Source organism: Carassius auratus, chromosome 14 (assembly GCF_003368295.1).
Source record: "Carassius auratus strain Wakin chromosome 14, ASM336829v1, whole genome shotgun sequence".
NCBI classification, from domain to species: Eukaryota; Metazoa; Chordata; class Actinopteri; order Cypriniformes; family Cyprinidae; genus Carassius; species Carassius auratus.
Window position 1 is genome coordinate 29,588,489 of NC_039256.1, and position 72,089 is coordinate 29,660,577.

The following is a 72,089-nucleotide window of genomic DNA, read 5'->3' on the forward strand; positions in this document are numbered from 1 at the left end:
ATATGTGTTACAACTATGACTTTGACATGGACTATAGCTTCCTGCATGTTATATTTATATCATACTGACTTAGACTTGGCAGACCATTTTTTTTATCATATATTATTGGTCATAAAAAAAATTTATATTGTGAAGAATTTCACCACACATTTTTGTCATTACAGCAACCCCAGTCATTTGTATTCCCCACAAAAGTATAAAAAATCATATTCAGAAGCTGAAGGAAATATTCTTCATAGAAGAGGTGTATTTTATGTCATTGGTATGGAATGCTTTTCTTGCAATAAATGAAATTCAACAAACACACACACACACACACACACACACGTCATTTACCCACAGGTCATGGTGATTCACACAGACATCACAGTTCTCACAAACCCTTCAGATGTTTTAGTTCAGAAAAACTTTAATAGTAGAATTAGATTTAGCATTATGACATATTTCAATAAATATTGTGTTATATACATATATAGCAGATATGGTACATTCCTTTTTTCTTCAAATTGCCCACATTTCTGTACAAGCCAAAAAATATCTGCCATTTAATTCTATTCATGCAAAATTCCACGTTTTAGTATTGGAACATAAAAATAAGAATTTGCTGTTCTTTTCACTGCTTGGAAGTGCATTGGGATTATGACGAAAAGCGAATGAAGAGATGCACTTTGTGCCAATACACAATAGAAGCAAAAACCCCCAAAATTAAGGCCATACCAACTTGTGCAAAAATAAAAATGTACCCACAGTTCTGCATTCAGGTTACATATGATCGCCATATCAACGTTCAACGAGATCAACGTTTCCTGGGCATTTGCTCTTAAATCATTAATCAAAATAACCAAAGAACAAGTGAATTAAAACCATCAGGACATTAAATTGATATTTTCATGATTATTAAACCAAAGAAGAAATCGTATTTTCATAATGCATGTATTTCACATCACACTGTTCTTGTGTTCCCGAGCCAGTTTTATTATTTGTTATAAGTTGTCTTGTATATTGCATGTAGCATGTGGTGTGAGTAAAGACCCGGGGCATCACTGCTGTCATTTACACACGGGACAGTCCCGTGACGTCATGAGTAGCCTTAAGCAGGGTTCATTGATAAAGAAATCAGTCATTAACAGCAACATATTTCTACACATGGGTTTTTGACTACATATTTGAGTCGAGAATGAGCACATCAAGTGTATAAAGTAACTTTATCACTTTCCACACTGTACACTGTGATGTATATTATACATCGTGTGCCTCTATCAGTCTCACAGATGAAGTGTAACCCGCTGGAAGAAGGACTCGTTTGAAATAACAATGATTAATATTGTTTGCAATGTTACAGATCCGCTCGTGAATACTCCTTCAGCACAATTCATCATGTGTGAACATTCAAATGATGTGTGAAATGCTACATTGTGCGGCCCGTGGAGGTAAGCGTGTGGAGAGCGATTCACATTACAACGATCTTCCTCCTTGAACTTCTGGGGAGCAACTGGAGCAGAATTCAGTTTCTGCTTAATGCAACATACAGCGAGCGAACATATGTCGTGGAAAAACCAGGGTCTTCATCGGTGAGGTGTAAACCAGTTTTCAGAGCACTGCATCACAAGCCAATTCATTTAAGGGAGAAGATTTGACATTAATAATCAAAATTAGCCCTTTAAATATATCATGGTGCCTGGTCATTTCAATTATTAAATAGAAAAATTAATAAAAAAATAAATAAAAATATAACAAATAATTATTAAATACATAAAATGTGCCATTAATCAACAATTAATTCCAAGCTTCATTCTTAACTCAAATTTTACACATACATCAAAACATTATGATACCATTTTTTAGACCAAAATGCAAGTTTATATTTCTTGGTAATATTTTGCCGTCACAAAATCTATCTAGTTGGGTTTTCTTGAATACGTGTGAAAAACAGAATAAATTACAAATGTTACAGGCCTTACAAAATTGGTCAGTGTCTCCTCAAACAGGATGAAATGAAGACAATATATGAAATATGAAAACCTGAAAGGCAATGACAACAGAGTAACAAAACTGCTCTTTGGTTTTAAACAAACAAAGTTACACACACACACACACAAAGAATGTAACGCATGGCAAAATCTTGCACAGAGCATCTATCACAGAGCCTGACACATGCTCACTTTATATAACACTGTTTCTCTTCAGTTCGGCAGTCAAACAAAACACTACAAAAGTGAAAAATGACATCTATATCATCTGCGCCACAGAAAAACCCCTAGCCATGCATCGACAGCAAATGAGCATGACTGGAAGAGAAAATTGTACATGTATGAAATAGCATTTTTTTGGGGGGCCTTCAGAATAAAATGGCCTATTCGACATGATGAACACTGGAAATAATTGCATATCCGATTATTGCATAGAGAAGCCAGATGAAGATGCATCCTAAATATCGTAAACTAAACCTTTGTGCATTGTTTATTCTGTTGCACAATGCAGTGTTTACACATATAGACTGAAAAATCACTGTAATATACATTTGGTTGGAAATATAGATCTGTTATCATGGCACTGGCTGTACAGCTAAACCACGTTTAGAAAAATAACACTGTATGAAATATGAGTTATGAAAGATCCCTTAGCTTTTCCTTCTGCACGTTTCGGACATATTCTGAAATGGTGAAAATGCCAAAACCAAGGAATGGCGAGAGTTAAAAGTATGTTTTATTTTACATATACTAATATTTAATTTGTTTATTCAGCTTACATATCCAAAAGGTGTAAACATGAATGATTAAATGGAGTAATTTTTTTGGTCAACCTAAAGGATGATGTTGGCACATGAGCAGAACATAATCTGACGTTTCAAACAAAACCAAACTGAAAAAATGAGCACAGATAGAGGAACACATTTATCGTAACTTGAATAAATATATATTTTTCACTGGCAATCATCAAGACCCATTAATAATCGATATCAGAATGAAACATCGTCAGACCCCAGGACAACATTTTCACTGTGTATTCATGGAAGCCCCAAACTGCCTCGAGAAGACCAAAAATGGTTCCTTTTCAGTGACTGAAGTATTATCATTTAAATATACGATATATTACAGCAGTAATGTTTTTCAGTATTCTCCCAATACAGTACGTCTTCAAGTTGCAAAAAAAAGTTTTACAAGTTTTCCTCTTGGATTGCCAGTCATCCGTTCAGAAGTTCTTAAGTTGAATATTTACCTTTAGTCATTTTCATTTTTTTTAGTAAATATATTGCCACATTCATTTATCATGCATTTTACTGCATTGCTATTGCACAGGTCCGGATTATTCAGGAGGACAGGAGAGAAAGAGACGAAAAAAGGAATAAATACCTCTGCTGGGGACTCGAGTGAGAGCGCTGCAGTGAGAGGAAGGCGGGCACGGTGGGACGCGGAGGCGGATGGGTTCGCATCTCTTTACTGCTTGTGAACATCCTCGCTGCGTATGATCTTGTAAATGATCCAGTAGAAAATGTTAAAAATGAGGAAGACCAGTGGAAAGGCCACACGCGACACCGTGTCGATCCGTTTGGCGCGGCTGATGAAGAGCTTACGCATCTCCTCCACGGTCTTCTCAGGGGGGTTGGTGGAGGTGGGCGCATTGTTGTTGTTGCCCTTGATGGCCATGCCGTCTTTGGCCTGGAGGCACGCCGGACCCATGCCGTAGCCGGCGAAGCTGAACCGGCCGTCTCCCGCCTCGTCCTCCTGTCAATCGGTCAGGAAACACAATAGTCAAACACTAACCCTACTAACTAATATATTGTAATCCAGTGTCTTCATTGGTGAGGAGTAGACCAGTTTACTGAGCAATGAATTTGATATCAGTAATAATTTACCATATGATGCATGGTCATTGAAACAAAACAAAGTTGGAAAAATACACAAAACTACAAACAGTGGCTTTAAAAACATTTATTCACCCTCATGTCATCCCAGATGCATGTGGTGTTCTTTGCTCAGATAAACACACTCAGATTTTTAGAAAAACAAGTGGATGAAACCCTCAATTTTGAGGACTCAAATCCACCCCCCAGATGTAATGTGTGTGTGCCGTTTGCTGTATTTAAAATGAAACTTGTTTTGCACTTGCTGCTCTTATCTCACTCTCTTTCCATTTTTGTTTCCTTACATATATTTGTTTATTGACTGTTGCATGTAATCCATAAATCCAGCATTTGTTGTGAGCAACTGATTTGGGTTTTTCTGTTGGGTTCGGGCTCTAAACTGAACAGTACCACTCAGGTTAAAGCCCCATTCACAGCAAGAATTATAACTTTAAAGAAAACGATATTAGCATCCATACCAGCGAACTGTATAGTCTGTTTATTCTAAGCTCACATCTGCCACTTTAAATTCTAGAGCTAGTTATAGTAGGATGGATTCTGATTTGCTGTCAGTTTTTTTATCATTAATCGGCGGGAAAAAAATAATTCTGAAAATGAGTCCGATGATATGGTTTCTCTTTGCCTGTATCGTTATAGTTGTATTGTGGACTCCTATTCTTTAATATTGAGAACAATTTTAAGAACTATAACTTTATTATTTTCTGTCATACATTGGTTCATTAGTTTAAACTCACCAAAACATCAGCACTGTGAAACATGGCATAAGCATATTGTTTATAGCTAAAGAAGTTTAAAATACTATGATTTTCCTCACACAAATATCACTTCTTTCATATGGATTACTATCATGTTCATTTTGTGTGGTCTTTGAGGCATCAACTCTTGGGTTACCGGCGTCCATGAAAAAAATAAAGAATAATAAATTAGTGTCCATCTGAAGAAAGAAATTCATATTCATCTGGGAAGGCCTGAGGGTGAGAGAATTCCTTATCCCTTTAAATCCTCCAGTCCTCTTGGGTGGATTACATATATTTATGAGTATTAACTATATACATATGTCAGCTAGAGGACACAAGGTGTATTCAGAGGTCACAATCTCTCAGAAAAGTGAATGGACTGACCTTGCCCTGCTCCACACGCTCTTATTAGAGATTCAGCAGATGGACTCGATCGTAACGTTAATGAAAACAGAACCAAAATAACCACCCGCTTAATTACATTTCAGTGCACGCATAGATATTTCACCGTGATTGCCTGTTTAAACACGAAGCGTGGATGCGAAATAGGATCATTATGTTCGTAATGCATGTTTTTAATTTGCAGGTGCAAACATCTAGCGCTGGGAACTCTCCCGCTTGCTTTTACTGAAAGACCAGCCATTTTCTAGGCAGGACTCCATTTTTAGACACTTTGTCCTCCTTCCGTCCTTGTCTTTCAGCCATCCCATTTATAACTGTTAATGTGTGCCGGGGTAAATGGAAGATCACACTGATGTCATTCCACTGCCCCTTTGTTTTTGTATACGACGCTGTCTTTGATGCCGGGGTGCTACAACCTTTCCTTGTCCTTCAGTTGCACTGGCTCACCATTTGTAAGTATTACGGATGCTCGGCTTTATTTCTGCTGCCATGTGATTAATGTGGTGGCTCCGAGACGTGACGTGGAGCTGTAAAGAGAAGCCAGGCTGCAGCACCGCTGTGTCCTGCGTCACTTTCCCTCCCGGCCCGGCCCCTGCCAGATTCATTACCCTCCCTTCCTAATTAAAACTCAGCCATTACTGCATTAGGCGTGCGGGCCGCCTTCCCAGTCCGACTGTTAGAGGGGAGGGAAAAACACAATAAGCAGAAGGCTCACCCGCATCCTCGAGCTTTACAGCGGCGTGTGATATTACAGCCGCACGTCAGAATGCAGCTCACGCTAGCGTTTGCAAATCAGGGGTGTGGCCTCTCGGCTCCTTCATCAATCAAAGCCCGGGGATCTGACAGGTGTTTTGATGTCTTTCATTGGGATGTTGTGATAAACCACAGAAACCGAAATAGCTGTATGGTCCCAGCCTTGTGCCTTTATCATATATAAATATATATATATATTCAAAATATTTAGCATCAGATGTCCTGGACAGGGATGATTTCATATAAAGCATATATTAAAGTGAAAGTCAGCTCTATCGTATATGTTGAGAGCGGGATGATTTACTGCATTTATCCGTGTAGGACATTACATTGCACTGCATTTACATATGTCTGTTGTTTTATCACCTATGGGTGAGCTGGAATGAATATTTTACGAGCTGCGTGCGAAACAGATTCAGACATTATGCTGATGTGCCCAGTGGTTATGAGTCTTGAATGAATATATGTTTACAAAAATGAGATTTTTCTCCAATAAACATCTGTGCCCTCATAGATGTTGGGAATTTAAATGAGAAGCCGACGAATAGCATTCGCTCTGTGTATATCATGCAAGCATATTATGCCTTTCAGGTTTCTTTAATGGCCAGAATCATTTTCAAGCCTGTTTCCAAACAGTCACTGACATCAGCTGTATCGGTCCAACCGTATCTGAAAATCTCCATTCCTAATATAGTATAATGAGAACTGCTGGCTTTCAGGCCAAGCACTGATTCTGAATATGCTTATTAAATTAACACTTTCCTTTTGCTTTAATAGAGCTATGCATTTATCCTTGTGCATTTCCTTAAAACATAGCAAAAAAGAAAAAAAAAATTCAGATGCTTGCCCAGTCAAAAGTTACTACCCCATCAGAGGCTGGTACAGGAATGAGCTCTAAAATCCAAAATGAATGCATCTTATTAAATGGGTTTATGGTTAAATGTCTGAAATAAGAGGTTAGCACAAGCTCAAGATATTTTCATGTTTTATTCTACCACATAAAATATATCAATAATATCATTCCCCTTTTTTTTTACGTACGTTTTTACGTGTCTTGAATAAGGTGGTTGTCAGCAGTTGTCTAAATGGGACTCCCGAGGTTGTCGGAGACTTTAAATCTTATTTTTAGGCTCTTTTGAGTCAAAAGATATCACCCGAAACTGCTATTTTTGTCTCTATAAATGATTCAGGTTCTCTCCTTCAATGTAACTATGGGATTTTTTTCCAACCCATTTTAGAAAAGTAATCCTCTCCTGAACAGCCCACATGATACGAGACATCACTCATGTCCGCAACACAAGCAGTGTGCACTATAATAAACATGAAATATGGATATTTAGCTACTGTTTTTAGCAAACACTGTTGGATAGTAACTGATTACATGTATTCTAGTATTCTATGTAATCAGATTCCAGAAATGTAGCACTTGTTATTAGATTGTTACATTTTAGAGGCTCCTATTCAGATGACTTTTTTATGGATTACACCATTAATGGCAGTAAATTATTAATAATTAAGCTTCCCAATTCCCTTTCCCCCCCTTTTATATTTTAGTTTCTAAAAACTTCTACTTTGTGTCATATTTAGCTTTGAATATTCACAATAAAGAAATGCCATGCAACTTTAATTATAACTTAATTTGCGATCTATGCTCCTGAATTTGGGAACGAAAGCACCTCTCACTCAGTTCTACCATGTATGAGACAAATAATTGAGACAAACACTACCAAACTCAGATTTAGTCTGGTTAATGGTAATACAATATTTTTATAATTGTGATTAATTAATAACCGCCACATAAAACCCCTACAGTTCCAGCATTAACAGTTTGGGAAACCCTGGAGTAACGCAAAGTAAAAAAAGTAATCTAAAAGTTATCCAAAAGTAGTCCGAGTGCATTACCTAGAATTAGTAATCTAGATTATATCACGAACCACAACCCTCATCATGTAACTTGCAATCAGTAACTGGCTACAATTTGGTTATCAAATAAATTAAATAAATGTATGCATTTATCAGACGCTTTTATCCAACGCAACTTACAGTGCATTCAGGCAATCAATTTTTACCTATCATGTGTTCCAGAGGAATAGAACCCCCAACCTTGCGCTTCATAATTACCCAAAGTACAATCAGTTATACAAAGTTGACCTGGTGAACAAACATTATTCAAAAAAGCCTGACTTCAGAATAATCTGACTGACCAATAGGAATCAAGTATTCCAAAGAGTGGCGTTATAAGCAACAACAGAAGACTGCAGTACTTTGCAGCACACTTCAGTCCAGTGCCAAGTCCACTCGTCACCTCTGGCTCTATTAAACACTCCAGCACACTGAGCTGCACTAGAATTCAGGCTGCACCAAACCAAATAACACAAGACAAATCAGCCTCACTCTGCACCTTTAACATCCCAGCCAGATGAGTGACAGTGGTTTACTTATCTGCTCGTGCTTATTTGCCTTATTTGCATAGACAATCTGCCCTGGTATGAACAGCAGCTGCAGCGTTCAGAGTTCCCCGAGTGCTCCACCCTGCATCACAATCAGCCCTAACGAGGTGATTACTCTCCATCAATAGGCTGCTCACTAATACGCTCCTGTCATTGTTAGGCAAAGCAAAGACATCTGCAGTCCAGAGGTCGCATTGCTTCACACAGTTATTAACACAGCTCTGCCAGGACACGCAGTCTGGTACAGTCCCACGCGCTGAAGCAGTAAACTGGACAGGTTCCAGCAAATAATCTAATATAAGTCAAACAGCATAAACTTTATGCTATTTTATTAAAGAACGAGAGCTAAATTACAGTCTGTTTATGCAAATGAACTTGTTCCTGAGTAATACATTTTTAAGATTAAACACTGGGAAGTGAGCTTGCTTTTTCATTTGAACCCTAAAGGTTCTGCATGCAAGAATAATAATTATATTTGCATTTTTAATTCAGTTTTGGCTTTGTTCACTGACTGATGCATTTTGCACATAAAACTGAAGCATTGGTTAAATCTGTAGAAGCACACGACTCTTATTTCTGTCATTTCTTTATGTGCTACTATGCAGTTATTTTGAATTATTTATTCTTGTTCTAGCATAATTAGTTCTGATTGGCTGAAGTCATTTTTAGGTAAAACCTGATTAGCTGACTTCTGGGAGTTAAGAGTACCCAGGGTTTATTTTCCAGTCACACTAAGGCACCATACAAATATATACATACTTTACTTCTATATAGTAAGTTAAAATGAATAGGTAAAAAAAGTAATAATTTTGGATACACATAAAACAGAAGAATAAACTACTCCAATGACCTTCTGCTCCCAGAAAGACACTGAAGTGCACATCCAATAAAGTGTAACAGTTTCCATACAATTTTTCAGTGGCTTTGGTTTCTGGATTCTCTATTATATCCATTTTTAATTTTTTAATAAAAATAGAGTTATTAGCCATAAATCAGCAAACTAGCTACAAAGAGAAACACTTGATTTGAAGTAAAACTGCATTTGAAAATCAGACAAAAAGACAACGAGGGAAAGAACTACAATCTCATGAATCACCCTGAACAATTGAGTTAAAAACAATGGATCAATATAGATTGATTTTTAAAAATTTTAAGATTTTGGTTATGTATTTATGCATGTAAAATATGCATGTACACAAATATTTAAGCATTTCAAGTTTACCAACTTACGATAGAGTTGGATTTTTTACATGATTTGCTTGTTTTGCTATTCTCTGTTTGGTGAAATTATCACAAATAATTTAATATAATTTATGTATATATATATATATATATATATATATATTTTTTTTTTTTTTTTACCAGAAATTCCATGGTCGAACATTATTTAAAAAGAAAAAACCTTGTTGAAATAATGAAATAATGCAGGCTGATGGCTTCAACAGAAGCATTTACCATTGATTAACAACCTCGCCGCTCACAGTAGGTCTATCTACGATGGTTTACAAGTTATGGTTAAAATCAATTCCCCTTGAGAAAATTAATGGGATTTTTTACACCCGGAACCCAACTATTGCACTCTGCGGACACTTTACTATCCCATGGGGGCCACAGAAGAGGATTTGTGAAGGGCAGTGAATGTGGTACATCCGGATACACACATTTTTTTAATGTCTGCAAAGTATTACTTAGGCTGCATTTACACTGCAGGTCTTGATGTCCAAATCTGATTTTCTAACTACATCTGATTTTTTTTATGACCCGCTCACATCATCTTTAAAAGTGTCCTGTATCCAATTTTTGCATTTACACTATACACTGCTGAAACTACCAAACGTATACACTCTGACCCGAAAAAGGAAGTAAAACAGCACGAAATACATGGATGCAGATGCAAATACAATTATACAGAGTTTTGCTTTCCACAATATTTTGTAAAGTTAACAAAAAAATCAGCAAAACATTCTCGTACGGGGGAAAAAAAAGGAGACCTTGTTGCAGCCTGGGTGAATTTAGCGCCTATAAGTCATCATGTGATCTCAGTGGGTGGTGTCCATCTGAGTTGATGTCACTTTTTTAATGACATACGACTCGCATTTACTGGGGAATATCTGATTTGTCTGCTTACATGGCACACGCAAATGCAAGTATTCATATTCATATCTGATTTATTACCACATATGAATGAGGCCTGAATCCGATCTGAGAACATCGGAATCCATGCGTTTTTTTCCTGCTTACACGTTCACCGGTCATATTCGATCTGTGCCACATGAGAGGAAAAAATCGGATTTGAGTCACTTGAACCACGCAGTGTAAATCACTACAGCGATTTTGGAAGGAGTCTTAGAGTTTAGGGCACTCAGTAGTAAGCTAGCTAATGCCAGCTAAGCAAGACTAGGATGAGAGTAACACAGGCTAGAGTAAGGCTGCCCAATGTGCACTACCTTCCAGGACCCTATACTTCATTTTTATTTCAGCTTCAACAATTATATATATAAAACACAAGCTTCCTCTAGGGCCAGTCCCTTCACTGAAGAGCACACATCTCTGTGCTGTCTGGCAGGGGGACGCCAGCTGCCACATGCAGGAGGAGGAGGAGGAGGAGGTGGATAAGCTCCTGTGGTAATGCCGGGGAGTTGTTTTATTGTGTAGTGCAGGGAGGTGACAGCTCCGGGCTGCAGTGCAGAGAGCAGACACTGACTGATAGCCCCAGTGAGGCAGAATGAAGGGCTGAACCCCAGCCGTGGATCACTGTGGCCGGGGAGTTTCATTAACCAGGCGGTGATCATGATAATGCAGCAAACCTACTGCTGTGCTGCGCCTGCTCAAATGAAAACACGGCATATACACACTAATATTTAAGCATGCAGTCATGGTCATGTGAGCATTCCCTTTAGCGTCTATCCAAAGCCATGATGTCCAACACAAAATGGAGAAATAGTCTGTCATTATTTTTGTTCTCAAAAGCTTGAAATGGAGAACAAATATATGATAATGAAATAGTTGCGATATATACTGCCATTCAATTGCAGTTTCACCATTTGCCCTTGTCATGTGAAGGACTGCTGTCAGCGAGGGCTGTGTAGACCGTCTCTGTGGATTTACCTGTGTGGGGCTAATCTCACTGTACCTATTACCAGCAGCCCAGAGGCAAAGTGAGGATTACAACGGTGGGATTCAGGATTTATTCTGAGCTTTCTCAGCTACTTGAAAGATCTCACCATGCCAACTCACTTTACTCTATGAATGGAAGGAGCACTGATGTTTCAACTTCATCTCTCATTACTGGTTTCAGTCTTAGCATGCCAAAGTCAGGAGAGAAGATCAAACCAGAAACTCCAAATATGATGACACTCTTATGGAAGAGCGCTTTATTAAAACATAATGGCATACTACCATTCAAAAGTTTGTGGTCAGCAAGAATTCATTTTAAATAAATGAAAACAAGGACGCATAAACTGATCAAAAGTGATAGTAAATGCATTTGTAATGTTACAGAAAATCCTGTTAATTTCTATTTAGCAAGTTTTCAGCATTAATAATAAGAAGAAATGTTTCTTGAGCAGCAAATCAGAATGATTTCTGAAGGAACATGTGACACTGAAGACTGGAGGAATGATGCTGAAAACACAGCTTTGCATCAAAGGAATAAATTACATTTTACAATATATTCAAAAAGAAAACATTTATTTAAACAGTAATAAATATTTCACAATATTACTGTATTTTTCTTACTCAAAACTTATAAGCGGTAAGAAATATTATGTGTATGTATATATGTGTATATATATATATATATATATATATATATACACACACCATTTTTTTTTCGGACTATATGTCGCACCTAAGTATAAGTTGCATCATTCCAAAAATACATCATGATGAGGAAAAAACATACATAAGTCGCACTGGACTATAAGCATTTATTTAGAACTAAGAACCAAGAGAAAACATTACCGTCTACAGCCACGAGAGGGCAATACAGTATATATTCATTAAATGTGTTAAACATATTTAATAAATAGATTAGTAATAATATTTGTTATTTTTTTTTTCTCTATACTTTTCTGCAGACCCCTAAACATCCCTCTTAAGGACACTAGTTTGACTATTACACTAGTAAATCCAGGTTGTGATTTTTATTTTCATCCGCAGTAATGCACTGTTGAAGGTTTTGAAAGCCCTGAATGTGGCATCATGCTATTGTTTTTGTCAGACTCTGCTCTTCAAAGACCTGATGAAATATTTACTGTATTCTGTACCTCCGAATGTAACCAGGAATCCCTCACAGTGGGTCAGTGCTTATAGATGAAGTGTGTTTGGACTGTAGGGCTCACCTTAAGATGCCTTCTCCTCCTATGGAAGCGCAGCAGCTCCTTGTGTTGGCGTGCAATGAAGTTGACGGCCGCATACTCCAGCAGTGCAGAGAAGACAAAGAGAAGGCACACTGCCATCCAAATGTCAATGGCTTTCACATACGAGACCTGCAGCGAGACGAAACCAACAGGATTGGCGACGAGCAAAGAAGAACAACTCTGAATCACTGCCTGGCTGAAAGTTCACTCACTTAGCTCAGGTGCTCAAAATTTTCAAGTTGAGAAAGTCATAAAATACGCCCATTATAAGGAAGAATACCTTTCATCTGGAATCCAGAGAGCTAAAAGGACTATTCTACCTAGTCTGAGATAGGGGATCAAAGTGTTAATGAATAAACTATGTCAATTTTCAGAACTTTGGCTCAGCAGCTGAGTCTTTATGCAGGTTTTTTCAGAGTGTGATCGGCCTGATTGAAGTGTGCGCTGAGAGCTGCTGCTTTGGCCTGGAAAAGAGTTCGGCTGCCGGCCCGACCGCTTGGCTGAGACTCGCTTTATTTGACAAGCCAGTGACCAAAGTGGTTGTGGAGTTCAGGTGGCATTACAGAGCGCACGGTTCACAAAGCATTGTTGGGGGCGCGCTGGGCTGATGAAATACTCCCCTCTGATCTTCACCGCTAATCTCAGATGCTCTTACTGAAACGCTTCTCCTGCCTTAATTGAAACCTTTGGAATTATTTCCACCAATAACACCTACCATTAAAACCTAACAGTCTTTTGAGTCTTAGCCAAAGACAAAGCTGTGTAGATAAATGTAGCTGGATATAGGGGAGGTACAGAAAAACATGCATAATCATTACTCTAGCATAGCGGTAGGTGATCTGCCCCAAAATATCATATCACAATCTTATAACACACAAAAAAAAGATCTGAATCGCGATCTTCCCAATTTTGAGATCTATTGGGAATATCCAGATGGGATATGCATGTATCTGTTTGAAAAATGTGCATGCATTAAACAAAAAGTTGTCAGAATTGTAATTAAAACCGGAGTTAAACTTTAAATCCAGAATGCAAAATATTTCAAAATCCCTGGTAGTGCTTCTGACAGGCACTCTTCAGATTGGGAAAATAGTTCCTGTGGCTCAGTGGTAGAGCACTGCATTAGCAGCACAAAAGGTTGTGGGTTTGATTCCCAGGAAACACATATCCTGGTAAAAAAAAAATGCATATCCTGAATGCACTGTAAGTCGTTTTGGATAAAAGTGTCTGCTAAATGCATCAATGTAAATGTTTGTCAAAATCAAAGCAAACTAAATACTGCTAGCTCATGCTGAATTAGTTTTTCAAATGCATCAGCATACATAAAATACACATGGCAGAAGATGCATGATTTAATTTGGCCAGTCACAATAATTTTTATAGGCAATCATTTCAGTATTTTTTTTTACATTATTACAGGATATAAAAGATCACAGTCTGTACAAGTTGCTTGAAAAGTACATCATGGACATCTTAAAGATCGATCACAATATCCCCACCCCTATTGCAACAACAAGCATGTCTGACTCAAAAACCACCTGCCGAATATCAGAACTGGGAATAATATGTCAGGACATACTTATACAATCCTCTTTAATTTTATAAATCCATGCTGGAAGATTTTATGTAAGGCATGACAACCTATCTGAACCTGAACAGTGTGTGTGCCAAATCATGATGCTTGTAAATGATGAAGAACATGTCAAACTACAGCACTATCCTGTCTCATCATAACGCAGCATGAAAGATCTGAAACCCCTGTGTGCAATGTACTACAGCAGGATGAAGAAGTGCATTCAAGGTCACAAAGAGAGATTTGGAAATGATGGACACAATTTCTATTTTGTTAGAAAGTAATTAATTCTCAACAGCCACGCCACTCACAGAACCCTTTCAGAATTACATTATGAAGTAATTAAATGGCCAATAATAGCACGTCATTGAATAATCATCAACACAAACAGCTATCAGTGCAAAGCATTAATGAATAAACAATCAGCTGTACAGCCACATGCTGGCCATCCCAGCGCCGCAGGATAAATAGGTACTTGATTATTGGATTTGATATTTTTCAGAGGCATGTCTCTAACAAAATGCCCTTTGGTACTGCATCTTGTACGAAACATTATTTACAACAAATTTAATCCTAGAGTGGAAAGTTTGCAGTAGCCTTATAAAAAAAAATAACAAAATATGTTTATAAATTATAAAATATACGGCTGTCTCTCGAAACCAAGTTCACTTTGACATCATATTTTGGCATCAAGGTCATGACATTTCCCCTGATCGATTTAAAATGTCTGTATTTTTGTTTTTAAATCTAGATTTTCTGTGCTTGTTTGTACACTGCACAAACTGTAATTTATCTGTTGCACCAAAGCAAAAAGAACAAACGATATTAACATTAAAATGATTAACGTGCAAGCTGAGCACAGTTTCTATTTATAACACGTTTAAAGTGTTGCCCAATGTAGCCAATCACAGGCATAACGGTTGATTTCTGGAACGCAATGACCAATCAGAGGTGATTAAGATAGAATTCACTCACCGCAGTTCTGAAATTTGCATGGTCATGAATCCTCTCATTTTAACACATAAAGTGTAAACATTGTGACAGATTCATTATGCATATGTTCGTCGGTTATAACAGCTTTATAAGCCCATGCTTGCTTTTCAGTTAAAAATACCAGTGGTTTGTTACAGCCTAAATAACAAATATTTTATCGGGAGCGTTTATGTTGAGCTGTTGTGGAGCTTAGGAGATGTTACAGAACCATTTCATGTACATTTCTTCGATGTACTGAAAAAAAATCTGTATAGATTACGTCTATGCAGGCTTTTGTGGGCGGGAGCGGGACAAGATAACATATTTTGGGACAGAATCTTGCGGGAGCAGGACTGAAAAATCTTTCCAGCACAGGTCTCTAGATTAGTGCTTCTTATCACAAGTGAAGACGGTTGGCACATGTTGCAAATGCACGTTAAAATGACCCGAACTCAGAGCAGATGCAGAGATGGAGTTTGTGTGGAGCAGCATTTACTAAAAAAACAGATTCTGCATTGCATATATTTATTTAACTAGCCTTCGTGATTGGATAATTGCACTAAGCCATGTTCAGTTTTATTTCAATTAATAGTGCACCCCTACTTATCTAGATCAGTGTGGACAGAAACAAAGATGCTAGCACATGTGTGACCGTTGACAACGCTGCTGCAAATGAAGTCTTAAAACTCTCTGAGGTTCCAGCGTGGTCAGGATGATGTTCATGTTGACTGTGACTGAGTCTAGTACAGCCCATAACACACTGCAGTGATACAATCAATAATATGCTTCTAAAAAGGGTGAACGCTACATTATCAGGGATTTTTACTGTTGGGATGAGCATGACGACTGACCTTGGGAAGAGAAGCTCTAGATCCTGAACTCTGGGTGGTCATGGTCAGCACAGTAGTGATGCCCAAGCCAACACGGGCAGGAGCAGCGTCCATGTTGATCCAGAAGGAAACCCAAGACAAAATGACGATCAGAAGACTGGGAATGTACATCTGGATCAGATAATAGCCCATCTGTCTCTCCAGGTGGAAACGAGCCTCTATGCAGGTGAACTTCCCTGGAACACAAAAAGCATGCAGATTTTATTGTCAACTCATGTTTCATTTGATCCTCTAGAGTTTTGTCATTGCATGTTTGAAACAGGCTTTATATAGGGCTGGGAAGCGAGAAGTGGTTCTTTTTCAGAAATGATTCCCAAATATCAGAATCAAATGAGTTTCCCAAACTAAAACACAGATACTGAATCTATAAAGCAAATTAGAGAGCAAGACTAGTAAAGTCCAAATACAGAACAAATGATTTCGGTTCTTTTTAGAGAATTGAGTGCATACTTGGCAACTAGTGCAGTCTGAATCCTAAACAAATGACTCTTGTGAATCGATTATTTTGTGAATCAAATATATACAGCTTACAGACTTGGCCCTGTTTAGACTTTTTCTCCCACATGACAGCAAGTAGTTAAATATATATGTTATGTGCTTGTCAATAGTACTCTGTAAAAATAAATGAATTAAATGTTTAGAATAAGTATAGCTTGTAAAGCATTTATGCCACAACAATCAATCAATCAATTAATAAAAGGTCATTTAAAATCATCAAAGTCATTAAAAGTCTATGCAAACTCATTTTGGAAGAATTGTTTAGAATATTTTTTTACTAAAATTATCTAATTACTTGGCTATAGAATTGTATTTCTTACTTTAAAATTCAAGAAAATTAACTATTAAGGATCATGAACAGCTAAACAGGAATTGGAGACATATAAATAAATTAAATATGACATTTTGGTCAGCTTAGTATTGCTTTAGTTATATGCCACCTCAAAAATGAACCAATAAATAATCAAACCTGATTAAATCAGTAAAAAGTCTATGCAAACCAATTTTAGAAGAACTGTTAAAAATGCATTTATCTAATCATGCAAGAATAGAACTGAAATGTACAAATGCAAAATATGATAACAATTGCAATGCAATTCCAATTTACAAAAAAAACTAAGAACCATTTAGGATCTGCTAACCAAGAATCAGAAATGGAACCAGAGTTGTCAAAGACCCCAAAAATTGGTCCATTAAGGATCCAGAACTGCTATAAGGATCAGAAACTGTAACCAGAATTGTCAAATCCCTTTCTTAGTTTCGAAGGGCCATGATGCTTCCATGTTCCCACACTATAACTAGACAGCTGAGCTGAAAATGTCAAGGCCAAGGTTCATTTAACTTCCAGCATTTCCTCAGCTGAACTGGGATTGTCGAGCTTTTGCAGTTGTTGTTGAGCTGATGCAGCATAAACCTCTAGATTATTCCCTGACCCTTGGGAATATTATGTATTGACTACACTGCTGCATTTATGAATATAAATAAAGACAAAGACAAATGCTAGTATAAAAAGCAAACTGAGGTATTGACTCAAACAGAATCTCAAACACAGAGAGCAAACACTATATTTGCACTGCGATCTTTGTTGTTCGTAAACAGCCGAGTGAGGAACAGGAGAGATGCAACTGACCAGCGCTAAAATTAAAAGCACATCAGAATCTATTTCTCCCAAGGGACCTGGAAGATGCAATCGAACGAGGAAGACAAACTGAGAGGAGGCTGGACTGCAGAGCTTACTAGGCCTGCAAAATAGATTGCCATTAATAAATCTAAGAAAAACGTCATTTTCATTTCCAGTTAATGCTTGACTGGGGAGCAGCAGAGCACATGTACAACTGTCCAGAGCCACGACTATGCAGAGAGAGAGAGAGAGAGAGAGAGAGAGACGATCGGGGCATCTTCAGGGTCTTCCATGGACTTTGATGAGCACAAACACCTGATAGGTGAAGTGCAAAGCAAGCAAACCAAAAAAATATGACCTGTTTCTGCGTGAGATGCAGCTCAGACAGGAGTGAGAGAAAGAGAGAGAAAGAGAGAAAATTGTGCGAATATTAAGGTTTATTAAAGTATTGAAGTCTGACTGCTATTAGTTTGTTCTGGATTACCTATACCTGGTCACATATACAAATACATACAAGAGGAAAGGGATATGTAGCAGAATAATACTTGATACAAAATAAAAACGATGGGTCTGTATGAGAATACATTTGTGTAAACATTTTAAAGTTACATTTTTTAACTTTATTGTTTATTAGCAAGAACCACAAATGATTTGAAATCATTTACTTTTTGTAAATACATTTTTTTTTACATTTAATTTTTAAACTTTCAATTTATGTACAGGTTTACAATAAGGTCCTATTAATTAACACTAGTAAATGCATTAACTAACATTAGCAAACAATAAGAAATACATTTGTTACCATATTTATGAATCTTTGATAATGTTAGGAATAAAATTACAACTGTTCATTATTTGTTCATTTCAGCACAGGTCTATTAAATAATATTAATAGATACAATGCTTGATTTTAATAATGTATTAGTAATGATAAAATTAACAGCTAAGATTAATAAATGTGTAAGAAGTAGTTTGCATTGATAGTTGATAACTAATAAAGTTAACTATTATAAACAAATTAATTTCAAATAATTTATATTTTGTAAGCAAATTTCATTTAAAATTTGAATCAGAAAGATTAATTTTAATAGTTTCATTAGTAAGTGTCTATTCAAATTCAAGTTTTTCCATACATACATTTAAAGAAACAAAAACAAAAATGATGAAAAATAAACAAAACATACATACTCAAAAATAGGGAGAACATATATTTTCCTCCATTATGAAATATCTTTCATGATTTATTTAATATCTCAGGTTGTCTGTAATTGCTTGCTATAAACAGCGTAAATTATGTCATTGTTTTGTTCTTGAGTAAATTCAATTTAAAGAGGTCATTTATATTAAAATATTTAAATTTCATTCTGCTTGTGTTTTATGATTGAGCAACAATGCTATAAACATTTGGGATAGTAAAATGTTTTTATTTAATTTAATTGTTTTATACACAGTCAATAGGAATCGTAAAATTCTAAAAATCTACAACAATCTAATAATTCTTCATGTAATTGTAACATAATACAGTAACCTTTTAACCCTTAAGCTTCATGATTTCAGATAAATTTGATCTACTTAAAAAAATTGCCTAATGTTAAATCAAAATTAAAGAAAGTATATTCAATGAAACTTTATCGAACAAAACAAAACCCACAAAATCTCATTATCCCGATGATGATAATTCAAGAAAAAAAGACAATCTGCTCTGACTGTCCCTGCTGTTTTGGCTTGCTACTATTTTCGATCTGAACTAGTCTGGCCTTTAGCAATTTTCCAGTTTATCTGGAGTGTAACAAATCCTGACAGTCAACACCGGCTGAACAGATGGTATTTAACCCAATCGAAAGTTCACCAAGAAGATTCGAAGCAGAGTTGAGGTCTACAACCTTTGACTGAACCCCCTTGGGTACCAAGAGCTTCGTAACAATAGATCCAACAACAGTGATTAGCATTTGTGTCTGGACGTTTAACTGAACAAAGACCACAGCTTCACAGCAGATGAACCACACTCACCTGTGTTATAGTGTTTGGTGCAATAGCGCAGATCCTTCTCTTCCTTCAATATAAACTGAGGTAAAGTCAGTCCGTCTGCTACCTGCACGGCTCCCTTCTCGTCCCACTCGAATATAAGATCGTTCATCGTGTAGCCAACTAGTGGAGGAACAATGAAACAATGGATAAGTAAAACAAGAGCTTTTATTTGTGCAGCATCTATTTTAGTGGATCTCCAAACATTGGGAGAAATGATCTTAACACACACACACAGATGAGTAGATTACTTACAAACGGTAGTTCGTTACTGATTACAGATCGCATGATGGCTTGGTAACACAGTCTGGGGTTACCCATTTTAGACAATGTGTTCGGACTACTTTTTAGATGATTTCTCTAATTTATTATAAATGCCCCACTAAACCTACCATATTGATTAAAAAACAACAAAAACAAAAAGTGAAAGACAATTTATCAAATTTTCTGGTTGATAGTGAGTTGATAAAAAGCTAATAATAATAATAATAATAAAAATCATACAAGTGTACAATATAAAATCATTTAAACATTTGAACTCTAAAAATATTAATATTGTATTTGTTTACCTGCATGTCAATGTGACCATTAACCAACATCAGAGAACTGTAAACATGCAAATAATGTGTTGTTAAATTACTGTAATATTAACTTCTTCAGGGACATTTCAAGTAAATATTTTGTCGGTAAAACATTTGGGAATCCCTGCATTATCCCAAACATTAATTTAATACACATGAAAAAAATTACATGCCCAAAGTCTTCAAGTTCTATGCACAGATCAGATAATCAGTGTTTGGTAACTTGCATAATTATTTGTTTCATACATGGACTAATCACTTAATAGGTGCCCCCCACCTCCACCCCCCACTAATTCAGAAGCATGGTTTGCAAAAGTATTTATAGTACATAACAGTAGGTGTACATGTACATAACAGTACATAATAGTAGATTTAGTAGTACATAAGAGTACATAAGAGTAGTATAGTAGATAAAAAAATTTGAAAGAGAAAAAAACATGAATTAGGTAAAATCTATAAATTAGGAATAATTTATGACCATTGTGTGAATATGTGAGCATGTAATCCATAAAATGGTAACTGTAATTTGATTATGAGCATTTTAAAATGCAATATACTCTAATTACAAGTTTCATTAATTTTTGGAATTTGATTTCCTAATCCAGATTTCTACCCAGCAATGATGAATTATCAACATTTAACAGCAAAATGTGAAAAATAAATTGCACAGACCACAATCAAAGCTAGTGCATTTGCCAGCTTGACATGTAGAAATCAGATTTTAATGGGAGAAATTTCTTCAAATATTACATAGCCCCCTGTCACCCATTCCAAAATTCCCCCAAAAAACCTGCCACATCTGTCATGTGACTCCTGGTAATCATCATTTTCACAAAGCTTCAATCAATCAAAGTTTCCCCAACAGAAGCATGCTATAATTTGGCAAATTTGAGAATCAATAGTAAATAACAGAGAACTGTAAATGCAGGAAGGGCCGGTGCTCGAAGCATCTCTCTGCTGACTGCTGAATCTACTTGAAGGCGGCTTTAAATCACTACGCTCTTCATCTGCTGGTGCAAGCCTGTACAACATCCATCACTGCACCGCTGAATAAATCCTCTCCATCTGGCTGAAAGGATCAGGGCATACTTACAGCTCTCCAGCTGCATTATACAGGTCTGCACATCCATAGGGAAATTCTTCAGGTCCATGGGGCAGGCCAGAATCAGTGTTATTCTGAGAAACACAACAGAACCGCCGTCAGCAACAAACTCCACCACAGATCAAATTAGACAGCTCTTACTTTCCTCCTTTTCCACTGGTCAAACCGTACAAACTTCAAAGAAAACCTTCACCCAATCAGTATTTTATTTTTAGTATTATTATATAACATTATGGTATCTAACAAGCTTTATTTTTTTTAGTTTTCATTAAAACTTTAGTAATTGCATTTATAATTTGTATTAATATTACGAATAATTAGTGACTTTAATACTTAACTCTTTCCTCACCAGTGTTTTTTTTTTTTTTTAAGTTGCCAGCCACCAACAGCATTATCTTCACAAATTGAGAATGGCCTGCTTTTAAATCAACAAACGAACCTGTTTTATTCATGCATTCATTTTGTAATCAACACTTGAATGTGGGGGAGTTTTGTACAAGAAAAAGAAAAAAAAAAGAACAATTTTGTTAATAAAGAACACCAAAGAGAACCACACTTTTGTTCTGGACCAGATTCAGAACGATGATCAAAACACAGAGTACATTGCTTTCATCAACACCTCTAAAGCTTCACAGCTTCACCTCAACCACTTCCTGATAAAGTTTGGCAGTTTTCATTTATATGCCGTTTAAGGCTTGATCATATTATTTAACATATGCATCTGAGTTCACAGTTTTAATGTTTATGTTTCCTTTCATTTATTGTCAAGATCTGAGTTAAAGTATCCATTGTTGCTTGCAGTTTGCCTATAAAAGTCACACAAACTAACATTTGACCATTTTAACATTAAATAAGCACATAATCAAAACCTGAGATTATTAACCTTTTAACTGTCACCCCCATTTTTGAACATGGACGTGAAAGTACACTATTCACACTTAAATTGTTATTATTCATAAACGCTTTTGAATACAGACCAAAGGTTGGTCTCTTTTTAAAGAAGACAATCTGCAGATTATTGCAGAAGTGAAATCATTTACAAAAATGAAAGCATAAAAAAGTTATAGAAGTTTACATTTACTGTAAATACATTTATTATTTTATTTTTATTATATTTTATATAAAGTAAATATTTTATAAAATATGTTTTAATCCAAAATTGCTATAAAATTAATGCCATATGTCTAAATAAGTTGTGTTCCAAATTTGAAGTTGATATAAAAAAAAATGTAGGTTCATATGCAATTTTGTTAAGGCGTTATACCACATAAAGCCACCGGGGGCCATTGAAACTCCATAGAATTTTTTGGATGCATTTTTCTGTCACAAATGTATCAATTTCTCTCTCAATATTATGTCTGTGACAAAATAACCACCAAATATGGAATCTTGAGACTCAGACCTTTCCAACGATATGTATTTTGTCAAGATTATGAAAAGTTTTGATTCTAAAAGATCGTAATATATTTGGAATATGACCCCTCCCACTAAGGGGGAGGAGCACGCTAAAAGATTTTAAAGTATGATTTCCATGGTAACGCAGTGTCCGATTTCAAAATGGTTTTCATAAGATGAATTTGGATATACAATTTATGATGATTACTAAAACATGTGATAGGGAAAAAGGAAGCGGAGTAGATTTTTTGTGACAAAGGTCAGAACTCCTGTTATGATGTATATGTTTTGAGGTGCACTCTTTTTATAAATTAATCTTTTACTGTTCCTTCATCATTTTTAACAACAAAACGTGGTCAAATATCTATTTAGGAGTCTTAGACCTTTCCAACGATATATAGTTTGTCATGATTAGATTATTATATAATTGTAATATATTGAAGTAAATTTAGGCGTCCCGTATACGGGACGGTGACATTTAACATTTAAATTTTGTGTGTTGTTGTTCCTGCCGTGATGTAACAGAAATAGAAATCGTTTTTGAAATAGAATCAGATCACATTTTTCTGTTGCGGTTAGTTAGGACAAAAACTCTGATTAACAAAGAAAAGAATACCTTTTATCTGGTTAGGATGCAGTGTAATATTATTTTTATTTGATTAGAATTAAACTTTTCTTCAAATAATGCCAACACTGTTTTTGGTTTTAGGTTTGATTAACAATATCAGCACTGCAACTATAATTACAATTCAGTTGTTTTTCACTCATAATTTTTCTCATAATCCACTTCCGCTGCAGCTCTCGAATCAAATATGGTGCAAGCCGTTTTGGTTTTATGAGACACCTGGTTATGAGACACTGGAGAACCAATAATGTTTGATGTTATTGATGTCCAGACTGGAACATAGATGCCAGATTTGATTTGAGAGCTGCAGAGGAGTGTAGGATTATTAGTGGATAGCTTAAACATCATTCTGTTCTTCACTTCAGATGGCTAAAAATATAGTGCTGAAGTTGTACAGACCATTTCTGTGGTGCCTTTTATCAGCTTGTAGTCACAAATAACAGCATATGAGACTGGACCAACAAGAAGAAATGCAAATAATGAGAGATTTTTCATATTTAGGTGGCTTTACCTTTAAGAAATGCATCCAAACTGTATGAAATCTATGTTTATTAACTGTCTCATATGAATCGAACACTAGATAAAGAAACAGCCCAGCGCCGAGCTCTGATTTAAAACTCACTCAAGGCTGTAATCACGTCACTATCACAGGACAGTGCTTATTTACCTGCAATGTTCAATTTAACTGTGTGATGTGGCTGCTGCTGCAATTTAGAGGAAATTCACAGCTAAGACCAAACTGATCTAAAATGGTTCATTTGATAGTGTCAAGTTAAGAGATGAGGCTATTCACGACATCCCCAGTCCTCTTTAATGATACAACAAGAAGACATTGGAAACATGCTTAGAAGGATACTCATATCTTTTAGGCTTTAAGCCATTACATTTTTTTTATATAATGCTATCATTTTAAAATCTGCTGCACAATTAAGCAAAAAATTTGTGCATTTTAAACATTTCAGCAATATTCAGAACCATTCCAAAGTTTGGGATTAGCAAGAACTCTCTTATGCTCACCAAGAATGCATTCATTTGATCAATAATACAGTAAAAATAGTAAAATTGTGAAATATTATTACTATTTCAAATACCAGTTTTTTTCTTTGAATACATTGTAAAATGTTATTTATTTTTGTGGTGCAAAGCTGAATTTTCATAATCTTTATTTGTGATCTTAAATGATCAGAAATCATTTTAATGCTCAAGAAGCATTTCTGATTATGTAACTTGTGGATTAATTAATTTAATGCATGATTGCTGAATATATGTAACAATTTAAAACCAATTAAAATATTAATGTAATATACTAACATTGTTTTACATGAAAGAGACATTATTATTGTATTAATTAGTATTAACTAAAATATTTGAATGTTACCTTTTACATTTTTGCTGATTAATAATGATTTTATTTATTTATTTATTTGTTGAAAAGTCTATAATATGTGTTTAATGGCAGGCTCCACTGCGACAGCTTACACCATTTAGTGTGACAACATGACCCTCTACTAAGCCAAGTTATCCAAAAGGTCAACGTGTGTTTAATGAACTGTATGTCATTTTCTCAAAGGGCACACCGAAATAAACCCACCCTGAGAAATACAGACAGCAGACAACATGCCCCACTCTCTCTAACAAGTGTGCGAACACACCGTATTTAGATTATATATTGTCTGAATTCGATTATATATTATCCTCTAACCTTATACTGTACAAAACATTCCCGTTTTTGGAGATCCTCAGAAGCTTGTTGTCAGTAGTAACCTCGTGAAAATTGGCTCCCTTTTCATTGGCAAAGAACAGATCGGGTTTCCAAATGGAGTCCAACATGGAGGGATCAAGGTCAAGGGAGTCATCGGGATACTCGCTGTAGGCCAGCCGAGGGTCGTTCCACTGCTGTCTCAGGAAAATGTTCACTCTGTAATCCTGTTGGGCGCACAAAGACAGCCATGTCAACAGAACAGAGGTGAAAAGGCCAGACCAGCACATTTCATCACCCTCTTTTTTATTAGGATGTCTAATCTTGGACCAGGTAAATTTGGTGTGGTCTCAGTATATATTTTGCCTGAGATAATTGTTAGCCGTGAGATGGCCAGTGCATAAAAGCAGACACTGTAAAGCAGTGGGATTTGGCCCCAACACACTGCCGTAATTGTCCATTCTTCTCCAAAAACAGGCATCCAGTTACATCATTTCAGGAAGACCATTAAACTGTCTGGGCACTAATGTACCTTGGGATGATCGGCACGGCACTGAATATAGTGGATGACCTTTGCAATGGCAATCAGCTTCAACATGCAAGGACATTTCAGGGCAATTATCCTAATGTAAGGTGACCGGTTCATCCCAAGAATAGCGAAATATTTTGATGGAGGAGAACCATCTGTCTCAGGTTATTAGATTTGCCTTTCGGAGAGCGCAGCCACCGTAGCACTGGAAAAAAAACAAGTCCCATCGATTTTACTTTGTCAATATTTGTCCTTTATGATAAACAGCCCACGGACGTAAAATGAACCCTGCAAAAACAACAAAGCGATACTTCATTACCGGTAGCATTATCTCAGGTGTTCTCTGTTCTCCTCAGCAAACGCATGCCATTAATATATGTATATAACAAAATTAGTAAAACCTTTAGCTGTTGTCTACTGCGATTATCCGACATCCGTTACTAAAACCGAACAGGACGCCCGCAGTCAAACTTACAGCTAGTTTCAGACAGAATGATTTTGCATACAAGCCAGGAGTGGGCGCACATTCATCAGCTTTTTTTCTGATTTGATTTCTCTAGGCTGAGGAGAGTGATTTATGGCAACAACCCACTCATAATGCGATTCAAGCCCAAGGCCAGATCCTATCCTGACGGTGACATATTAGAAAAAGTTTGCACGACTCTCGCGCGCCCAACTATGCTAACAAATGACGGACGTTGAAATTTACACGTTCGTGCTTCCTCGAGAAAATGAAAGAGCCGGCGAGCTAATTAAATAGCCACTCGCCTCTCCCATGGGCCACTTGCCTTACAAAAAGGGTAAACAATTAGGACAGTGAAAGGCCGGGGGGAACGGCGGTCTCAGTAGTGGCTGGAGTCGCTCTGATCATTACTGGATGAAACATTGTTCTCGGCTGCCCTATAAGCACTAAAGATTTATCGATACGGCTGGTGTTACCTGCTCCTGCCCCGCCACCTCGCAGTGTGAACATGAGCAACTCGGATCAATTCCGCTGGTTATGGAGAAAAAGTAAAAAGTAGAAAGCACTGCATTTGTTCTGCTTGAGGGACTTCTGCAAGCGGCTGAAGTTTTGGAGCTGCTCTGCTGGTGCCAAACAGGAAATCTTTGCATTACTTATATTTGTGCTCATAAAGGCTTCAGAAGAAGTATGACCTTCACCAGATCAGTTTTTCTAGAAATGCATGGACATTGAAAGCACTTTAAAAATAACATGCCCCAAGACTTACTTATGGGTATGTAATCAATACATAATCATTGTTAACATTTTCAATTCACAATTTTTCCCCAAGAATGATCATTTTATTGGCCTCCACACCATCAGAGGATAATGGTCTGTCTATTATAAGCTTATGCTACAGTTCTGTCATCTGCTGCTTTAAAGGATTGAACTCATTCAATCAATCAAACAAACATTTAATCAATCAATCGATCAATCAATCAAACAATCAATCAAAATGGTTCTTCAGTAAAAAAAAATAGTGAAAGTGATTTCAACAATATCGTTCCTATGCGTCATTATCATTTCAGTTACCCTACAAAAAACAAAAACCAAGAAAAAACTTTTTCCACCATTTATTTAAAATACATTTAATCCATGTTAAGCATAGTTCAAATACATTAACATATCATATCACTGACACATCACTTAAGACTTTCTGATATACAATTATAATGACATTTTATTTGGAGTGTTGTTTTATTGCACAATGCACATTTCTTAATATTATGCCTAAAATGTGTGCTATTGATGAGGATTGTATGATCTTTGAATAATATAATTTTGAATAAACTTTAAATGCAAGATATTTAAAATTATACCTGAAGTATACTTGCAATAGTTTGACTTTAGCACAATCAAATATACATATGTATGCCTTTAGTTGGACCTCAGCACTACTATTGCACAAGTTCATTAAGCAGGATTTTTTATTAAGCACATAAATATGTAAATGTATTTGTAGTATGCTTAGCATGAAATGTATTTTAGTATTTTGTATGTAAGATTTTTAGTAGAATTTCTAGAGAAGTTATGGGAAGATACTGGCAACTCAATTAAAATCTGGATACAAATATTAAAAACTTTAAAACATTAAAATATTAAAAACTTTTTTTATGAAAATGTATGTAATTTTAATAGTTCAACTTCTCAATCACATAAACTTATTCATTTGTACTGACAAAATGAAAAATGCTCAATAGAAGAATATTTCTCATAATTTGAAGCCAGTGATAGGGTTACATATCATGTGCATCACTTTAATTCATTTACTCACCATTGTTGTTTCAGCAATGGATCCAAAACTGTTAATAAAAATGTTGCATGTTACGTTCACAGGTGGACCTGTGGAAAAAGAAAAACAACAAAAAAACAACAACAAATAAGTACACGGCTACTGAATTAATCAAGTTATCCTTTAAATTTTAAACTTACCAAAACATATTCTTTATTAAGAAGCAACTCTACCAATTCTAACCAAAACTTACCTGCTTACTGCTAAATATGCACATTGTCATTGCCAAAGTGTGTAAATCAGATTTCTCACAAAACAACGATATTGTTAAAATATGGAGTAAAATGATTAATACAGGATGTTGAGGTGAGTCTTCTGTAAAGACAAGGACCAGCAGTTTTAGTATCAGGACAGAAAAAACCCTCAAAGGCAAGCCATTGCTCCTCCCATTTCTGTTTTAGAAATATTATATGTAAATCTCTTATGCTGGTGCACAAATTAAAACCTGCTGAACAGAAACCATACTTCTGCAGTTCCTTCACATATGGCTCTGTAAACACAGAAGGAGGGATATTATGAGTGACCTTGTAAAGACCCTGTCAGGCTTCTCCAGACTTCTGATTTAGTCTGAACCCCATTTCTCTGCCTGCTGACGAGCCACACGCAGCATCCTAAGGTGCTGAATGAGTAGATTACTGCAAAGAAACATATTGCAATCTGCAAAGTCTGGCAAAATCTATTAGTCATTCTATAAAGGCTGCAATTTCTTCCTGAAGTGTAATCCACAAGAAAACTATTACCTGGAAATAAATCCACGTCACATATGTGATTTGACAACGTTTTACAGTGTATAGCATTGTGCCATAAGAAATGTTTTAATTGAGGAATGTGCTTAGTCAGGGTAGTGGCGTATTTACTTTTTGACAAGAATGAAAATGAGGCTGTGAGGGGTAGAAGTACAGTGCGATCAGTGGATTGTATGGTTCGTTACAGATTGTGGTTGAAGAAACAAACAAACAAAAAAAAAAACTTTATAAAACATTTTTGAAAATTGTGCGTGGTGAAACAATGATCTAAGAAAGTGCGTGAAATTGACTGTAATCCAACCTTTCATAGCATAATTTTCATCCGAGTTAAATCAAATATGGCGCATATCCTGACTAAGAGTTATATCTCCCTTATGAAAATTTGCCATGATTTTATTATAGTTAAAAGTGTAGAAAAAGTTTTTTTGCCATCGAGTACAATTTGTATGGCCACAGTTTTACTACAGATGACATGTTTAATTTGTGGTTACTAGTTTAATTACAATAACCATGCTTTTTGGATTTATCTGTAGTAAATACTTGGTTAATTTTCATAAGGGCTTAATGTTTAAAACAGCTTTGTTTCAAAACCTAGCTTCATTGCCTACTACCTACAAACAAAGGCAGCTACCTTCCAAGGGAGCATCCAATACATAATCAAACCAATTTTGTACCAATCCAGATACCACGTGATTAGCTTTCTTCATGAAGACTAGACTCGCAATTGATTTTGTTAAGCTAACAAACCCAATTTTCTAACAAACAAGTAGTTCAGTAGAATTAAAGGTTTTATGCAATGCAATACGCCAGTTTATTCATTTTTTTAAGACTGAACTAAATATAGTAATATTGATAAATAAACATTGCTTTGTCAGCCATCTTGGATTTACTTTTTCACTCACTGTAGTGCATTAGTGCGTTGAAGGTCACATGTGATTCTAAGGGTGCAGTAGGTTGGGTAGGCAGTTTTGGAGACCATAAGATCCCACCCTTCCTGCAAATCACTCTCCAAAGCCACGCCTCCGAAACACATGACTGCACACAGGCAACAGCGTGAGGAGAGACGGCGTTGGTGGAGGATTGAATGCAACAACACCAGATTACCTCATGTCTCATTCACCGGTGAGAAAACATTACAGTACAAATAACATAATATTACAATAATAACACTTCCATTCTCGCCTCTCAGAAATGTACAACAATGATAGTTGTAAAACAGTCCATGTGACATCAGCCACAAAAAGTATTCTCGCAGCTTGGAAAATTAGGGTTGAACCCCTGATGTCACAGGGACGATTCAACCAATGTCCTGGACCTGGGAACACTGCAGTTGTGTTGCTGTCTACGGAGGGTCAGAGAGGATTAAATCAGAATATCTTAATTTGTGTTTTAAAGATGAAGAAAGGTCTTACAGGTTTAGAACGACATGAGAGTAAGTAATTAATGACAGAATTTGTATTTTTGGGTCAACTTACCTAAAAAAAAAATATATATATATATTTTAAATCAAGTGTTTTTAAGAAGAACACTTTTGGTTTTTCCCAAAGAACGTTTCAGTAACCAGTTCTTAAAAGAGCCTTTTTCTACTATAAAGATCCTGGAATGGGTCTATGGATGTTAAAGGTTCTTCACGGAACCATAGATTCCAAAAAGAACCTTTATTTTAAAGATAGCGCCAACTGAACCAGCCTTTGCAGGCAACTAACTAGGTTTGGAACTGGCTCAAATTGTAGCACATTATCAGGAAGTTCCTGTTTGAGCCTCTATACAGTGTCAGGCCCATAGTTTCTTGCTCTTGGCTTATTTCTTCCACTGGGTATTACACCGGCTGTTATCATTTGTCTGTTCGTGGCTTTCCTTGCCGTGTGTGACGCAGCGCAGAGGAAATCTAATGTCCTCACCCCCACTGCAGTTCATTTGTGAGCCCAGCCTCCAATAAGGAGAGAAGAGAGAGAAAGACCGAGCTCGTTAACTGTCAGGAAAGCGTGAGTCATTGCCAAGAATGATTTGCTTTGCCATGTTTTTGCTCTCCTAAGAGCCGCTCACTGCAGAGTGAAGCAACCGCCAGTGAAGGGACGTTCAGGTTATTTATACATTTTTTACTCCGCTGTCTTTCCCAGCGAATCAGACCTTAATTTCTGAGCCGTGCCTCCACCCTCATCTCATAGAGGTGACGGCAGTTTAAAAGCCTCACACGTTTCACTGCGCTCCCCTTTATTACACAGACACAAATAGGACACGCAAGTCGCAAAGATCACCCTCGTCTTTCCCAGAGAGAAAGTGAGGGACGAGTGTTTTTCGGTATTGACGTTAAACAATTAAGTATTTACGAAGAAAAGAGAGACAATCAGAGAGTCATTACTGTGATGAAATTTTGTGCATAAACAGAACAATCATCAATCAAAAGTCCCTTGGGTAAGTATAACCTCTTTAGAACACCCATAAATTACACCAACACAAAAAAACATTGAGCCGAGAGACCAATTACTTCTTCATAAACCAACAACAACAACAACAACAACAACACATTTTTACAGTTACAAGTTTATAGTCATTCATTAACAAGCTCCACGTCTGAACTGATCAATAGCAGATTCCTTCTCTTTCCCTAGCAGAGACTGGAGAACGATAAAGCCATTAGTCTATTTTACGCCGGTCAGCTGGTGGGAAAATGGCGTACGAGATGTTGTACCCGGAGGACACTCTCAATACAGGAGCAAAACAGATTTATTACAAACAACGGGCACTTAAGATGCCTCCCGGGTAAGTGGACCACCACAAATGAAAGTGTCTGATATAAATAAAGAAAGCTTAATGATATGGCTCATGGTAAAAATCGAGCTGCTCTCAGCAGAAATACAATGGCACTGAGGCATTAAATATTTATATGGCTTCGGCAGTACCTACAAGGTCTTGGCAAAGCAGCTTGCGATCGGAGTGAGATCTACTGGTAACAAAGGGACAGCAAAGTGCCCTACCAGCTTTTCCATGTTTTTATCACAGCTCATTGAATCAACGCTGGGGCAAATGTCAAGGGCTTCCTTCTTACCCCTCATACGCTGACATCCGGGCCGATGAGGAGTAAATCTATTAGCACGGGGCAATTTTCAATTTGCACTGCTCTAGTTACACTGACATGGTAAAAAAATAGGTGTTAAGCTTCAGTGAAAAAGCTGAGCTTCTTTAGAAAGAGTGAAACGAGGAAAAACAAATAGATCATGTAGCCACATAATCCAAAATCCATTTCTGTTGAGATTTTGTTGTTTGACGTGATGATGGCTTCAGCGGTTTATATCTTCAAGTGTAAAGAGATTTACCTACAACAAAAACAACACACACAAAAACATTTATAGTATATAGAATATAATAGAGCAGATTTATAGTCCTTGGAAGTATATATTATAACTGAATAAAGAAAAATACAAAAAGATAATATTATATGTGACCCTGGAGCACAAAACCAATCTTAAGTCGCTGGGGTACATTTATTTTTAGCAATAGCCAACAATACATTGTATAGATCAAAATGATTGATTTTTCTTTTATGCCAAAGATAATTAGGATATTAAGTAAAGAGCATGTTCTATGAAGATATTTTGTAAATGTCCTACCATAAATATATACATTTTGATTTGTAATATGCATTGCTAAGGACTTCATTTGGACAACTTTAAAGGTGATATTTTTGCACCCTCAGATTTTCAAATAGCTGTATCTCAGTCAAATATTGTCCTCCTAACAAACCATAAATCAATGAAAAGATATATATTATTTAATATTATTATATAATATTCTTAGAATACTGCAAAAACAGAATACAGTGTAGTTTACTACAAAAAAAGAAAAAATATAGTACTGTGTACTACGATTAGGAAACAGAAGTAAACACCAAAAATACAATGCTAAACTAGAATACTACAAAAAAAAAATAAAAAAAAAATAATAATAATAATACAGAACAGTGTACTAAAATATACCACTACTAAAAACTACAATACTATAGAAAATAGTGTGATACAGTAAAACAAAAATGTAAAAAACAAAACACTACAAAATAAATTTTTTGATAGTACCAAATAAAAAAAGAAATAACATACTAAACTACTACTACTGAAAAAACTCTATAGAATAGTAAAATAAATAAATAAATAAATAAATAAATAAATAAATAAATAATAATAATAATAATAATAATAATAATGGAGCACAGAATAGTACAAAAAAACTAAACAACAGAAAACAAAAATCCAAGAAACATTAATAAAAAATACTACAAAGAGATTTATACAATAAAACGGTAACACTTTAGAATAAGGTTCCATTAGTTAATGTTAGTTAACTACTTTCGTTAACATGAACTAAGCAAGAACAATCCTTCTACAGCATTTATAAGTCTTAGTCCATGTTAATTTCAACATTTACTAATGCATTATTTCAAAAGTTGTGCTTGTTAACAATAGTTAATGCACTGTGAATTACCATGAACTAACAATGAATAACTGTATTTTCATTAACTAACATTAACGAAGATGAATAAATACAGTAATAAATGTATTATTCATTGTTTGTTCATGTTAATTAATACATTAAAACATTAACTAATGAAACCTTATTCTAAAGTGTTACCAATAAAACAACAGAATTAACAATAATATACAATAAAATAATATACAGGATAGTAAAAAACAACATAAAAATAGAATGTAGCACAGAATAGTAAATGAAACAGAATACTGCAAAATAATATGGTTATTGAATAATACACAAACAAAATATAACATTTGACTAAAATTATTTAACAAAAACTAAAATAAGGTATAAACTTTAGAATACTACAAAAAAGAGAATTTAATATAGAATGGCAAAAACAGAATAATATACAAGACTACAATTAAACAGACAACAATATGGTGTAGAATATTACCAAAACTAAATGCTGCTTTAGAATACTACATAAATAGAACATAAATATAGAATAGTAAAGCAGAATAATATATTAGAATATTACAAAAACAGAATAGAATAACAGTCAAAACATCACTACACTAAAATACTACAAATGAGAATATAGTTTAATAGTACAAAAACATTACTACACTGGAATGCTACAATTAAATACAACAACAGAATGCTACAGAAGAATACTATAAAAACGTAATATAGTATAGAATACTACAGAAAAACAGAACACTATAATACATTAGCATTAAAAGCAGAGTTATAGTACAAAATAGTAAAAAAAAAAGAACGCTAAAAACAGAATATAGCATAAAACAGTACATAAAAAAACTGAATGCTATTCTAGACTAGACTAATGAAAGAGAATATGGTATAAAATAGAACAAACTAGAACAGACGACTTTTTTAGAATTCTAGAATAACAAAACAAAGAACAAAAACAATATAATATAGAGTAGTGAAAAATTCGGAATATTTTACTAGATTACTATATTCAAAAACAAACAAAATATTCCATGCATTGAAAAAATAACAGGCCCTGAAATGCACTGCGACAAAACATTACATTTACATTTAGCTGACGCTTTTATCCAAAGCGACTTACAATTGCTATATATGTCAGAGGTCGCATGCCTCTGGAGCAACTAGGGGTTAAGTGTCTTGTTCAGGGACACATTGGTGTCTCACAGTGGATTCGAACCCGGGTCTCTAACACCAAAGGCATGTGTCTTATCCACTGCGCCAACACCGCCCCAAGAACAAAGCAACAATTAATATCCTAGCTACTGAATATACAGAGCAGCTATATGTATCCCAGCCTGAAACATCATTCTATATTCCATGCGTTCTCTACTTAAAACAACCCATTCCAGCAAAACCAAATCCAGATTGAGCAGGAGTCACAGCCATCCATCACTCCAGGTTCGGTTCAGCTAGAGGCGACCCTAACCATTAAGGGGATTGTATTAAAATTCATAAGAGTCGGACAGCGGCGGCTCAGACGGGGAGAGATGCCCGTGCAGTGACAGCTAGTTTCAGAGAGTGTCTGAGTTAGCATTGTCACATGCCTATAAGTAATGACACCCTGCTAAATTACCAGGATCTCTTCCTGCCCCTGAGGCTAGCATCACTGATAGGGGAAACATGACAGCCTTGGAGGAGAGAGGCTGGAGAGAGACATAAATCAATAGGAGGGCTGAGGCTCGGAGTCCAGAATAGAGAATGAGTCGACTACAGTTTGATTACACTGGATTACCTGGCTAGCTTCGGCCGCAGAATCATGAGATAAAATGGTCAATATCGCAGCAAAATTGATTCTCAATGAGGTTAACTGATGCTTTTAATGATATGAGAGACTGTGTCAGTTGTTTCATTATGCAGAGCAGCTATGTGTATGAAATAATACGATAAGAGATAATAAGAAAATTAGATTAATGCGACGAGTCTCTATTAAACTGCCCAAAATCTCGACGGGGCTAGAGAAGGCTCTGAGCTTCTTCACCATCCAATTCAGATTTCATTGGTCATTGCATTGAAATTCTGTTGGGGTTATTTAGATAGTTTAGATATTTAGTAATCTGTCTGTGTAGATTCATAACTATTTCATCATTTAGTAATCACACTACAGTCCTACACATGTTGGGAATAACCAGCAAGATGTAGTGACAATACTAACTTACTAACAATACTAACTTAAGCAATATTTGACATTTCATTTTTTAAAAGAGAGTCATTTTCCGTTAACAAGCACTTCTTCAAACTGTGAAGATGACAAAATGCTACATATGTCTGTTTTTATGAACAAACTTGCACTTTCTTTCGCTTTCAAATCAAGTTGAATCTTTTTAGGAAGTCTGTTTGGACTATTTATTTTAATAAACCTGGGAAAAAAATAGTTAATTTTCCAGGAATTCATATCCTCTTTGTAGTAAAAAAAGTCTAAATACTGGTTTAATACTGAATACATATTTAACAATTCTCATTTCAGTTTATACATTGTTGATATGTTTCTAGTTTGATACACTTTAATCCTGTCACACAAATTGCTAATAGTACTCTTTAAACTCTTTTTGTTTGCATCTTCTAGCTTGATTTTAACATTAAATTGTGATTATCTTGTTAAAAGAATAATAGTAATAAGTTATTAGCTAAAAATAGCTTCTGTAACAGAGACATGCATGGTTACAATGAAAAAAAAAACTAAGCTAAGTAAAAAAAAAAGAAAAAGGAAACAATGTTGCAAAGTCATATTTCCTTGTGACTTTACATTGAGCTATATACTGGCTGAGTAAATTACTTTAAAATAAAATATGTGCAATAAAACTAACCCAGAACCATTGCATCCCAACAAATTAAAAATCATATTCAAAGACGTTTACAACCGGATTCTTCAAGTAGCAACCTTTACATGGGTCATGCCTAGTTATGTTAAAGGTATACACAAAAGAACATGACTAATAACTAACATTATGAACATGGTTCTTAATGCACTGTTAATATATGCATACAATACACATCAAACACACTGCAGACATTTTACAGCACACCAGTAGCTAGAAGTAATCTCAGCTGGGATGAACGATGATTAAACATTGTGTGATAAATGCAATATAATACTGTAATAATATGATTTGTGGATAGTCCTCCTATGATCATTCATTTGAGAACACAGGAGCCGTGACAAACATCCAGAAGATGTCACATTAGTCTACATAAAGAGAGGGAGCTGTGTATATAATGCCTTTAATAAAGCTAAATAACAGGGCTGTAATAAGAATCCAGCAGCAGTGTGCGGCCCACAGGACTAAAACTGCATCTCTGCAGCCTCAATACTCACAAAAACAACATTACATGCAGTATGGGATCTTATTTAAATGCGATATTAGAATTTAAGCCAAGATCAATGGTGCACAGATAAAAAGCACGCCTGGCTACACAAAGGGATACATTGGCACTAAATGGTGGCAGTCAACAAGCTCCAAAGCTAAACCAACAACTGGAGGCTACATCCGAAATTAAATAAATACTCATTTCCACAACAAAATCAAAAAGAAGCGAATTAATAATTAAATGCAGGATTTTTTTGCAAATGTGCCGCCTGAAGTCCAATTACTCTGATACTCCCACTGGTAATTAAAGGTCAAACGATAATATCCAATTATACCACAAAGTAAACAAAAACCACTATGCCCATATAAATATTTGGTTTATCAGTTAGCATGCCATTTATAAAAAGAACATGTGTATGACTGATGTCATTTGCATTAGTTAGGTTTCTCTCACTTATTAACAAAACACACACACATCTTTAACGCTTCATATCATTTAGCCGTTTCTCAGATGAGAAATCACCCGGATAAATAAAAAGAAAGTACCTTTCTTGTGAGTACCATCCGATTTGGGGCCTTGCGGGTCTAATGAAAAAAAGATCAGGATTAATAACATGATATTCTAACAGCAAGATGTCTAGCTTTTTCTTTTTTTTTTTTTCTTTGCGGAACCAACAACAGAAAATAAAACAAAACCACATGGCTCACTTATTCTACTTTACACTCGCCAACACTTGAAGTGTGTGGCAGGGAACATTGGGTGCTATGGGCATACTAAGGGCGAGAGCAGGTAAGGAGGGATGCACTTATTCGTCCAAAACTTCAGAGCGGGCAGGTCAAGAGGCAAAGCACTGGAATGAAAGAAAGGATGGGGGTTGCAATGCATATCTGGTCACGGGAGGCAAAATGCACTAATAGATGCAATACGCTAGAAAGAGGGAAAATGCAAAGACTTCATGTCAAACTGGCTTCACTTTGAGTTTTGCACAAACTGTAAAAACATATTTTTTGTAATTCTGTAGATCGAATTGATTTGCCTGGCATTGAGTTGCAGGATTGTGCGATACAAAAGGAATGGGAACTTACTTTGGGAACCACAAAACAGCTCCCGCTTTTACAAAGAGAACCAATTTGGGGCATTTTCCCTAATGTTCAGTCTAGAAAACATACGGCAGGTCACAGTGCACTGTATTCCAGTCAGTTGTCTCTTGTGATGTTCATCAGAACCATACAGAAGCTACAACAACAGTGCATCTCTTGTGCAGTTCTGCATGGTAAGGATAAAGATGCTCCTTATAAAACAATACCATGCACATGTGTGACCACAGATATCGTGTAGAGTAATGCGCCACAGCGAATGCATTTCAGTCTATTCCTATGAGGCAACAGCGCTGCAGGTGGCCATCATTTGTGCATTATCCTAAACAGAAATCACTCATCTAATGGATCCTAATTAACATACACAAACATGAAAGTAGACTTCAAAATCAGGCCCGTCTTCTTCAGCCCAACTGCATGTTCACCAATAACGCAGATGCCGGCATAATCCAGGACTTCCCAAGAGATTTATCCTTTGTGAAAAAAGCTACGTTAACCATTCAAATCCCAGTCCCCATGACCCGACATTGATTATCCCATCTAGAGCTCTTAGATAAATGACATTAGCTGCAAATATTTTAGACAAGCACACTTCTTTCGGTGCATTTCCATCACCAATCACACACAGCTAATACTGAGAGAGGTCAGAGAAGAAAAGGCATGTTAAATGGCTTAAAGAACAACAACACATTTTATACTTGTACACTTGTGGCCTTTAAAAAGCGCACTTATTAACAAAGATAATCTAAAGCCAATCTCAACTGAACCCTCTTGCACTGTAAAAACTGTATTGGAGCGTGTTTTATAAGAAAATACTATTTCAGTCTTCTATTCAAACTTTTAATTGAAAACGTATCTGGAAATGAAACAATAAATCGATTAAGTGCACTGATAACTAAATATTTACAATTATCTTAAGCCAATCTCATTTAAAACCTGTAAAAATGTTATGTAAATTAAAACGATTTTTAAAACCAAAGTGCTATTTCAGGCTTTTAAACTTCACATTTAATTCACTGCGCAACTTGCTGTTTCTATCTAATTATTTGTCAAATTTATAAGCAATATATCTGAGTGAAAACTGTTTCAAAGTAAATGCATTTTTTTTTTTGTTGAGTGTGCAGACAGTGATAAATCGCTCTGGAGTTGCACCCTCAAGTTCAAATGCGAATAACAGAAGTTTTAAAATTAAATTTCCATGGATGATCGTCTCTGCGTCCCTGTGAGAATTGGAACAATTTGTAGGCGATGAGCTAAAACGTGTATGAAAAATTAAAATCACATCTAACCTTGCTCCGTCTCGGTGTCGTTTGATTGTTCTGTTGTGATGTTTCTCGAGGCTCACATCCACACACTGCCTTCTCTCTCTACCCATGAGATAAAAACGCAATTATCTAGCGCGATCCTGAGACGCTTCGTTACCCCCATGGTGGAAATACAGTTCATAGCATCTCTGAAAAAGCTTACAAAATCGTTTACAGCAGCCTCTTAAAGCAGATTGTGGAAGGAACATATATTCTACTACTCTCTGAAGACAGCAGATGAGTTATCCAGAAACACTCTTGATCAGGATTTGAGTCATCTGTCATCATTTAAACCAAGCATCAGTAGGTTCACCATTGCCGTTTGTATGTGAACGCTGCCTCCCGACTCATTAGAGAATTCCCATTAATCCTATATTAAAGTCCCATTAAGCATGTGCTGATAGCACCAAATTAACATCAAGCTCCACCAGCTAATAAGGCTTCGCTTCTGCACTTTACATGAATGAGGAGGAGATGCAAAGAGGTAACAGAGACATACAGGACATCCAAAAAGAAATTAAAAAAGCAATCAGTAAATATACCGCAGCAGATTGTATATTTACAAAATGTACACTTGTCTCATCGAACCCATTCAGAAGCAAAGTGACATAGTAATCAGAAAGCATTAACGTGATCATGACTATAATGCGTGGTGGCAGCTCATTGGAAACGGGGCGGGAGGGAGACGGCCGGTCTATGAGAAACAGCAAGCAGCGATGATTATGTGATTTGGGTGGAATCTGTAGCACCTCGTGGCTGTCGGCCTCATAGCTCCTCGCTGTGACTGATGAGAAGGGACAAGGTTAACGTGGGTACGGGAGGCGCAGCTGCGCTCCAAACCATTCATTACAGCTCAAGCTAGTGGCCTGTCTGCGGACGGACAGTCCCGCTCCTCTCAGGTTCACACGTCCCCAATTTGTTTAACGCAGCACTTTGATCTGTCAGCGTGCACAACCAAATGGTCTGTTTGAGGGAAGATGATTTAAAAACTTACGGTTAAATTTAAAATGTGTAATATCTGTGATACCAAATGGACTTTGAAAAAATAAATACGTTTTCAAACAAGCTTCCCTCCAGTTCACTATCAGTCAGACAGACAGACAGTCCAAAACACCAATTCACAGCCCTATGTTGAGCAGGTCAGGATGCATATTATACATATATATGTATATATATATATATGCATACAATATGGATATTTTAGGGGGAAATGCACATGAAACTGGTATAGGAGAAACTATGGTAATACTTATCAGGAAGGTTAAATTGGTGAACATTAGTTAATGCATCAGGTCTCATGAAATAACAATAGCAAACTTAAAAAAAAATGTAATAACTTAAATATGCACTACCATTTAAAAGTACGAGTTCAGTAAGATTTGTTATTATTATGTAAAAAAAAATGTATTTACTTTTTAATCAGTAATTAATGAATACTTATATTTAAGGCATATTCAATTTTGAAAAAGTGACAGTAAATACATGTTACAAAATAAATATTTATCCTGACTATTTCCATCCATTATTAAGAAACACACTTATTTTCAACATTGATAATCAGAAATGTTTGTTGAGCAGTAAATCAGAATATCAGAATGATTTCTGAAGGGTCATGTGACACTGAAGACTAGGGTAATGATGCTGAAAATTCAGCTGTGCATCACAGGAATAAATTAAAGTTTACATTATATTTAAATAGAAAACATTTTTAATAATAATAATAGTTTACAATAATACAGTTTTTACAGCATCTTTAAGGAAGCCTTGGTGAGCATAAGAGAATTCTTTCAAAAGTATAAAAAAACTACTTTTACATATTTTGTATGTGCAGATAGACTATACTAACAATTACTGTTAATTCATATTTAATCATAATAATATTAATTTATACAATTTCCTAAACGTGTATATAGAAATCAACATAAACCTGGATTAATAAATCCTGTATTGTCCATTGTTAGTTCATGATATCTAATGCATTAACTAATATTAATGAATTAAACCTTATTAAAAAAGTGTTACCAAATGTACAAACTACATACTTTAGCCTTAAAATACAATCTTGCATAATCATTTATTGACTGAAAAGATACACGGGAAAGATCTGAAAATATCTCTCTCCTGGTTCTTCCAGCATGAAGTGCCCCAAATATGCCAGGCTATGGGCTTTACATTTCAAAAGGTCCCAACTAAACCAGTTGGAAGGATTTCCCACAGTGAGCTCCAGTCACGATCAGTTTAATTTCTTCTCATGCCAGCACACTGGTTGGTACAGGCAATTCTTATCTTTTTCACCCCCTTTTTTTACTGTACGACCAAATTTGTAGGAGACGCCATGAGCTGGAAACAAATGCTGTTTATGCAGGAGCGTAGGACCCTTTAAATGTTCTCTTTCTGCTTTTTCCTCTGGAATTTATGGAGAGATGCTGTCAGGACGCTTGCTGCATGATTTTTTTTTAAGAAAGCTGGCCGAGGACACGTGAGCTTCCGGCTCTGAGTGCAGTTACACGCTCGACCTGACAGCCGTGACGAACTTTTGTATTTCATAATGTCTGGTCTGGTCATGTGACCACAGGACCCATGTGCCCTCACCAAATGAACTGAATGAATTACATAACGAGTTCCTGAAAGAGCGCCAGTGTTTATTCAGATAGCAGCTATTGATTCGTTTTGTATTTTATATATGTTAATCTAAGAAAATTCATATTTTAGATTTCTGGCTACTAGGGATTTAATTAGACAACGAAAGCATAAAGTCAGTGCTGAGCTTGTGACGTTGAAAGATCTGCTACTTCAGGGTAAATTAAAGTGAGGAAACAATCAGCCAACTCCAAAATATGACGCCGTTCACCATAAACAAGGTTGCAGCAAAACTCAGCAAACAGCAACATTTCTGATGTCAGGATTCATTCACCGTATCACAGCACGGACTGTCAACAGAAAGAAATAAATAAAAGCAATAAATCTGCTGCCACGAGCAAGGTTAAGATGCAAGGCCTCAAAATCAGACAGGGGCCCTCTGCCATTTAAGCGTTCAAGCAGGTTTAACAGTCTGGACAAAGTCTCAGGATACATCAGTCTAATATTTCTCTCATTCAGTGATGCTTTTACCTACCTTCAGTTTCAAAGGAAGAGTGAGACTTTACACATACAAAATTGACACATTTTCTGATATTTTACTTCTTATAAGTGTCTGCATTGCATTAAACATATCTTGGTCAAAGGGAACACTTTATAATAATTTTCATGAATCAGAGCTTTACAAATCAGTAGTTCATATTTCAATGCACAATAATGATTTGTTAAGCACTATATAATATAATATTATGTTGCTTGCTAAATTTATTATAAAGTGTTACTGGTCAACTTACATGCAAAATACCAAACATATAATACATTTGGCTCTAATAAACAATACAGATTCAAACTTTTTAGTTTTTTTTTTTCAAATTGAATTAAATATATACAATATACACAATCATAATACATTAGTAGTGAACATATACATTTTTTTTCTTTTGTGACAGAATGAGGAAAAAAAACTACCATTTAATCTGGCAAGGAATTTATATTATATACACAATCTCTTTTTTTTTACATTGTAAAATAAAAGCTACATTGTAATTGCTATGTGTATTAAAGCAAATATTGCATTTAAAATTGATTTGCATTTGTTGCATTAAAAATAAAAGTGTATTCCCAACAATAGCTAAGCAACAGGCAGACTATAATTTGTAAAGATTGACATGAATATATTGCAGTGGCTATTTCTAACATTGCCAGCACACGTCACACACTATAACATATACGATACCGAGTACCACATAAGACAATAACAGGAATGTAGCCAGCTTGGGCACAGCTTTTTTAATATAACGATCACAAAACTTTATTATTGTGGTATCCAGCAGGCTGCTGTTCTTTGATAACTTTAACCTTTGGAGTGAATAATTACATTTTGGGAGCAGCTTTGAATTGCATGTGATTTGAAATCAGAATTTTAAAATGTCAGTGGAAACATGTTGGATTATTATAATAATATATCACCTGTTTCTATTTATTGTCAAAAGATCCATCATCTGTGTGTACTTATTGTATATATGTTTGCACTGAAATAGCTTTTAGTGCTTGGTTACATTCCTGTGACCTCCAGCAGTGTCTTGGTGGATGCACCTACCTTTGAAATTAGGTCTGATTCTTGCATCATAACCGGACACTTTTCCCATAAGCTTGTCCAGGAATTCTGACGGAGGCATTGGGGTGGCAGCTTTCCGAGCTGCTGCTTGTTGGGACGCTGCCAAGCTGTGGATTGGGACAACGACAGGTGTGTTAATGAACAGAGGAGGACAAGCGTTATGCATTATGAGATTTTTTTTATTTTTATTATTACATTCTCTGCCCTGAGGCTAATGGATATCTCTGACTCAAGTCAGTTTTTTATTTCAAGCTGACGTTAGATTATATGTCCATCATCATACCTCAACTGTTCCCTGCTGGAGGATCGACCTGCCCAACTCAATCCAAGCAGCCGAGGCTTTAGCCATCTTCAAGAAACAGCTAAACACACACTGTCACCCTGGAATTATGAGGTTCTGTCTGACAGTATTGTCAAAATTATGCTTATTTTGTGGCAGTTTATTTACATAGTATATATATTTTTTTTAAATTGTGCACATTTTTTTTTTTTTTTTTGAAAACAGAAAGCTTCTATTCACAAAGTATATGGAATCCAAAACCTTTCAAGCTCTATATCTCAAAACTGCTCAGGATGCAGATAGAACCTTGTAATTCTAAGGTGGTGACATCTCTTCCATCTACACCTGATCTTCTAACACCTGCACACTCTATTCTATTTCTATTCCATCTACCTTTTCTTTTATTTATAACAAATTCGACCCTCTAACACTTGCACTCTCTATTCTGTTTCTATTCTATATACTTTTCTTTTTATTTATAAAAAAACTATGGGATTCTATTATATTTCAAATTATATTTTATAAAAATGCTTGTCTCTCCAGCAGTTGTGCTCTGTATTTTATTCCTATTCTATCTACTTTTCTTTTTATTAAAAATTGACCATCTACCACTTGCATTCTATTTCTATTGTATCGAGTCTATAACACTTGCACTCTATTCTATTTCTATCTGCTTTTCTTTTTATTAAAAAACTTGACCATCTAACAAAGTCACTTAATTCTATTTCTTTGATATCTACTTGTTTTCTTTTATTTATTGTATATAAAAAGCTTGACCCTCTAACACTTGCACTCTATTCAAAATCTGTTCTGTTTACTTTTATTTATATTTATAAAAAACTTGATCATCTAACACTAGCACTCTCTATTCAATTTATATTAGATCTACTTGTTTTCTTTTTATTTATTATATAAAATAATAATAACATGACCCTCAAACACTAGCTCTATTCTATTTCTAATCTATCTACTTTTCATACTTTTAATTTAATGTTTTTTTTTTTTTGCTATGTGTACTGCACTAGACTAACTGGGACTTGTCACAGCACTTACATATGATATTATTTCTCTTTTGTTTATTTGATTGCTTCTATTGTCGCTTTGGATAGATGCGTCTGCTATATGATTAAATGTAAATGTAATGTAAATATATACTGTCATTTTCAATACAAAAAATTGATAAAAAGAAAATAACTTTAGATTTAAAGTTCATTCACACCGGTGCAAAGAAAAAGAAGCAATAAAAGAGCTATGTGAACATGGAAGTGAATCGAGACCTCATCATACACAAGTATCTTCATTAGCATTGGAAGCTGTTAGAAATGAATAAGTGATAATAGGGTGCATGTCTGTGGCTTTGACACCTCAGTATGACCTGAGTTTACACTAAACGTCAGGTCACTAACCGGCCTGTGAATCACATGATAACATATCCCATGGGCTTTTTAGTCTATGAGCACTTTTAGTGCGGATTAGTTGCATTTTTAAGTGCTTCCATAGGGCTGTTTATCTGCTCTACATGATGGACTTTAATATGTATCGACTTGTTCAGGTCGTCCTACACACGGCTGAAGACTCACAGGGACAATGGACATTTTTTTTGTAATCTACAGGATCAGTGTGTCTGACAAAAATGGAGGATAATAATCATAAAATAGCCTGTGGTATATTGATTTCATCTAAGTCCTTGAGACATGGTCCTCTTCTTGCCAATTTCATGGGTCTTTCTTTGTGGGGAATTGCTCGATTTTCTTAACCAGCCACTGAATCCCGTCGAACTGTTTTGGCAGCATATCCATTATTCTCTCATAGCCATTGACCGTCTGCGTCACCAGATATCCTTTGTTTTCAAAGTAACAAGTAGTCAGGCTTTTTCTGTTCTTGCACATCATTATTCTTTCTGCTCATTAACATTTACTGGAGCCGGGTAACTATTAAATTGGAGAAGTGTTTGGCATTTAAATGCGGATACATCTTAGGAAAAACTTCTCTGGGAAGTGCTGCTCTACATTTCTCTTTTAGAGGTAAAAATCTGGGATTTGTCCTAACAACACCTAAAAAATAAACACATTAATCAAACTCTTTCAATGGCAATAAAGGAGTGCCATTTGTGTATCAATGAGATACTAAGTTTTTATAATTTTAAAATAGAATTTGAATTTTCTTTTTTTTTCATGATAGGTAAAGTGTTCAGTAATGTTTTGGCCATTTTTATTAGTTTTGTGTTTAAAATGTCCATTTAGTTTTCATTAATTTATTTTTATTTTAATACATTGAGTTGAACTTAAAGAAAACAAGAAATGTTGACTTGTCAACTAGCTGCAATGAAGCAAATTAAGATTGGTTGACATCTGTCAATTGATATGAAGCTGCAGTAGTTTGATAGAGATTGAGCGAAAAACCTAGGATTAGTTCGCAAAAGTAGGTTTTAAATAATTGAGATTATTTAATCGACAGCAGTTGCGCAATATGAGGAGATCTATCAAATGCTATGCATATTGTGTGGATGTGTATAAAACTTGTTAGTGCGAACTAGTGGCTGATTTCTTTCAAAATTCTTATAGACCTTTAGGCCCATGGGTCAAACATGCCCACCAAGTTTCGTTTCGATCCGCCTCTGTTAACCTTGTTTAATAGTTGCTTAAAATTCATTGTTTTTGAGATACACCAATGTCCTCACAGACACTTGTGGGACATTGGACAAAAACACTGCATACCAAGTTTCAAGACGACTGGACCAACAATTGCGTAGTTATAAGAATTTTTACATTTTTTTTTCCATCTTATAGTGCCATCTAAGTGGCTTTTTATTTGAACAAAGATTGAGCTTGTACACGTGTATCAAGTTTGGTGAAGATATCTCATTGCATTCAAGAGTTACAGACATTTTAGTAAAAGTTGCCCCGCCTCTTTCGAACGTTTTGCGGTGAGTCAAAGTTTTTACTTTTTTTAAAATAATTATTGATTAATCACTGTCCAGAGAATATTTCTGCAAAAGTAGGTTTTTCACAAAAGAACACCACGGATAGGCTTTAGATATGAGAGAAAGGCCAGACTACTACAATCTGACCAAGTTTCAGCTCTCTAGGCCTTATGGTTTAATAATAATAATAAAAAACCTAACTTCTACAATAGGGCAGGGTTCCTCAAATATCGACGTGATGTGATAAAAAGTATATCTTCCATGTAGTTTTGTACTAACCACATGTGACAACGACTCTTTCTTTTTTTTTGCGACGTCGCAGCAGGAATAACATACAAAATATGAAAGTGATAATCTCAGGTAATGATTATGTGCTTGAACCCCTAATAACAAATGCTTCATAAGCAGCAAATCAGCATTTTAGTATGATTTCTGAAGGACCATGTGACTTTGAATACTGGAGTAAAGGCTTTGTATCACAGGAATAAATTACATTTTAAAACAAAAGTTATTTTAAATTGTAATAATATTTCACAGTATTTCAGTTTTTAAAATCCAAAGCTATTTTACCCAAAACAAAAAAGGAGACAGCAAACCTAACATATTGTTTGTACTGAAGTCAAATGTTTACATATATATAATAAAATAAAAAATGTGAATTCGCTCATTGTGAGAAACACTTTCCTTTGTGTTTACTATAAAATGTTGCAATGCAAACATAATAAGATTAGTCACAGCGTGCCAGATTATCGAGTCTCTTCCAGAGCCATTCTCTGTCACTACAGACTCTTTACATGAACGCGCCATTGAAAAAATCTTTGTGACAGTGTGAAATCTGAGGATACAGTCTCTATTAGTTTTGCTTCCCTGCATATCCAGCTCATCGTGACCATAGCTGCCAAAGGACGGAGTAAGCCGGATACGTAATGTGGGTTTCAGACTGCGTCTTTAGTAATTAATGCTTTCACTAATCAAGGCACCACTGAACAAATGAACCTTGATCGATGCTGGTCATGGCAGTGGAGACGCTCTGATCCTTCTGCTGATGCAGCAGGAACCAAAGCAGAGCATCCTGCCAGAAAATATATGCAAACAACCCAGAGACCTGCATACTTTAATGTGAGCATCCAATCATTAGCCCTAAGTGTAGCTCATTATGTTCTTAGGACCACTGATGGACACAATCCTTATTGATCTTGTAACACACAAGAAATCAAAGGCCTCTCTGGCACCAAAATGCCATTTCCACAAGCCGCTCTTAATTTGTCAGTGTGGTTACAGAACTGAAGGACAGAAGAGAACAAATCACAATATGCCCGAAAGTACCTGATCTTTGCACAACTACAACAGACCTCTACAAATACAAAAATTAAAGTTGGTGGATCCAAAACCAAAAATGCATACGGCTAGTGACGTGTCAGTGCTATTTATGGCACGATCTTGTCTTTGATTATTAATGATACATTATTAGTAAAAATAATGTTTACAAAGATGACTATTTGTAGGCTTTATCTTCAGATACTGAGTTAGCTATCTTTCCCCCATTACTTCCATTTTTCTTCCAATACCTTTAATGAGAAAATCAGTAAAAAGCTGTAAAGCAGAGCACAAAATTGAGAGCATATATGCATCTGCTTGTTTCAGTAACTACCTGTGCATATGTAATTACCAAAGAGACCAAAACTAAACTCTGATACTAATCTCTATTAGCAGATATTAACCCTTGAGGCAATTGCAAATTTTAATTGGTGAGCTTTTAGCAGCAATTTAACAGAAAAAGAATATGCAGTAATGTCCCAAAACAATGCAACTACAGTTTCAAAGTGAGTGCAGGGCACATCTGGGACTTCATGCAAACCAGAGGAGATGACATTGTAAAAAAGAAAAAAATTAAAATGACACAGGGAACAGAGTGTCATTGGCACAACACTACAAAGACAAGTCCTTGCTTGGGTTCATTGTATATTTTTTTCTGACTCGGCTTGAACATAACCTACAAACCAAGCATTTATTTATTTATTTATAAATTTTTGTATTTTAATTAAATTTGATAACAATAACATACATCTTTAATTGCAAATATTCATCATTCTTAAATATAATTATATTATTATTATATATTATTAAATTATACAATTAAATATTATAATTTTAGATTATTTTGCATTACAAGAAGACTTGAGAAAACTTCCTAATATCTTGTAATAATTGATGTAGCTATTTTGTAATATGTCGCTTTCGTTAGGCTAAATTGGGGATTATTTAGGGTCATATTAAATAATGTTTTTGTTCATCTTAAACCAATTAATATAGATGTCACCACAAGAAGCATGTTTTTTTACAGTGCATATAATCTAAATGCTCACCGCATGCCTCTGCCGTTAATTGGATTAGCCGTTCATGGTTTTACCTGCATATTTTAGCCTGATGACATAACATCCTGTCTGCTTTATTCATGTGCTGTATTTTAATAGCTATGCCTCAGTGACATGCACACGTCAGCCTCTCACGTGACAACTCCTGCATGGAAAATGTGCAGGCTAATATGGAAATCAATTAGAGAAATGCAATTCATAGAGCAAATTATGGTTGTGTACAATTTGTATTCGTCAGTGGCATTAGCACTGACAGAGTGATCAATGTCTATAATAATTCTGCATGTGAAATGAGGTTGGGGTGTAGGCAGAGACGATGGGGAAAGAGATATCAATTAACAGGCTTTGCAAAGTTCAGCAGCAAGAGCTGAGACTGCAATATCCTGATTCCAGTTCATTAACTAAACACTGGCCGTTGAATGCAAAATAATTACTGCAAACCACCGGCTAGATAAGGTGAATCTTTTTGTGATACAGCTATTGTTAAAGGATTCTAATCGGCATTATGATAGAATAATCCGTATGTGGACCATTAACCTAGAGCCTGATATAGCATCTATCAAATCAAGTGTTCCGTTTCAATTAAACTGTAATAATGAATAAATCTGCATACACGTAAGATTTTTAGAGGCCTATGCTTTCTTGTCATACAACTGTAATTTAATGCAATGTTCCTTGAATGAATGAATGAATGAAAATGATTTGTAGATAGAATAGAAATGGATAAAAAAAATCAACAGACAGAACATATTATTTATAAATAAATAAATACTTATTTATGATTATAAATATTATTATTTTTATTTCAATCAACAACAGAAGTTCGTAACACGTTATTATAGATGTACACATCACAAACACATAAAAAATAATGTTAGTGTTTTGTTTTGTCGTTGAGACAGTTGACTATATCGCTAACTGATTATATATTTTTTACGAAATTTAGGTTTCAAGAACGTTGTAGGAACGTTATGCTAACCATAAAATAACGTTCTGGCAACGTTAAGCAAACTGGACATTTCTACATTTTTGGAACATTCAAAATAACGTTCCCTCAACCAAAATGGAATGTTAAGAACGTTCTCAGAACATTTTTTTTTGCGGGGATAGTGTTGACAAAAACTAAATCTGTACTTAATTCTGCTGAATTATTGTTTTTAATAACACTGCTACATTTATGACATTATCCAATACTATCGCCTTTGTATGCCTGTTGATAACTTGCTGTTCGTCAATCGCCACTAGTGTTCGCTGTTTAGCCTGTTTTAAAGGGAATCCTTGCCATTTCTGACTCGGATAGCTGAATGACACAGAATTATGACTTAGTTTGTTTTTAATTAGCGGACATGAGATTACAGTAGATGAATTATCAGGCCCAACTAGACAATAATTACTACTAGCCTACTTGAAATCATCGTACCTATTTGCCAAAATACAAACATTCTCAGCAAAAGTAAAGAAACCAGCTATATATCCAAACAAGAGAATAAATAGCATGCTAGAGTAAAAAATAATAAAACACTCAGCACGATACGTACCTGAAAAATACAATAGTTTCCCACAAATATATCCCGAGTGCGAACATTGTGTCAGGTTGGAGATGTGTGGATGTAGTTCGCTACAGCTCAGTGCACGCTACAATTCCTTCTTCTCTCACTTCTGACGTGAACAAGTCGTCCTTTGCTTGTTTCGGATTCCCAGAAAGGCCAAAGAAATCTCAGGAGGATGCAGACGAGCTGGTCATCTTCCCGATGCGAGGCTGTGTAACGTCAGGTGAAGCGGAGCTCCTGTTTCACGCGGGTTGCGGAATTGCAGGTGGAAGAAACAGCGCTGAGAGGAAAAAAAAAAAGAAAAAAAAAAAAACTAAATTCAGACGTTCATTCCGGACGATCCATAGAAGCATTAAATGCAAGAAAATTCAAAGACGCTCCATCGCAAACATTCAGAACAACCGAAACTATGCACTATATCTCCTCCAAGCGCCGGAATGTCTCCAAAGTCATTCAGTAGCATCTACACATACGCGTCTGCTCTTTTCCTCCGCGCTCCTTTTTACACGCATCCCCACTAAAGAAATGTGCTGCTTCTGAACCACGCGTTAGTTTAGCTACCTCTGGCCGAGGTAGTCTGATTTAGTACGTACTTGTCTCCCAGGGGTGAATTGTTAGTGCTGCAGAAAGCGACTTCCATTGTCTGGTCCAGTTAGGAGACGATGCTCATTTTGGGTTTCAACGTTTTTCTCGAATCCTCGTCAGAAAAGCCCAAACGTTGATATTTCGGCACACAGAGCCTGTACCATCGCTAGTGAGCTCCTCAGCTGCACAGTATTTCTTGCTGCAGTCATTTACTAAACTCCAGAAGCAGCTCACACACTCTGAACACACGCCCACATGCTGCTGTCATTGGTCTGAATGGCACTCCAGACTAATGCCTCCTCCTCGGATTGGAGATGCGCACTGCCATATGTTGGACTTGTAGGGCTACGCTGTTTTGGGGCTGTATTATGTACAGTATTTACATGTGTTAGTTTTCTGAAACATACTACAAAAACACATTGGATGGCAGAGAGCTGCAGTGCCTATAACAACCATTTCTGACCATCCAGTTGCCATGTTTATTAAATGGGTGAAGGGATAGACTAGCCTACCTAAAAAGGAACGAGTTTTAGTTTGTTTATTTTATACTCAACACTAAAATCTTGGCAACAAAGGTATAATCCACAACAAATTTTAAACCATTTTATTCATCCACCTTTTCAGTCAAAATATAAACATTACAATAATTATGAAACAAAAACAAGCAGGCCTAATAAAACTGAGGGGAAAAAATAAACATGTAATAACTTGCTCTGAACAAATGTTATGGTTTAGCTATAGTCTGAGTTCACTTGTTAACTTGATAACTAAAGCCAAAAATCAATGTTAGCATGATGTTCCTGCAATGTTTCCAACTAATTCTACCACAACATTCCAGGAACACGGAACATTCCAAAAACGTTAATGTTAACAATTTTATTTAAAGGTTAGTACAGTGTTCCTTCAACTAAATTTATTAATAGAACACGTTAAGGTTAGCATTTGTTCTTACAATGTTCCAAGAGTTTAAAAATGACGTGCATTTGAATAGGTAGGTTATCTGGAGGTGGTGTATAAAACTGCTAATTTTCAAGACACTGGTTAAAATGGTGAATAATGACATATATCATGTAAAAGAGACAGAGAGAGAACATAATTTTATAGTTATGATTAAGATGAATTATAACTTGACAAACAAAACATACAAAATTCTTAATAATTCTAATCTAGAAGACAGAATTCACAAAAATCTCATTTTAAAGTGTTTTGAACTAGACATTTATAACAAAATCACAAACCCTTTGCTAGAGAAAACATACATTGTTGTAATTGGACATGAGTCACAATTGTAGTTAGTGAGATATATCCCATGTGACAACTAGCCCCAGCCTCCTCTGGACACACATCAGGAGTGAAGCTCAACTTCAGGGATAATAACAAGCGTGATGTTCGCCAGCGCACAGCTGCTGTAAAAACCGACATGACGTAATCGTAACAAACATGTTTCGAATAAACACTGTCACAGTGTAACACAGTCAGCATCATTGTCTTTCTATTAATGAATATGATACCTGAGAAAGGCATAGCCTCTTATTTTGATAAAAAGTAAAGTTGGACTTGGTTTATCAAATGATGAATATTATATATCTGTTATATATTATATATGTAAGTGTTGCTTAAGCACAGAAGTGTTCCTTGGATCAGTTTGGATCTGTGATCAATTACAGACTAGTATTTGTTTTTATTCATATAAGCTCTGTATATCTCTTGTCAAACTCTATAACACCTTGACAGCTGTAATATTTCATGATGAATAAAGAGTCTAGAAATTCAGTTAAATTTTGTTATCCGTGACAACACCAACAGTACAGAAAGAAGTGATTAAAGACATCAACAGCTCGGCGGCTGAGTCTGGAGGTAGATTCGCCCGTTCTGCATTGTTCCCACTGCCATTGTTGTAAGTGGGCCAAAACACTGACAGAACTGAATAATGTCAGTTCAGGCTGCTTTGAATGTACTATATTAAAACCTTTGAATAGGAGGTTAAGATTAAAAAGTTATTTACCATGTAAAATCGCTAACACAAGCATTGGATGCTGGACAAGCTGACAGAATGACAGAATGAATTAAAAAAAAAAAAATGTTTCTTTAAATGTTTATTTCGATTCACATGCCTGTGTCGTACAGCACCGGACCGCCAAATCATTTTATATATGATATAATAACAGATTCTTGCACTTTTTTCCCCACATTCTGGCACTGTGACTAAATGTCTAAAATATACTGTATCTAAACACTGAATTAATATATCTAATTGTTATCTAATGAGAAAATGCTCTTAATTTAATCCGGTTGGTTTCATATGATCAGTGTGACGAATGTCTATTTTCAGTGGTGCTATGCAAACACTGTCCCTTATTGTTCAGGCACAGAAAGCACTTCCTCTCATCTCATATCTCCATCAGTGGGAGGTGAATGAGCTGACTGAATCATCTAAATCAGTATTTCCCAATTACCCCAACACACACTGTTTTTCTTTTGAATGTCTCTCTTATGTAATGTAACTGGGTAGGCATACATTATGAGATTACTTCACATTAGAAATGAACTTTCAATAGCGCTACCTGCGTCAGTAGTGATCATTAGCCTGTATCATTTTTAAATACACCCGCACATGCATATATGTAAATCTGCATGTATATATTACATGAAAACTGGAATATAGATAAGTCTGAAGTAAATCAGCCTATACTGTTAGAACACATGAGTCTGAATGTATAAATCTGAATATAATATACATGTAGTGTAGTATGTAGTTCTAATTATGAATATATACAGTGAATATCAAATGTAAATCATGAGTATTTAGTTATAACTCTTGGAATATATTGATAAAAGTCTGAATATATAGATACAAAATGTAATATATTAATACATATGTACAATCTGAATATATCTCAAATCTGAATATATAGTTATAAGTATGAATATGAATATGTCGAAAAAAAAAAAAAAAAAAAAAAACATAGTTATAATTTTGAATCCGTGATTGTAAACTGTAAATAGTGTTCCTGGAGCTCAAGTGGTAGAGCATTGATAGCCTGAATGCACTGTACGTCGCTAAATGCATAACTCTTAATTTAATTTTAATTTTAATATATAGTTATAATTCTGACTAAACAAGATCGGAATGTGTATTTATAAATCTTGAGTAAGTAAAGTTATAAAATTGAATAAATCCTAAATATATTAATGCAAATCTAAATACATGTTCTTTACATCTTCATTATCAGCCACGTAAATAGATACATTTTCTTATTTAATGTAATTGTTTTTTTTTTTAATGAAAACACAATGCCTTTAAACTCTGTATGCATGTATCAATGCACATACTGTACTATTTAGTATCTCCTGTTATTGATGAATTAATCAGGCTGCTGTTTTGTGAATGTTGTTAAGGTATTTCCGTAAGCCCAAGCCCACCTCTCTACCTTAAATGAAAAGTGGGCTTCTGTAGCGGCCAGCCCATCACTATGACTTAATCAAACTGACTTACGACTGTCCTGAGCCTTACACGACCCAATACAGATCTACATAGCAAACATGAGGAATATTCTCAGTTTAATCAAGGATGTGTTTCCTCTGGAAAGGCCACGAAATGAAAAGATGAAAATGTGTTGTATGCTTCATCATAAACTAAAAGCTGTTTTAGTAGGAGACACAAAGACTGCACAAACTCATAAGTTCAATGTAGCGTGCTCATATTATCTCTCTCTTGATGAAACAGCTTGCTGGTAATCATCTCTATACATGTGGTTCAGCAGCAATAGAAATGCACAATAAAACATCTTCTGCTTGCATTTACAGCTGATAAATTAAACTGGTAAATAACGTGAAGAGAGTGATGTGACTTACTGACCTTTGACGGTGTGTTATTCTTTACAGCTGGTGTCAGACTGACATAGACTCTTAAAGAAATAGTTAACACAATAAATATTTGCTGAAAATGTGCTCACTCTCAGGCAATCCAAGATTAGGATGAGTTTGTTTCAGGACAGAACAGATTTGGAGAAATGTAGCATTCCATCACTTGCTCACCAATAGATCCTCTGCAGTGGATGGGTGCCGTCAGAATGAGAGTCCAAACAGCTGATAAAAACATTACAATAATCCACAAATAATCACTACATGGTCTCATGACAAAAAACATACCTCTGGGAACTTTTTTGCCAAGATGCGAAATACGTACCAATAATTACATATCACTGCAGTTTCCAACAGAAATGAAAACTGCTGATAGTAAAACAGTGAGCACTTGTAATTATTTTGTGCACAGCTATGATTATAATGTTTTTGCAGGGATGGAATTGGACTTAGGATGCGGAATCCTAGGGTACGAGTCCTGTCAAAAACATTACTCAGGATGAAAGAGCTGAAAGATGAGTGATCGAAGAAAAAGCATTGCATTTTTTACATGACATTCACTTTTGTTCATACCATGGGGTAGGTTTAGGTGTAGTACAGATGGAAATTTATTTTAAAAAGTCACGGAGCATTAGACTCGTGGTGCCACTCAATGGACATTTCAAGTCCAGAACTGCGGTGGCACCTGAAAAAGCAACATCACATAAACTGTACAATATATACCTTCATCTGTTCCAGGGGGTGGGCCCTGAGCTCTTTTTTTTATGGTCACTCCGTGGACATGCACCTATAAATACCCCTCTGTCAAGCTCCTGAAGTTTGCAGACGACACTACGTTCATCTGCCTCATCCAGGACGGTGATGAGTCTGCTTACAGACAAGAGGTTGAGCAGCTGGCTGTCTGGTGCAGTCTTAACAACCTGGAGCTGAACACGCTCAAAACAGTGGAGATGATCGTGGACTTTAGGAGAAACCCCCCTGCACTTTCCCCACTCACCATCATGAACAGCCCTGTGACTGCAGTGGAGTCATTCAGATTCCTGGGCACCACCATCTCTCAGGACCTGAAGTGGGACATTCACATTGACTCCATTGTGAAAAAGGCCCAGCAAAGGTTGTATTTCCTTCGCCAGCTGAGGAAGTTTAACTTGCCACAGGAGCTGCTGAAACAGTTCTACTCAGCCGTCATTGAGTCTGTACTGTGTACTTCTATAACTGTCTGGTTTGGTTCAGCAACAAAATCAGACATCAGAAGACTACAGAGAACTGTTCTGACTGCTGAAAGGATTATTGGTGCTCCCCTGCCCACCCTTCAAGAACTGTATACATCCAGAGTGAGGAAAAGGGCTCATAAAATCACTCTGGATCCCTCACATCCAAGTCACCACATTTTTTTACTTTTGCCATCTGGCCGGCGCCTCAGAGCCGCAAACACCAGAACAGTAAAGCACAAAAACAGTTTCTTCCCCCAGGCAATCTACCTCATGAACAGTTAAATGTTCCCCACTTATGCAAAAAAAAGTGCAATATCCTGATATTTATTTGTTAACCCTCCATCCTAGTACATCCCTGCATCTTATTCAATCCTATTCAGTTATCATTTATAGCACAATTGTTTATACACTTATTTATTAGCCTGCAATTTTTTTTCTTTCTGTGTTTTGGTGTCTCTGTGTACTGGAAGCTTATGTCACTAAAACAAATTCCTTGTATGCGCAAGCATACTTGGCAATAAAGCTCTTTCTGATTATGATTCTGAATAAGTCACGTAAAGTACATGGTACGTATTTCGTGTCTTGCAAAAAAGTTCCCTGAGGTAGGGCTACTTTCTAGTCAAGAGAGGTTGCGTGATAAAAAACCACTCCAGTACATCAATTAATGTCTGATGTTTATAAAAACAAATTTATCATGAAAATGTTTTATCTGTAAGATGTCGCTTCTGGCTAACATACCAGTACATAATCCATATTAATGCTTCCTCGAGTGAAAAAGCCCATTCCTGTTGTCCTCTCACATTAAAATACCGTCACATATTTGTTTAAAGCTGTTTTCTCTTGTAAACAGTATTTGATCTGTGAATATGTTTCTCCTGATTCAGACTTTTTCACAGGACAAAGTAATATTATGGGTAGAGAACGGTGAATTTGTTTCTTATGAACATGCAACTCTTTGCTTCTAAAGACGTTAACTGATGGACTGGAGTCATGTGGATTACTTGTGGATTATTGTGATGTTTTTATCAGCTGTTTGGACTCTCATTCTGACGGCACCCATTCACTACAGAGGATCCATTGATGAGCAAGTGATGGAATGCTACATTTTGCCAAATCTGTTCTGATGAAAAAACAAACACGTCTTCATCTTAAACAGCCTGAGGGCGAGTAAATTTTTAGCAGATGTTCCTTTCTGGGTGAATTATTCCTATAAAAACAAAGCTTCCAAAATAACCATCCACTATAACAAACCTTTTATTCAGTGGAACGGCTGCATGGATGTTAAAAGTGTGACTGAGGATCCCTCGCTTTCTGTCTATCCTGATCATATAAAATTTTAGCAACTGGGAAACACATTCTGTGTCTGTATACAACAGCATGGCACATAATGTTGATCACTCATGCTGAATGGGCACACCTGTGCTCGGGATCACGCGTCCAGGAGCAAGGACACGCCAGAGAGCCAATGTTCGCAGGTCACACATGCCAATTCTGAAAACTGTCAGCGATTTTTCATCCCTCGCTGCTTCATCTTAAGAAGGAACACCTTGCTGCAGAAAGTCAATTTGCTAGTTATGATTCCTGCCTCCATCTGGCTTCAGTTTTAGTGGAATTATGTGTCTAGCATTTGTTATGGGGATGATAAATCCACCTGTCTCTGGAGTGAAAGAGCACATCCTCCGGTTCTCATCCAGGCTCAAAATGATCAGAGGGAGCGCATGTCGCTGATGCCGTGTGACAAATCTGCAGAAGCCGATGCAAGATTATTTGTCTGTTCTGACAAATTCATTTATGTGTTAACCGAGTGGCTTATGAATGATTCTACCAACTTGCCAAAGTAAATTACAGCTTTCTGTATCGGACGTGAGAGCGTGCATTTTCTAATCCGACGCAGCGGTGCCATCATGTCTTCAGAAGTATCTCATGCATATGAAGGGAGGAGAGCTGGTTCATTAATTTTAACAGGTGCTATTTCAAAGCATTCGCATTTACTGTTGTCTCACGCTTAAGACGGCTATGAAACCACTCCCTGACCTCAACCGGCCCTAACCTTGACTGATGGCACAACCGCCTCCGGCAATCACATTAAAAGCCGCATTTGTTCATATTCACGCAGGGAACCACATTTTCTCCTTAATTTAGCAAGACTGATAAATCGTAGGGCTGGTGCTTTACTGCCACAGCGTGTTAGGTCCCAACATTTGACTGCCCTGGAAATGAGCACTGTCCTATTTCAGAAATAATAAAGCGATGTGTGTTTTGAGGTTGCAATGACCTCTGAATATGACCGCTTGGGGTGACCATTGGAATCAATTCATTGTAATAAATTATGTTCTGAGACCAAGGACTCCCGGATATGATGATTTGTTTGCAACGGATCCCTTTCTTCAATTATAAAGGCCGCTAAAATATTACAGTAAGTGTGATATAACATTGACAACAAAATGTTATAATTAGCATAGCACCAGAGTAAATTTCTAATATGTTATCAGGAAATATTTTTTTCTTATGTTAACAGCGCATCAGAGATTAAGCCAGGTTGATAGTAAAAAAATTCTAATGATGTGAAAAGATTTTTAAAAAGATGTCACTTTGAACTCTCTGTTCATCAAAGAAACCTGGGGAAAAATTGTGTCATGATAAATTATTAAGCACAACTGTTATAATTCATGGGATCGTGTGACACTGAAGTAATACTGCTGAAGGAATGAAGGAATAAAATACCTTTTAAAACATATTCGAGCAGAAAACATTTTAAATTGTAATAATGTTTCACAATATTTCTGTTTTATTGTGATTATGATCCAATAAATGTAGCTTGGTGAGCATAAAAGTTTTCTTTCAAGCAAATGTTAAAAAATAAAACAAAATAAAAAATAAATCCTGAACTTACTGACCCCAAACTTTTGAACACTGGTGTGGATTTTAATATAGTAATACTGCTTGCATCCCTTTATGACCCAAAAGATTGAAACCCCCTTTTCTAAATAACAAGGATCTATATATATGTGTGTGTGTGTGTGTGTGTGTGTGTGTGTGTGTGTGTAAACAGATTAGCAAAACACTGAAAAGGCCAAATAAAAACACTTCTTTTGGTGCGTTTATGGAGAGCCAAACAGATTTGTAATCCACCACTATGTGTTTGTACTGATAATATCCGTGCCTTCACTACCCGATGTATGAATTTCAATGATCAATTTTTTATTCTAGAGAAGAGAAATGAGAGTGTCTCTGTCGTTAATTGCACTCTTAAGGTGTTAGGGTGAGCCTGCTGAGTTATTGAGCCCTCTACCTCTTCAGCAGAATCAGTTCCTGCAGCGTGTCAAGGTGCGGAGATTACGACAGTTAAGAGAGCTGGACAGAAAACACCTTGTAAGGTACCTAAACCTCATGGTAGTACTTGTAAATACAATGAAAGCTTTATGGTTCTTCTTCCCAACACAGGAGCTTATTTCCAGTGGGCTAGTGTAATATCACCCTGTCCACTGCTAGACGATGACCTCTAATTTGAACTACAGCAAAGGGAATGCAGATTAATAATGCATAAGTCTTGTATGCTTGTACTGTTGGTCTGAGACGAATGCAATTACACGTCCCTCGGGAACCACACTAAAGTTAGTGTAAAGATTCATGTGTGGGGAGTAAAGTGAAGTGAAAGTGAAAAAGAGACATACTGTAACTGTTCAGCTGAGATCAGAAAGATGTTTTAAAAGAGAATATATATCAGATAGCTTTAAAAGGTCCATGGTGGATTTTTAGTGCATAAATCCAAAGCTTATGAAATCATGGTTGTAAATGACGGGATTGCATTGCTTTCAAGGAATACATTTCAATTCATGCCCTTCAGGGATCAAATGGCCTTTGCATTGCTAGCACCACAGTCTACTGTATTGGGGTACAGCAACATTACATCATTACAACACAGAAAAAACACTGAGTAGTTGATGTATATATAATATCCAGTGTCTAAATTGTCCCTAGCAATAATTTTGATCAAACAATTGATCAAATATGTGTATGTAGCCATTGATGTAATTTTGTGCACATCTGAAATAGGTCATACCATTGATATTACCTGAGAAGTTCAAGTAAATGCACAAGAAAAACACGCTCTTTTTACACTGACTATCCACTGACTATCAGATAAAATTGGATAACAACAATAATTTCTCAAACATTTACAATGTATACTGATAAATTGAAAAATTACTTCAGTGGTATGATATGACTAGATGCTTGCAACTTATTTCTTATTTGACTTATCAATTGTATTGCGGTGGTCAAACTATAAATATAGAGTATTAAGCTACACACTCCATCATAATGCACAATTTTTCTATCTAACATGCATTTTAAGGTGCAACTTGTCAAATGAATGAAGTGTTTCACTAGGAAGCAGTAAAGTGTGTTTCACAAATCATTTGATTTAGATCGGGACTTTGGAAATCGTATTCTGTGGTTGAACTATGTTTATAAAAACCATGGTCAGATTGTTGCTACTATGGTTTAAACAATAGTAGCCATGTTTTTCTTTCCCACCAAGACTGATGCATGCAACACCTGCTAAGTGAGCTTGAAAGATCAAAAAAAAAAATAATTTGTAAAACTCCAAATGGGTTCGTCTGAAAGAAGAAAGTCATATACACCTAGGATGACTTGAGGGTGAGTAATTTATGTGCAAAATGTCATTTTTGGATAAACTAACCCTTAAAAGTGCCCCATTATGCCTTTTCGACTATTACCTTTAATGCAGTGTGTCATGCAGCTGTATGTGATCATAAACTATCTGCAAAGTTGTGAAGCCGATAAAAAATAAAAAGAGTTGGCTCGCAATGACTAAACGAGTCATCAGGAATTTCAATCTTATTCTGTTACTGCTTTATGTCACTTTACGTAACACATTTGCATAATGTCCGCCCATGTTTTACGTGGCCAGCTTGCCTGCCTACAAACACAGTACGTTTCCGACATGAGCTGTATGTGGGAGACAAATCCAAAAGGAGGGGACAAGTTGTTTATGAATCATTTAGAAATTAGGTAAAATTAAATCTATTTTCTGAGAAAACTAATGTGTTTTTTTGACCTGGCATGCATGTTTTAGACTTATAAAACATTATTAGCAACCTTACAAATGTCTTAATAGGGACACTTTAAGAGGATGAATATAGGAATGTTTTCACTGCTTTAGGATTAACAAAGCATTGGATAATTTCCATATACTTGTTTAAATCAACTTTGAACTTTGTTTTCATGAAATTTAACATAAAAAACCATTGCCACTCATCTGCGGTTGAGTATACTTTGAAAGCTGTGCAGGCACCACTGTGCGTGAGATATAAAAACGTGCTGTGCGCAAACAGTATGCACGTAGAAATACTGAGTGCATTTACATCAGGCATACTATACTAATACTCTAGCATAAGCCTCAAATCCAAATTATACTTCAGGTTTAACCTGCCCAGCATTGACCCATGATGTTGCATTTCCAGTTTTTATCAACCTGAAATCAAGTGATGATTAACAGTATAAAATTGTTAAAAAAAATGTTACCATAAATTCCATATACTCAACATTACAAAATATTTTTTATTTATGTCTTGAAATAATGGTTTCATGCTTTCAGCAGCGCAAAACACTTTGGTTGGCACAAATCTTGTTTACATTCACTGTGAGTGAACCTATATTTAATGTAGTTTGGTTTGTATTATCTTTTGCATTTTAGCTTTGTTCTTCATCTTAGAGGATCATGGCTGTCATGCAGCCTGTCTATGTTGGCATCCACCTCATTTGACTGCTAATATCAAATGACAGATAAATGTGCACTGCATAGTTTGATTTAAAGCCCATCCTTTGATGGATAGTGTTTTCTACTCTAAAAAAAAAAAGAAGAAAAAAAAGATGATAAGGCTATTCTTCATATCTTAACTACAGTATGCATTTCAGTTGTTTTATTATATGCATTTAATTTTGTTTTCCCCTGTTGTTTCAGCACTATCAAGACCATTTTGCAAGGTCATTTTTAGGTTGTGTCCCATTAGCCAAAAGCATATATTTTATGGATAACCCCAAAGCCGATATCAACCAAAAAAGGTTTTGATTTCACGTGCTCTCAATAGCTCTCTCTCTCTCTCTACGTGAAGAGATTCAGTGATTCAGGACACCGAGCATGTGAGCGATCTCCCGATCGATGAACCTGACCGTCTGCTGAGATCAAGCATTGTGCATCTTCTGCATTAACATCATTGATCAGCAAACGCCCCTGTGCTGACCAATGCCAAAGAGGCTGTTGAAACCAGACTCCCTAGATGCTTCAAAGAAAGGCAGTTTGCATAATCCAGTTGTCAGTCTGAAGAATCCGTCCATAACCGAGTCATTCATGCAATGAATACGGCCTTCTTTATCAGGTCTTCAGAGATTAGAATACATGCACATTTCTTCATAGATTAAAGGAGCATAATGGCAGATTTCAGGTTCCCCAGCAGGAGTGAATAGAAATGCAGTCATTAGCTTTCTGTTGGGGTAATAATTGGCAAGGTCAGCAGCGGTTGACATCTGCTAAATGCTATCAAACAGATCTAACTAGCCCGAGAGAGAAGAGTCAGCTAGCCAAGGGATCCAGGGAGCTGAGACAACTCTGAATCATCGACTGTCTTGTCCACATCTTCCTGTGGAGAACGAATTTGCAGTACAACAACGGCATTCGACATCCCAGGTGTCTCATACATAAGAAACAAATGAGTATTTCTGAGGGCGCTGATTGCTTAGATGACAAGCCTCTCATTTACCTACCGAGTGCTGCTCATGAAAGCACACCGAATACATGTTGTGCATGACTGGTGATTTTACAATTAGTCTAAATAGAATGGAAGCAAACATGAATTTGCAACTGGCTCCCAAAATAAATAGAAGAATGCAACTAGACAAGCATTTGGAATATTTCCTTGCTGCTTTTCATAGTATTGTTTCATGTAGGCCACAGCCCAGCTGTATTCCCAGAGGGCATTACAAGCAGATGCAGCACGCAGGAAGTCAGAATGAGCAAAAGCTGTGTGCAACAAAATCAAGTCGGAAGCATCAAACAGCTCTTGATGAGTCATATGGCAAGAGAGGCTACATGTAGAGTTCTCTGAGTAAACGCAGTCCAAGACTGAATACTTGAGCTTTTAATGAAAGGCATATATGAACAAGCGATTAGCAGCGGGTTTCATTTGACGGAGAGCTGAAGTATAACATTTCTGGTTGACTTGAAGCTGCTTGAAAGCATGGGCATCCTGAGACCTTTTTCGGGGCAGGAGTCCCAGTAATATCACTGGTAAATCCTTGTGTGTCAATGGGATTTGCCTACAATCCACTGACCTGAAAATCAATTTCTCTGATAATATTTCAGCAATCAAGTCATGCACATTTTCTATAAGATGTTTAGTGTAAGATCTAGCAATGCCAGATTCGTGAAATCAATAACTCTTTTGATTGAACCGGTCAAACAGGTTTGAAAAAGGTCAGAAATTGTTCTTATTTTAGTTTTAGACATTCATACAGTTCACTCACGCACTGAATCATTTGCGGTGGTTTCTCACACTGGAATAGTAATGAGATATTTTATAAGAATGGAAACAAAAAGACAGGTGGATATTTAACTACTATCCATTGTGGGAAACAAAACCTGCAAATCGTCTTGTTAATCAATGACAAAGCAGCTTTTTACATACATATATAACCTCATATATAATATATATAACCCACACACACATGCACGATATGCTTGATGTTCCACTTTCTCATAATTGTGACTTCATATCATACATTTATGGCATTATATTTTGCAAATGCCTGAAGTGTGACATGTTTCTCATTTTATAGGAACTTATAGATATTACCATCCATCCCTATTTGTTTTTGTTACATTCATGAATTGCACACATATTTTGTATTAAAGGTTTTCATAAATATTATGTTTGAATATGCAAATGATGCATTAGATATGCACTCATTTTTTAAAAACACGTTCATATTCAGAACAAAGCCAACTTCAAAACCCTTTTTTTTTCATTTTGTTGACATTCAAGATGTCTAATACAGGGGATTTTGCCATTTCGTTTTATGTTTTTAGGAATAAAATGTCCTACAAAATAAGGCAATTGATATTTGAACAGATGCAAACAGATAAAATGCAATAAAATTAACACCTAAAAGTATACTTTGGATGTTTTGTTTTTTTTACCACTAGTCTGAAGCAACTTATGAAGAGCCAAATAATCCAAACAAATGCATTATTTTATTTATTTTTTCATGTTGTGTCTTGTCTTAAGCTTAATTAAATACAATTATCTTTTTATTTTCATTCTCTCCATATCATTTTGTCTTAATATGCAAAAATTTAAAGTGAAAATCCAACATGCTGCTACAATACAAGCTACTGAAAAGACTGTGAAACTCTGCAGCCTTGTTTTCATTCATGTGGAATTACACATGGCATCTCCTCTGATTAAGATCTATTGCTCTGCGTATATAAAAGAATAATGAAATTAGTGGAAGAAAAAATCTTCCCAGATGGCCAAACAGTAAACATGACTAACAAGTTCCCTTGTTTAGATTATAACCCAGGCTGTGTTTGATCAGCGTTCGGACTGCAGTACTATTACAACATGAAACTAATCTGTGCTTCAGATTCACTGCACCGTCACTCCTGGTTTCATCAGCGTGATTTCATAGGATGGAGGCAAGGGCCCTGCTTCTAATTCCACTGAGTGCTTTGTTGTGCGATCTGCAGTTCTGCTCTCTGTGATGGTCGTGACACTCACATCAATAGCGGTTTGAGAATGATGGATGAATTCAAGCTGCCTCTTGATTAGAAATTCTGCATGTCTTGTGGTCACGAGATGCATGTGGAAGGTCAGACGTAGGAAGCGTAATACAGTTGAATCTGGGATGCAAAGACCGTTGGTGACTCAGTGTTACTCGCTCAGAAGGAATCAGTGGTATCCTAGACATGTCAGAGCTATAATACTCAGAGGCATGTAGTCATAATGAGTAATCCTGCATTAGTAAGATGATGCCCTAGTTAGTTTAGTGGAGAATTCCCTTTGAGACATTTCCCATGACTTACACAGTGGCATATAAAAATGTTTGCTGAGAATTTCAACAAAAAGTGTAGTGTTTAGTGGCAAACCTTAAAGGGTTAGTTCAGCCCAAAATGAAATTCTGTTCTAATTACATATGTCATTCCAAACCTGTGAGACCTCCCATAAACAGGAACACAACTGTAATTTTCCCAGGTCCAGACACCTAGTAAAGACATCGGTAAAACTGTCCATGTGACATCAGTTTTGTGAAGCTATATGAGAATACTTTTTGTGTGCAAAGAAAACAATAATAATAACTTTATTCAACAATTCTTCTCCTCCACAATTTTGGAGAGTATCACAATGCATACACACACTTTGCCCCCTAATCATAAACAATGCTGGTTGTGCGGATTATTATTAAAAGTTTGGTATCTGTACGATTTTTTATGTTTTTGAAATTCTCTTATTTTCACCAAGGCTGCATTTATTTGATCAAAAATATAGTAAAACAGTAACAATGGGAAATAACAAGTTGTATTAAATTATGTTTTCTATTTTAAATGTAATCTATATTCTTTTCATAATCAGTCTTCAGGGTCACATGATCCTTCAGAAATCAATCTAATATGCCCACTTGCTGCTTCAGAAACATTATCACTGTTGAAAACAGTTGTGCTATTTGATATTTGTTTTGTGGAATCAGTGTTAATAAAAAAAGAAATAATAATAAATAAATAAAAAGTTTAATTTTTAATACACAGCATTTATATGAAATATAAATATTTTGTAACAATGCACAGTTAATATAAATGCCTTTACTGTCACATTTTGTCCATGCTCAGTTAAAGTATTAATTTGTTTCCTAATAGGTAAATAAATAAATATTGTATAACGAATAATGTACTCAGAACACTAAAGTATAATCCAATCTAGCAATACACAGGCATTTGTGAATGAATCAGTGTTTTTGTATAAATGGATTGAGTGAATAATTCAGTGACTCTCTCAAAAACTCATTGCTTCGTTTCTGAATGTAGTCCTGTTTTTGAATGAATTAGCTGATTCAACTATTCATTCATAAAAGACAGTCAGCTGTCGCCCCCTACTGGCATAACTCTATATAATATAATAAATAGATTCCCATCGCTAAGGAGGACTGGAATTATAACTAACTGCAACTAGCTGTTGTATGCAAAGTATTGCATTTATAGAAATCCATTGATGGAGAAAATCACTGTTACAGACAAATAAATTCATGCACGGTGCATTATATAGTAATATGCTCTTTTGGCATTGCATCGGAGCGATGCTGTACAGTCCTAGAAAAGCAAGGCAGATCATTCAAGTCTACTGCATTCTTCACCTCCTACTCCAGCACTCTGAACAGACCAAAAAGATGGACAATTATGCCTTTCAAATTACATTAAGCACTATTTCTGCGTGCATGTTTGCCTGATTTGCATAATTCCTTTAGTGAATTGGGAGTTTAAACAACAACACACACACTCACACACAAAACTCTAGTCATTTCGAGTAAATTCTCCCATGTATCTTTTATGAATTTACCTTTCTGGATGTATGACCATATTGTGAACTCATAAAAACCATGCTGATAGATCTTGCGGTTCTCTATTGAGACAGAATGGGGGAGGAAAGAACCTGCTTCCAGGAAGAAGAAAAAAGGGAGGGTGCTTCCTCAACACCGAGGTGTGTATTTTATGACTTCATTTGGTCTGGGACAGGCTTCAGTTGCAAGCCATACCCTGCCTCGCATCATGATGAATTGTGGTATACGGCAGGCCAAGATAAATGCAATTCACCGAACAGCTTTTCTGGTGACCCTGTTACCGATACCAAGGACTCGCTCCAAATTATTCAGCATCTTCGCTCACATTAGTTTGGTGGCCAAGGCTGTCGGAGTGAGAGACTGCAGATTCTGAGCGCTAACTACAGAGATGTTGTAAATAAAGGTCTGAGGACATATTGGAGAGCGAGCTGCCCCCCGCCCGCATTCCCCCGCCCGCCCCGATCGCTGCACTGCTGCATTCAATCTATGTAGGTCTGTACTGCAGCTAAATTTACATTCTATGTGCTGTGACTGTCACAGGCTCCTGCCTCCATTCAGGTTTATTGCCATCAGATTCTCCGCCGAACATGCTGCTGCACGAATATACTTCATTTGGAAACTTTTTTACTTGATGTCAATCTGTCAGCGTGTTCCCTATTCCCTAAATGTACATTCTGGAAATACTGCCTGAGTCGGCCACATTCAGCTCACCCATTCTTCCTTCAAAACTGTGGGGCGAATTCACTATTTGTGCTACTTTTGCCCAGGACTAATAAGACCAGGGGGACATGCATGCCTCATAACAATGTTTCTGCAACATTGTGAAAATACATATTTATACATATCATGGTAAAATAGCCCAGATATTTAGTGTATTATGGGCCTAGGACAAATATTACCACAACCTTTTCTCAACATGCATTTTTCTTTAATAATGTAAAAGCTTTTTCACTACATTTTTTGAAATGTCTCAGGTAAATCATTTTAAAACTTCACACAAATATTGCAGTTTTATTCTAATCTAGTTTTATTTCTGTAGTGAAATATGATGTTTTTATACTGATGTTTTGAGTCTACCTAAAGGAATAGTTCATCCCAAAAATTTACATTTGCAGAACATTTACTTACCCTCAGGCCATTGCATCACTTGCTCAACAATGGACCTTCTGCAGTGAATGGGTGCCGTCAGAATGAGAGTCCAAACAGCTGATAAAAACATCACAATAATCCACAAGTAATCCACATAACTCCAGTACATCAATGAAGATCTTGTGAAGCAAAAATCGGCGTGTTTGTAAGAAATCCAATCAACCGGTTTTCAACTGGTTTTCAACTAAAAGATAAGTTATCAATAAAATTGGTTTCTGGTCTGAATCTGTAGAGAAATATGCAAAGATCAAGCACTGCTCAGAAGTGAAAACAGTTCTAAACAAATATGTGGGTGGGTTTTGATGTGACCGGACATAGGAGATGAACTTTTTCACTTCATGAAGCATTATTATGGATTATGGACTTAGAAGAAATGATTCAAATGTTTAGTTAAAATGCCTTAATGATGGACTACTGTAATGTTTTCATCAGATGTTTGGACTTTCATTCTGAAGGCACCCATTTACTCTGGAGGTCCATTGGTGAGCAAGTGTAGTAACTCTAGATTTGATATTTTTGGCTAAAATGCAAAAAAAAAAGAAGAAGTGTAATACTATATATTTCTGGTATATAAACTGCATATCATCACATTTTTTTTTAAATCACAAAACTGGTTTCTTGAACACTTTTGAAACATTGCACTGCAACCAAAGTGTAATGTTGGAAAACGAATACTTTGTGTTAGCTAGATTGCTGGTAAAAAGTTTTTTATTTAGAAAGATTGTATGCATTGTAGTCTGCTTCATCCCCCAAAACTGAGAATTTAGAACACATTTTTTTTTTTGGGGTGGGGGGGTGTTCGGCTTTGAATCGTATGCTTCACACAGACATAGTGTGCAAATAAGTCACAACTCATTTTTGGTGAACGTTCATCTAGTAAATTATAGAAAATACCATGAGGCTAGTTGATTTTACCCAAACAAGAGTGATATTACATTTTTTTAAGCAAAGCAAGTAAACACTTCAGTGTCCTGCTTTTCCAAATGTAGGTTTGTTAGAAGAGAACAAGCTTCCAAAAGTCTTTTATTTATTTATTTTCTTTAAAGAAAGAGAATAAAAAACTGCTTTCACTTTTTCTATTTGGATCTTGTTTGAGAACAAAGAACAGCCTCTGGAAAAGTCAACCTTTGTGAGATCTGCTCTTTTGTTTCTAAGGCTTTGAATCTTGTAGTTACCAATGAATATACTTCTTGAATACTGATCACGCAAGCCTCGCAGAAACAGGTAAAACATACTTTAATCTTCCCACCTGCAGTTCACAGACACATGAAGATTGTTTGCTCATTTTCAGGATTTTTTTTTCTTTTTCAAACATTTGTTTTACACCGTATGAGTGTGTAGCAGCTTCAGTAGTCTTTAGTCACGCTTTGAACATTACATTGCCAGTTTAAGGCTGTCTGAACACAATACGGCAGATGTTCATGGACCGTCTGTCTGCTGAAGTGAGGGAGTGCCTGTCTGAGGACGTACTGTGAGCAAGAAAACGTGAAGCCTTGAGACAAACAGACAAAACCACATTTTGAATTATTTGCTTCGGAGACAGATTCCATGGATGTCTGTCAGGGCTTTTGCAGGTACTGCCTGGCCTTTCCTCTGGGCTCGCTTGCTGTTTTTCAGACTCACACTGGCATCTCACAGTGTCTACGGCTGAAGCTGTGATTTCCAAAATAATAGAGCAGGACTGACACTGAGCACTGGGGCAAATGCATTCATGTAGTGCAGCCCTATTAAATAATTCATGGACAGTAGCTAGCTTAACAAACAATCGATATCATTCAATGTTTACATGAAAACCAATAGGGCGTTATTAATAAAAGTCATGTGTTAACAAGTCACTAATAATTTGTGTAAGCAAGTCCATCTTGTCTACCTGGCTATTGTATATCTGAATTTGACAGTAATTGTTGGTCAAATTCTGAAAAGGAAAAAAAGGTAAAAATTCAGAGCTTATTCAGCAACGACTGGCCAAACATCCTCGACAATATGTCCAGTTACCAAAACAATCTGACATTACATTGACATGAACACAGACAAGCTTCCTAATTCATCTGAATCTGATCCACATGCTTTCGTCTCAACACCATTTGATTTGATTTTAAAATGCACTAAAATCTAATTCACTAAAAAGAGTCAAGTGTTTGTGAATTAAACCACCATGTTTCACATGTGCTTGTTTCTGACTGTCATGCTCTTGTTTGGACCCCATTGTTTTGAAATTCACCAAAATCTGATTCACTAAAACAGGCTCATAAGAGACACTTAACTACTCCAGTCTTGTTGTATAATTGCAGTCAATACAATATTTCACTTGCACTCGTTTCTGACTCACATACTCTCTTTTTGACTCTTTTTAAATAAACAGAATCAGCTCATTAGAGTCATTTGCACATAAATCATATTACTAATTCTTTTAGTATGATTATAAATTATTGTCACAATGTAATGCTTTACCATTAAATAAACATAACATAATGCTTTTATGGTACATGGTGAGCTATTTAATTAAGGTTAAAACATTGTTAAAAGTATAACTGCATAAAAGATCTTTAAATGCACAATATAGAGCAGATATAAGCCAAAATGTCATTCAGTTTTCATCACAAGCAGCCTGATGATGTCCAGGAAGCGACAAATAGTCGTCATTTAGACTAGATGCATCTGTTGGCTCACAACCAGACCACATGCCCTAAAGGTGCCTGATAACTTAATTAGACCGCCACCTGGGACTGTGTAACTCACTTTATTTTTCAGTTAGATGTAGCATAATCAAATTCATCATGTCTATTTGTCATAAGAGCGGACTTCTCTCAAGCTAACAGCTCTCTGCAACGTGTAAATAGTGAGTAAAATGCACAGCAATTTAGTGGGATTTAGAAATCTGAGGGTGCAGAAATGAATTCCCCGTCTTTTCCAAAATATCTAATTAAGGACTTTAATTAGTATGCAAATGAACTTGCTTTAGTGCTGACTTCAGTTGGGTGGCGAAAACCCTTTAAAATCAATAAAGTAAATTGGTACTGGCTGCCATTAGATCTTGGTAATATCTAAATAGAACGAGAGTCTGTGTGATGAAAGGTGGAAAACACATTTATAAGGCATGGAAAGGTAATAATCAAATATTCATATATCAGGCATTAAAGCTTAGATGTGTCAAAACAGCAAGAAATAAGACTTTTAAATTAAAGTATTATTTATTCATTTATTTTGATGAGAGAAAATATATTACAGAATGCATTTAATTAAAAATGTTCAGCCAGCCCAATTTCTCTCCATGTAGCCTTTAGTAAAACAAATGAGCATAAAATGATGGAAATATCTAAAGCCCAAAGTATACTTACGTTTTTATATTTATGCTAAGCTATACATATAGTGTATGTGGGGTACATTTCATTATCAGGATAGTACACACACATGCAGGCCATTTATTTTCTCAAATAAAAATAGATGAGCCAGATGAATAAAGGAACAACGATAAAGCCTTGGGAATGGGGTTAAGACACACCTGCAATTCTACTTTAAATGAGTACAAAAACATTTTTATCGCACACAAGTAAGACAGAAACTTATGTGTGCATATGTCCAGGACCTGTAAAAGGCTAGTAGGCTACACTAAGTGTTTGCATCAAAAGTTGTATACTTTTGTTTTATAGAATATGATCCAATGAAAATCCTTAAACGCATGAGAACAATTGAATTTTGGGGTTTAATATCTCAGGTGTCTTTTGGCCAAATCACATTCCCTTTTATATTTTATTGGCAATGCTTTAACTGTCCCATCACAATAAAAGGCAAAAATCTAACTTAAATAAAATCTTAGGTAAAATCTTTATTAGGCTTAAATAACCTCTTCGTGAAGCATTCAGCTCATTTACTTTTGGATCGAGCCAAAAAATAGCATCCGCTTCTGGCAGTGACCTTCAAGGACGAGGAAAAAAATCATTTGGATTTTGTCCATAAAAACACACAGGTCAAGCAAAAAACATCAATAATCCTGCAAGTCTCCCTGCAGGCACTCATTTTATCCCTTAAAACCCATCATTAATAATGATCAAAAATACATACATTTCCTTGAATTAACGAGTTCATTTGCCCATTTAATCTTTAGGAAATTATGTTTCAACTTATTTGGCTTGCTGTCCACCGATGAGGGGCTCGATGAAGCAGCTTCAACTCCAGTTCTCATATACTCCTAAAGAGATTTAATATAGGATGATTACAAAGGGCAAGGAACCTAAGATCAAGGTGGAGACTGGGGAGGTGGAGGGAACAGGAAAGGTCCATGAGGCGGGATTCGATCTCCGGACACCTGAAGCACAGCTGCATCATATGTTGGCTATCGGTGCCGCTGGCAATACTGTGTTAATGCTAAGATGCCATTGTGGACTGAGATGCTTTCAGTTGTATTTGGATTAATTTAGATGTAGCCTTAAAGCCGTGGCCACATTAGACTTTGAGCATACGCATGAATGGAAGTCAGTGAAATGAAAACTCTAGTGTGACTGGGGCTTTACGTAGA

The 72,089-nt window shown here is 36.0% G+C and overlaps 1 protein-coding gene across 5 annotated transcripts; it reads right to left on the reverse strand.

Annotated features, from left to right (window-relative positions):
* Positions 1–2,565: 2,565 nt before the first annotated feature.
* Positions 2,566–50,975, reverse strand: glra1 (glycine receptor, alpha 1). Of its 5 annotated transcripts, XM_026281147.1 has the most exons (11): positions 50,723–50,975; positions 50,118–50,409; positions 42,984–43,108; positions 36,951–36,989; positions 27,854–27,921; positions 25,052–25,275; positions 21,321–21,403; positions 19,632–19,769; positions 15,965–16,179; positions 12,551–12,697; positions 2,566–3,725 (listed from the first exon to the last, which is right to left on the reverse strand). In XM_026281147.1, exons 2-11 carry the CDS (start codon positions 50,162–50,164, stop codon positions 3,438–3,440), a joined length of 1,374 nt encoding a protein of 457 aa, XP_026136932.1. In that variant the 5' UTR covers positions 50,165–50,409; positions 50,723–50,975; the 3' UTR covers positions 2,566–3,437. The 5 variants fall into 5 exon arrangements, with proteins under 5 accessions (XP_026136932.1, XP_026136931.1, XP_026136934.1 ...); XM_026281146.1 differs by having other exon boundaries at positions 50,118–50,975; XM_026281149.1 differs by lacking the exon at positions 36,951–36,989 and having other exon boundaries at positions 50,118–50,975.
* Between the last annotated feature and the right edge of the window lie 21,114 nt (positions 50,976–72,089).

What these genes read in the sequence shown, in the direction of transcription:
- glra1 (XM_026281145.1), bottom strand. Translation starts at nt 43,167, where the DNA reads ATGCATAACGCTTGTCCTCCTCTGTTCATTAACACACCTGTCGTTGTC. An exon ending in AATCAGACCTAATTTCAAAG is followed by an intron (nt 36,990 to 42,983) that starts GTAGGTGCATCC and finishes TTTTTTCATTAG; the next exon opens with ACCCGCAAGGCCCCAAATCG. An exon ending in AATGTTTTGTACAGTATAAG is followed by an intron (nt 21,404 to 25,051) that starts GTTAGAGGATAA and finishes TGTGTTTCTCAG; the next exon opens with AATAACACTGATTCTGGCCT.